The sequence below is a fragment of the Rhipicephalus sanguineus genome, chromosome 1 (genome assembly GCF_013339695.2).
Source record: "Rhipicephalus sanguineus isolate Rsan-2018 chromosome 1, BIME_Rsan_1.4, whole genome shotgun sequence".
In the NCBI taxonomy this organism is placed as follows: domain Eukaryota; kingdom Metazoa; phylum Arthropoda; class Arachnida; order Ixodida; family Ixodidae; genus Rhipicephalus; species Rhipicephalus sanguineus.
Window position 1 is genome coordinate 93,594,711 of NC_051176.1, and position 72,089 is coordinate 93,666,799.

Consider the following 72,089-nt stretch of genomic DNA (forward strand, 5'->3'; position numbering starts at 1 on the left):
TATGTATGTATGTATGTATGTATGTATGTATGTATGTATGTATGTATGTATTCTTTCAGTCGTTTCCCTTTCGATATCTTGGAACAACGTAATTTTCCCGCTCTCTTAATTCAATATTTTTTTTTCAATTTTTCAATTTCAAAATTTGTTTTATTGTTTTATTGTATAAGAAACAAGCAAACAAAAGGATGTTGGGGCTAAAGGCACATATCCTGACAGAGGACCCAACACCCTTGTGTTGACTTCGATTTCCTAATGTGCAACTGCAGCAGCTTGAATCGGTGCCAACGTTCGCGTCATACGAGTCCTTGCTCTCGTTCGGGGTTTTCCCTAAGCATAAATGCGGCACACATTCTTGTTATATTCTAGTGGACGCCAGATTCGCGCGCCGGCCAAGGTAAGAACGGGAGGTGAAGGGCACTGAGCTTTTTCATCACCGAGAAAAACTCTGTGCTTCTTGCGCAAGCGCAGACGGCAACAAAGAACGCGGACGTATATCGGTCATGACTATTGACCGGCCTTCCCCGGACAGCGCCGCTCAGTCACTTAACGATTTAACAAAAAATAAAAATAAAACAGGTTCGGTAGTACGTTCCGGTCGTCGCTGTAAGACATGTATATATTACACCGTGGCCCCTCGCAATTTTATTTTTTCCCCGGATATGACGACACCTTTCGTGCCTATACCGTTGAACCATTGATCACTCTAACAGTTTCTTCGGAAGCGCTCACCTGTTTCTCGGATTTGTATCCGCCTTATCCCAGTTTAGTCATATATTTACGTATCTGGTTTTCTCCTCCTCCAAATCTGTGTCTCGTTCGTTCCGACTTCCCAGTGGTTTTACACTGGCTGCACCATATCGCGGTTAAAAAAAAAATAGCGCCATTTTTTTCATTGTCATGCGTGAAAACTTGTTTTCATTACTTGTTACACTAAGTTAAAGGTTGAAACCGAGTGCTGGAGAATATCTTTCAGGTCCGTCAGCATATTGAACATTCTACCGGTACCTCGGTTCTTTTTGCGAGTTTAGAGCGACTCAGTATAGGCCACTCGTCGGGTTCCACCTGGTCGAGTTGGGCCAGGAAAACCTTAACAGAAGCTGTCACTCAGAAAACATAACTAAGTGCCTAATTGCGACATTGAAACCAGGATCCTACCGAAAAGTAGGCCGGTACGTGATCTAACAATCAGGTAACAAGCGCAAGTTTCTAGCATACACAGATCAGCTTCACAACTAACGTATCATGGCGATTGAAGCGCATGTTTTGTGGCACTACACACCCATAAACGCTCATAAACCGCTTGTGTAAATCATCTCAGCTATATATGCACTGAAGATTCACAGGGCTACAATTGTGTGCAAACAAAAAGGGCGACATTGCGTGAAAGATTTCAATGGTTTCACTTCTGACGTGTACCATTTATTCTTCGCTTGTAGCAGCTACGGCAGTTTTAGGCATTCGAAACGCTAAGTGGCGCCACTAAAGAGCGAGTGCGGGACAAAACAATAGAGAGTTTGAGAAGAGAGAGTTTGGCGACCCAAGACGCCTTGGCGACCCAAGGCGTCTTGGGTCGCCAGCGAGACGACGCAGATGCAGCGCGGGCCACGGCGCGCAGTATATGGCCCGCGTCTCGCATAACTTTAATTTTGCCACGTGTGGCGCCCCGTGCGTCTGACCCAACGCATCCTGCGTTTGACCCAAACTCTGCTGATCCTCCGAACGCAAGAGCAGCCTACCCAACGCAGCCGGGGACCCAGTGTCTTGGGTCTCGAATTCTCAAACTCTATAATGCTTCGCGTACACCGGTTCCACAATGAGGAGGACCTGCACTTTTTATTCCTATTTTTGTACGACAGGCAGTTTTCAACCAGCACGTTCGAGTACACGTGCTCGGATGAGCATGCCTAATTCCTTCAGATGAGCTCATAATCAATGTATTCAGCCTGCTATTGAGCTCGCAGACCACACAACGCACATTTTAATGCTGACCACGTGTGCCCAGATTATATTTTTTTAGATGGTGCACACTGTTCCGTAAGCTTCTTTACTGACGCGTGTAAAACACCTATTGAAGATGGTGTCGTTTAGTATGGTAATTATGATGCACGTCTGCGGCTTCTTCTTTTTTTTATTATTATGCACATGCAAAAGATGACATATGAAGATTTGGTGAACAAAAATACACAAATCTGGTTTCCTGTAGCTTTGCCTCCCTGGGCTCGCAACCAAAACACTGAGGCAAATGCTCAGCGCTAAAGCTCTAAACACTGGACTATCAGCTTATGGAGACGAGAAACAAATTTTATATATTTGGATCATTGTTTTCGTGCACGCGGTTAAGCATGCTTGAATCATTCGTAACATGGAATGCTGTTTCTTAACGACAAAGTTATTTTTCCTTCATTTCTTATCTTACGTCACAACAGCAATAACAGCCATTCCAGCCATTCCCGTTGGCAATAACAGCCATTCCAGCGGCGTCCCAGCAAATCACGAAGGATGAGAAGAATGGCAAATGAGCACAATCTATTCAAAGCACTGTCCCAAGAACTCTTGTCCGGGTCTGAACATTGCCTCACGCATATAAACGTCCATTCACTTATGAATTTGTTTCGGCACGCGTTCCGCGTCGCTACCTTTTATTATCCTCCTTTCATGCATGTACATATCTTATTCCTTTGTAACATTAACTCGGTTAAAGAAAGAACATTCCATGATCCATGGTATTACTGCTCCTATCATCATTAAGCATGCTTCTCTCACATCATGTTGTTTTTGTTCACTCTCTCCGTATTTTGTTCAGTCCGGTATCCTTGATACTGAACGCCTGCGGGAACTGTTGCTACGTCGGCGGCAACAGTAGCCGCCTTTCTCTTCCCCTTTGTTATTTTTCATCCCTTCCCCCTTCCTCAGTGCAGGGTAGCCTAACGGGCTCAGCCCTGGTTAACCTCCCTGCCTTTGTTCCTCCTCTCCTCCTGCGTAATTTTTCCGTCCATAACGGTGACGCGAGTGTAGGCGTACATCTCGAAGCCTGTGACGAGGACCGTCGTCCCCCGTGCACTGGGCGTGGAGACCGCTACATCGCGTTCGGGTGCTTTATCCTGCTATTGCAGTACTTTGCGACACCTAGCCGCGCCGTCCACGACGGCGTATGCACGTCGCCAAGATCCACAAAGGCACAAAGACGAAAGAACGGAAGACTGAGGGAGGAGGGGCAAGGAGGGCGCAAGAAACGAGCGCACACACGCGCGCCGGTTCGGGACGGCACCACCGCCGGAGGCGGCGTATCCTCGCGGCAAAAAAAGCAGCCCTGCCAGCTAGCCCATCCAGCCAGTCGCTTCCTCAGCCCGTGACGGTGTGGACGTCGCGGACGCGCGCTCGTCGTCCGGTCCCGATAACTGCTGGCGAGCGTCGACAAACAGCGCCTATTGCGAACCATGGTAACGGCACCGGTGACCGGCAAGTCGACGACGGCCGCTGCCGGCATCGTAGTAGGCCCTGCCACTGTCCTCGCCTTACTCTTCGTTGTGGGACACATCGGGTGTGTCGCGTCCGAAACAGGTGAGCCGTCGAAGGGGGCGTCATGTTTCGCCACATAAGGCGTGCTTTGTGTCTCCAGTTTTTAGCAGTCGACAAAAGCTGTTGAGACGTTCAGTAATTATACTTCGGATCGTTGGCCGATTATGCTTATGCACGACGGCAAAACCTGGTTGCAAAGGCTGCGGCCCGCAAAAGACATTATGTACAGTCTGCGTCATACTTAACGAGAACGTGTCTTAAGCATCGTCTAGCTTCTCTTGCGGATCAGGCTGATGATTTCCGGTTTGGGATGCGTTTAATACACTGGCTTAAAAACTTATTGCATTCGATATTTCCTATTTACAGCCTTTGCTCCTTGAAATTCAGCCCCTGGAGAAGTGTGCTGGTTGTTGTGGTTACGTCTGATCACCGATTCAACATGCATTGGAAACAGACTTCTGCTCTTCACACTTATAGTGTAAATGTGTAAGAAACGACCGTGGCAAAACCACCTCGTACAGCGGTCTCTTTTTTTGCGGCTTCTATGAACAGTTACAATCGGAGGTTAGCCTACACCTTCGCTTCGGGTTTATGCCTTGGTTTATGTGAAAGAAAGTCAATGCGTGAGACTGGCTTTTTGGTCCGTGCTTTCTAAGCTCGAGTGTCTTAAAGAGCACCGGCCAACGGTGAGGCTCTCGCATTTCTGCACTTTCGATTCGGCCCAGCAAGTGGCAGGGTTGCTGCGTGTTTTCACAGCCGCTTTGTGAAAAAGCGACTATGGCACACGTGATAGTGCACCGTCTTGGCTGCAGTGTTCGAGTATTTGTGAAACTGAAAATACACACACTTCTAACTGTGGTGTCATATTGCTACAATTTGAACGTTATACGAGAAGTTTTCAATGCAGGATGACAGTACGCGCATTTACATGACGACCAAAATCAAGTAAAAGAAAAAACCGAAACCTGGAACTGCATTTTTTTTTCGCTCTTTTGCATTCCTACTGACTTTCTTCTCAATTGAACATGTATGTCCATGGTGTTTTTTTTTCCTTTGTGCATTGTAACTGAGATGCAATACACTTTTACGTAAATTATAATGCTTGTTCGAACTTTCTACGCCTTACGAAGTATTGTATTGTATTCGTGTGAGGAGCGTACAATATGATAGGCGAATCCAACATCCTGCGCCCTCGTACATGCATGCGTGTTCTCGCCTGGCCCACGTGCTATAATCACACCAAGCGCGACCTTGAGGCGCGATGCTGAGCATTTCTTTATACACGTGGGGTTCATGGATGTAATCATTATATTAAAAAATAAGGACGGTGTTTGCCTATGAGTCTGCCGTTTTCTTTCCTTGGTCCTGTATAAGCTGTTTCACCGTATACAGTGTTTAGTGTCATCGCGCACCGCAAGACCGTGCCAACTACCTCGCGCGTAAACATGTTAACTCTGGTCGTTTTGTTCAATGAAGGTCACGAAATTGCCTTAGACGGCTAGCCTATGATGAGCCTTAAAGTGCTTTGCTGAACAACTAGTGGAGGGCTCCGCATAATTTAGACCACCTGGGGTCCGTTAACGTGCATCGAGATGCAACCGCCAGGTCCAGGATCGAACCCGCGTCTTTCGTGTAGGCGGCCGAGCACCGCAACCACTGGGCCACCGCGGAGGCAACAACTTTAGTGATATTGCAACAGAGGGGGACACATTTAAAGCTAATATTTGCTGTAGCATCCTCGGTGATTTCCAGAGATTCGCGCATCGAGTTGGTACTAAGAGTTCGTCGATGCATTTAACTTGTGGCCAACCTCACGTGGAATTCGGCTATTGCATTCATGATAGCCCGATGTAATCTCAAAGGGATCTCTGCTGTGCCAGAAGTGCCTTCGTAATTGTTCTTAATGAGATACAGCCCGTGTGGAAAAGTAGTCGCACCAGGAATTTTGCTAGTAGAACCAATTTTCTTCGCAGCCTACATGTGCGCGTAACTAGAAGCTGAGGTCTACATTCCATAAACCTGAGGCGGGAGTTTTTCCAGTGCCCTCGTCAAGTTGAGCTAGCACTATCCGAGTTAAAATTTCAGTTTTTAGGCGAGTTTTTTGCGCGCATACTTTTTCTAGCGGTTCTGCAGTCGTCAGAAGCGTCGCCTTACAGAGCGCTCGCGCAGCGTACTTTGGAATACACAGCCGACATCAGTATAGTGATAGCATCTTGCATGAGATACCTTGGGGCTGCCTAACTTTCTTTTCAACTTGCCGGTCAGCGGGCTTTCCACAACTGCAATCAACTGCGATGACCGGCGAAATCGCCGCAAGGCCGCAGAACAAACGCTCAGAGAACACGTCTGGGCGCAACTCACTCTCCTTTCGTTTCCAGCATCTCTGCGGCAAAGCACTCACTTTCATTACCGCGTGCTGCTAGCCTATTATAATTAGTGTTATTCTACCTGCACATCACGTTCCCTTTCATCACAGAGCTTGACAATTTGTCACTGTCGCTACCAGCTGTTTCTTGAGATTAGTTTATTAGTCACAAGCGATTAGTCGTGTAGAAATCGGCTAGTCAGGGAGGCCCGCGATGACGTTATAGCTGCATAAACAGTGGGAAAGAAAACGCGAATCCAGGAAAGAACTATGCCATCTTTGATGGCTGGAATGTGTCTGCAACTCATTTGAGCGCCTCATCAGGGCCCATAATAATACTAATAATACGCCAAATGCATTAATGTAAAAAAATGTGACTCAACGTGTTGCTGGGCATGTTACAGTAAAAGCAGCCACGCAATGGTCAGCAGCCATTACGAATTAAAAGCTTTGTGAAGTAGACCTCGAACGTTCCACGGTTCGCAATCGGGAACAATGTAATAAGATAAGAGAATAGATCTAATTCACAACTGCAGCTGAAAAAAAGAATCCACCCTCTTAGAGCTGCCAGCCCAATCGAAAATCGGTCACCATGGCCGGGATATGACCTGAACTGTAACGCTAACTACACCTAAGCAAATAAGTGGATAAGAGTGCAAGGCATATTGCGGCGTCGCTAATTTTCGATTTAAACCAGTGTTTGAAACATGCCTCGGTGTCATTAAATTGGGGTACTTTTTGAATATCGCCTTCTACTAGCGGCTGTATGTACAATATAACGGCATGTAACAAGTTCTGGGAATCACATATAGGCTCAAACTCGGACGTGTACTGACCCAATGACATAATCCAGCACAGCCCTTTGTCGTTGAGCCTAGATAAAATCCCTTATGCCAAGGCCTTTATCCTAATTACATTATGGAATTTCACCTACCGAAACTGCGCAGTGGGTTATAAGGGAAGCCGTAGAGTAGAGTTCCGGATTAATTGATTCTAGCTAAAGTAGTGCTTTCGCATTGCGCTTTCATCAAGATGTGGCCTCTGAGGCCGGGTTCAAAACCCTCGCCCCTGACCGCAGCAGCAGAATGCCGTAGTCAACGAGCCACGGCGGCGAAACGTCGTACGTCGTTGGAGACAGGGGCGGTGTAATATTTAGTATTCGTCAGGCCGTTATATGAGGAGCGTGCAAAGTAGGAAGAGGCTTTCTGGCTCATAAAGCACCGGCAGCGATTTCGTATCGTGTGCATCCTTCATTTCACGAAGAATACACACCAACTCGCCCTACTTGCCATTCTAGTACGCCTGCATCGTTCTCGTACGAATGGATTCCTTTTATCGTGATAACTCTACGCTCAAGTACGCGATAGGCAATGCTCTCTTAATTGGTCTTGTCTGCAAGCTGACAAGAGCTTTTTATGGCCATCTGGCAGGACGATGTCGCCGAGCCATACGAGAGATAACGCGCCTTATTTAGGTCGAGTGACGCGGAAGCCGAACGGGCTTAGCAGAGAGCATTCTTACCAAGGGCAACCACTCATAACCGCTATTGCACTAAGTTCGAATGGAGTTCGGCGACCCCAAGCCGCTTCTTCCGCAATCCGGATTGTCGTGAGCGCGTGAAGGGCATTTTCCTCCATCTGCTTTATGACTTTTTTCTTTGTTCCCCCTCTCTCCCTCGCTACACACACACACAACGACAGGGCACCTTGCCCTTGAGTTGTCTCATCTCCGCTTCCTTTTGTGTCCACGTATTTGTTCTCCAGCAGTAATGGTCTTTGCCAGCGTCGCCTAAGTAGTGAGAAGAGCACCGCTGACTCATACATGCGGCGCCACCTCGCGTCTTGTCTCCTCTCCCACTGAACGAGAAGTGACGTGGCGCTTCGCGCCATGCGAGACTTCAAACCTGTCTGAGATGAAACTTTTGTCATATTGTTCGATTCTCTCTCTCTCTCTATTTTCCATCGCGCGCTTGTTTTTTTCATTCGCCGAACGAATATGAGCAATAGGAAATCAATGGTGTCGAGTGTGCATCCCATTACGACTGAGACATAACCTCAGGAGTGACAAAGGTCACTTTGGGAATACGAATTTCTTTTAAAGGAACATCAACTGTTAAAAACCGTCATATCCTCTACGCGATTGAAATTGGGGAAAGCGAAACGCACGTAACAAGGTTCACGTAGTGGTGACGTCTGCCATTGTAATTTCATATTGGTGCCCGTTACTACGTAGAGTAATAAAAACGCCGCTATTCATCGACTGCTAAGCAAGAATTTATTCCTCTAACCAGACGCGTTTCTCGTTAATGTTAATGTTTCTCTTAACACACGGACGTCATCTGTGCGCTGTATTGCTTGTACACCTAATACACTTTGGGGTTCATGCACAAAATGTATTTCAAACTTGCACTACACTTAATGTATCATAATATTCAGGCTCAAAGTAATAATGTTTAGTGGCTAAGAAGATATATTCATTAGCTGTCTACATTCTTGTACAGAACCACGTTACTGGAACAAAACTTTTGGGCATCATCCTCATACATGTGCATTTGTCTACGTCCGTTAGTCTAGGCGAGCCCAGCATTAAGTGCTTCTGCGGTCCCTATGTTCTCTAAAACGCATTTGGCCACTTGCAGCTTCGTACAGATTGATTGGTTGGGCGTGTTAGTGCATTCTCTCGGCGCATCAGCTAGGTTCCGTTTTCTCTCGCACATTTGTTTTTATTTTCTCGCGTTCTTCCACAAAACAGCACGAATTGAAAGTTGGACATTCGCCCAACTTTCAGTTCTTGCTGCAAGCTTTTTGCCTCCCCATTCGTTTTACTTCTTTATCTGCGTGGTGTGCATCAGAACTCGCGGGGTGAATTGTCTCAAAATCGCATTGTTGTGTCTGAGTGCCTTTTTGTATGTATTGATCTTGAATGTTCAAATTATCTTGCGCGCAAGGTTTCCTTCTGTAAAACACGTTAAACGCCCTTGTGAACGCAGTCTAACAGCCGTGCTTCGTAATACATATAATTTATTCATATCACTCCAGCCGATTCTTTTTGTGTCTTATCGCTGCTTGGGGATTCCACTTAGCCGTGTTAAATTGCCAGAGGCTCACACTGCTCACGACGACATGCGCGTTGTGAAGGCGACATTAACTGGCGCCTACAAGCTGTGTGGTAGGCTAGTTGCAGAGCGGCGCCTGTCTCATGTGTTACGCAAACACGGTCATCTCGTAAAACGCTGAGCGGTTTACAAACGGCGTCGAGACTTGCTAAAGACCACCGGCGCCTGCGAAACCCTTCGATACGTAGAAAATGACGTCAGATATGGCGGAGTAGTAACACCTATATACGAGGCTTGTCAAAGCCTCGTCAAACGCCAGCAGTCCTTCAGGTCGCTACGTGTCCTTCATAGCCCTCTCTAATTATATATAATTGACCGAAAGCGTAGGAGCAAAGGTAGTGGATTGCGTTCATCCCACAAGTGCGTCTGGCTGTCCCAAACAAGCTTGCGGTCAGAAGAAAACGCAAAACTGCCAAATAGGGAGCTACCCGTTTCGCTTCCAACGCTCGCAGAAGAGTCGGTATGGTGTAAAAATTGCCTTCGCTCCATTGTATTTATTTTCGCTTCATCCACCGCTGACCACCAGCCAATACTGGTAATAGCATATGCGATATATACGGGTGTTTTTTTTTAGACAATACAGACTTTTTATAAAAAATTCTATGACAGTAAGACACTTGTCGTTTTGGTACGCGAACTCCACGTCGAGGCGGAAATACTTTGCCGCAGTTAAAATTACACTGTTGCGACTAATTAACAAACACTCGTTAATTAACTTTTTAATTATTGACTTGAGGGCAGGTGTTTACATTACAAAGTTGTAGTGCGGGCCAATTTATGGCATATCTATTTTTTTTTAGAAATCACGAAAATTGCACGTAGTTTGAGATATTCGTCATCGAATTTCAATGGCGAAATTGAAACTGATCGCGCAAGGCGCGCACGAAGCGCGACCATGCTGCTGCGTCAGAACGGAACTACCCGTCACAAGGGAGTGACGAAATTTCAACGAAGACACGCCGCGGCCTTATGTTTTCGCGAAAAGCTGCAAAGTTATCTCACTTGTGCCGGCACATCACCTTACTGATGCACGTAGTGTTGGTGATTGTCCGTTTATTTCGAAATGGGCAAAAGAAAATCGCAATATCAACCTTTTCTTCGTCTCGGAAGCATAAAACTCAGAGGCAGCCACCGCGGCGTTTCTTCTTGCAGACAGGTGACAGTTTTTTGCGCCTCTTTATAGTTTAAGAAAGAAACAGACAACACCCATCGCACGCAAAGATTAAGCTATCCACTTGTGCATTTCAGAATACTTGGCAATTTTTCTGACCAGATTCTGCGACGGCGCGCCTTCATTGAAATTTCGTCAATTCCCTGTCCCGTGTCGTTCCGGTGTTCCGACGCACTTTGTGCGCGCCGGGCGCGATCAGTTTTGATTTCGCCCTTGAAATTCGGCGATGAATATCTCGAACTACGTGCAACTTTTGCGATGCAATTATCATGCAAGTCAATAATTAAAAAAAGTTAATTAAAAGTTTTTGTTAACTATTCGCGTCAACGTCATTTTAGCTTCGCGAAAGTATTTCCGCCTCGACGTAGAGTTCATGTACGAAGACGTCAGGAGCCTGACTACCACAGAAATTTTATAAAAAGTTTGTATTGTTTAAAAAATAAACACCCTGCATAAGACCACTAACGAAGAGCGAAACGGAAAAGAATGGGACTGACATATACATGCATGCTCACAGCGTGTACGGTGATCAGAGGAAGCTGCTGGTGCCATTTCTGTTCGCGACTACGCCGCCATATTTTAAATGATTGTCGTAAGTCTCTTTCTCTGAAAATTATAGAACAGTTCAAGTTAGGCGACACGCCAGACTAATTAATATTGGATATTATAACTTTTCAAAAAAGAAAATTGGTGTCAGAAATGTTTATTATCAGAATCAACAAGATCGTTGAAATCCGGGGGGGCGGTAGCTTGGAAAATTCCTGCATATACTTTCCGTCATCCCTTGTCGCCTGATCGGCCAAGTTGGTGACGTATACAGAGATACAAACGCTACACTTCCGTCTAGTGTGCTTATTTTCGTGCATTGAACCATAAATCAGTAGACTAAGCGCTTATACGCTGTCCTTTATAACGGGTTCTTGCCCTTCCACGGTCAAAGCGCCTGGCATTTTCAACTTTTAGCCCAGCGCAACCAAACAGTCCGGATATCTTCTTTGCGCTGGTTCTCTGTACCATAGCGTCTCCAATTTCTGACCATCAACTCGCGAGACGCTCAGGGACACCTTCGGGCAAATGTTTTAGGCAAAACGGCAAACATGGAACAGGTGTCTAACTGGGCCAAACAATACGTAAAGTGGCGACACGTTGGCAGTTGCCATTGACAACGAAGTTGGTAGTAATGGTGATATTTGCTGAGGCATCATTGCCAGAGCAGTGTTCCTTCATCGTCATGGTGTTGCATGCTCGTCAGCTGCTCGTAGGCCTATAGTTAAAGCAAAGTATTATTGAGGACTATTACAAGGTAACTCGAAACCAAAAGGGATAAACATTAGTTTCTCGCGGATAAAATCCTGTTGTGCCAGCCCTATAGCTGAAATAATTTTCCCCCAGTTATCTATCGCACGTCACGGTGGAATAGTGGTTATGGTGCTCGACTGCGGACCCGAAGGTCGCGCGATGGAATTTTGGCTGCTATAGCCGCATTTCGGTGGAGGCGTAATGCTAGAGGCCTCTGTGTACTTAGATTTAAAGGGCACGTTAAAGAACACCAAATGGCCAAAATTTCCACTACGACGTCCCTCAAAATCATATTGTGGTTTTGGGACGTAAAACACCAGCAATTGTTATATTGTTATTCAGTTATATATTACTTCGATACGGTAAAGCCTTCTGTTTGACGGGCATTGAAAGAAAGAACGAAAACTATGTTGTCCGCTACATCTGGAGTTGCACATCGGGAGTATACGGTTGGCCAGTGAGGACTGTCGTTTTGATAAACAGCAGAAATTCTCCTGCTTTTTTTTTTCTTTTACTGACATGACATATGGAAATGCTGGTGCACAAATAAGGCGCCGGCTAAACTCCTTAGCTTTTAGAGGTGTCGTGCTTTTAGTGCTTCACACGTTATTCCCCGTCAAGGAGTTACACTATATGGTGAACGTACGTAATATTCGTGCCGATAGCCACCCTCTATCAGGGCTGGGCAAATATAATTTGAAATTTTATCGCGATACGATACAAGATACTCAGGCAAAAAGTATTTGAGATACAGATACAAGATACTACCGCAATAATTGTATCCGATACGATACCTGCCAATTGTATCTTAAGATACTTCGATACATTCGCAAATTTGTTATTATAGATCCATATAATGTAGCAGCAAACACCAATGCACAAAAATATCTGCTTGAAATTTATTAACTGTGACCAACCTTGTTTCATTTGAATGAAATGTCTGTTAGTATCTTAAAAGTTCTGTCCTTCTTGCTCAAAGTACATTAGCTCAATTCCGAAATAACTTACTGGGGTTTGTTTAAGCTGCTTAACAGGACACCTCTTTATAAACTTCGCTGATAGCGGTTCTTGCTTGCTTTTTTGTAACTAATGGGAGTCACTGCTCAGCTTGCCGACCAGCTAGCGGGTTGCCATCTAATCACAAGAACTTCAATACGAAGCCTTGTCACGATGGTGCAAATACCGGCGTGGACATTTACCTTGTCCGTAAGCCACTGCTACGCAATACTGGATCCCCGGACAGGTGTACAGCAGCAACAAAGCTGGTAGCGACATTTTTTATGACGCATAGTGTATACGTAGAGGATATAAAACAGAAATGGCTGTTCATATTCTGTGTATCTTCTAGTGCAAAGCGTTCGTTATCAATATACTCGCTAAAGTGCAATTTTTGAACAATTTTTCTTCAACGAAAGAACATGTGCAACCAGGAAACATCTCAGACGTATTGTATTGTCACGTGGTATAGTGTCGAATATGAAGGCGGCAGTCAAATTGTACAAACGAAACTCTTTACTGAGCCAGCTTGCGCCAAGAAAACTAACTGAAAGTGCAAGCAAGGCACGCTGCACAGTGATAGCGGCGATCACATTCGTAGGTCGTCGGTAATCTGATCCTCGGCGGAACGCGTCGTCTTTCATACATGAGGGATCAAAGCTCCCAACGTTATCACTGGAGTTCGCGCAAGCTCCCGATTAAACTAGACTACTCGCGTCCTGCGCGTATTTTAACAGAACAATTGGAAAAAATTGCGAAGCTTCCGAAACATTGCGCCGCGGCTTGCGCTGAGTGGTGCTAACAGTTTTTTTTATTTGCGGTTTAAACCCAATCACACCAAAATAAATAAATAAATAAATAAATAAATAAATAAATAAGAGCGCATGGCAGTATAGTTGCCCAAAGCATCGCAGGACACCGCCGCTATTCGCGCTATTACCACTTACAGCTCCGATGATCTGGCGACTAGTAATAGTAAAAAAAATCAGGAAGGCCTAAAAAAGGGGAAAAACGAAATTATAAGTAAAATAGACAGGGGGTTCTGTATCAAACATTCACAGTGAATAAGTATAGAAACCCGATGCAGGCGGGACCACTATTAGCTATGCCAATTAAGGATGAAGTCTCGTCAGCTTACCTGTTAAGGCAAGGCAATAGAAAATTAATTGCCTATGCGAAATTGCCTGAAAATACTAGTTGGGACGCTGATGAGAAAAACGGTGCATTTGGTATAAATGTTCCTCGAATCTCCCTTTAACATCTATAAGATAGCTCCTAATAATTTCCATTGTCATAACAAAAACTCAATTTCACTATTTTATTAAGCGGTAAAGTAGAATGGTTTGTACTGTATACTCAAAGCCCGCCGCGGTGGCCTAGTGGTTATGGTGCTCGACTACTGAGCCGAAGGTCACAGGAACGAATTCTGGCCGCGGCGAACGAATTTTCGATGGAAACAAAAATCCTTAAGGCCAGTGTATTTGGGTTTAGGTGCACGTTGAAAAGTCCCAGGTGGTCGAAATTCCCGACGCCCTTCACCACGGCGTCTCTCATAATCATAACGTGGTTTGGGGACGTTAAACCTCAATTATTATTATTACTGTATACTCAAGGCACGCCCGCATAACTATATATTTGTTTTCGAAATCTCTTTGGCAGAACAGTAAATTCAAGTGAAGTATAAATGTGTAAACAGTAGCAAATATAACGCAGACATTTAAAAGTAGCAACAAAGCAGAGAGCTTCTCTTGGCAGCCCTTAACAAAAGAGATATTGCAGCGACAACACTGGAAAAAACAATAGCGACCTAGGTAATGTATCATATCCAAAATAAGCGCAGATAAGAAAGCGTTTGTGCTAACAATCAAATTATGATTTCAAAAACTCTTTGAAGAAAGATAGCAGGAAGAAAAAGATACGATACACCGAGATATCTTTTGTTAGTTAAAGGCTTGTTCTAATAGATCGAGCATCGGTATCGGTGGAGCTATAGTTCTTAGAACATTATCTGCATACAAGCCAATGTCATCATGTGTAAGGCAAACTTACATCCACGAAATCCTTCAAGTCGCTGGTTTGTGAAAGCCATGAGACGCGAAGCAACTCCATTCTTGCATTCTTCAGATTTCGTAACAAAGCACCACGCAAGAGAATCAATAACGACACGAAAGCGGCATAAGAATTTCCATGACAGACGCTGCGCTGATTAGAGTTCGCGGCGCAGGACCGTGGCTAAGAGAAAGTGTCATGGAACTGACACAAATAAAATTAAAGAAAGATTCGAGAAAACAAGAACTACGTGGGCTGGGTGTCGACGTTCGCGCGCGTGTTTGTGTCGAGACTGCGCGAGCGCTGCCACTTGACTCTGTTCCACCAATAGGGACGCGCAGACCTCATCACCTGCCCTCACTAGAGGACTCTGGCAGAAAGATAAACTTACGTCGCTGCCCTTAGTTTTATTCAGGTGGCTTAGTGGCGCCAGTACCAGCTTCAGAAGCGGAGTTCAGCCAGCGATAATTTTTTCGCACGGTGGTGTTGCGATAACAGTATCTTGTATCTTAAGATACACGATACATTATTGAATATATCGGAAATACAGATACAGATACTCGTTTTGCGAGACGTATCGCGATACAGATACAAGATACCCAAAGAGTATCTAAGATACATGTATCTTCGATACTGCCCACCACTGCCCTCTATGTATGTTCGTGCTTGCGTTTGTATGTGAGCGTGTATATGTATATACGCATGTGAAGTTGAACAATTAAGAGTGTGTGGGGGGGGGGGCGTTGAAACCACCCCCACCCCCACCCTGGTTACGCCAATTATTTGACAAAGCACCAAGAAGCCAAAATTATTCCGGAGTCCCGAACCACGGCGTGGTCTGGTGGGTAAAACCGTAGAATTAAATATTTAGGCAGCAGCCAAAGGCGACGCACGCGCCCTAATGCACACAAATAGCGAAATCATTAACAGGAGTCGTTTTGCACGTGCTCGCCCACATTATGCTGCGGACGTACTGCATCCTAATATATCGTATTTCGAACGCGACGTTGCATTCGAGCCGCCCCTTAACCGATCGGTTGCTGAGGACAGCAATCGGGCGGGACGAGTGCGAGCGACGACTGCACACATCAGCGCTCTCTCATTTCAAAACCAGTGTTTTCCGCACTGCGCGCCGTGTCTTCACGGTGCGTTTGCTTCTTTGGTCCCTTGTGATTACTGGGTTGGGAATACAACGAGGATCCTCTCCTTGAGCACGTGCGCAAAAAGGGGGGGGGGGGCAGCGATCGCGACCAGAAATGTTGACCTCGTGCTCGCGCCTTGCTGCCACGATTGGCCAGAGAGAGAGAGAGAAAAAAAAACCGTCACCACAGTAGCTTACCAGGAGCAATATGGGCACGACGTCATGCAGATAGTGGCGAAACCGCAGTCGACCGAGTGTGGGAAACAAACCACCTGCCTAAGAGGCACATTGTCGCCTGCTGTGTAACGTCGCAGACCCGGTCCTCTTACAGAGGCAATGATATGCCGCTCGGAGACGCGCGGCTTCATGTGAAATATGCGAGCGTAAGTTTGCAGAGTTCCATCCGTGCAAACCCGTTCGTATTCTCGAATACAACACCTGGACGCACTCAGCGCACTATAATACACATGAAAGGAGGCAGGAAAAGAAAGTTCCTTGATTTTAACGTATAGGCAAAAAAAGAGAGGTATGTTTTTTTATTAATGTACACCACTTACGCGGAATCACGCGAGGAAGCTGTTTGTTTAAAGAAAAAAACTTTTGAGAAAACCAGGAATAATCAAAACCTACATGCAAACTCACTCACTAAACATCTCAGGGGATTATTATATGTTAAAGATTGTGACGTTGTGGCAGACGATAGAAAGCAACGGTCAAGGGGCCAAAAAAAAGAGGTGAGAGCTGTTCGTTCTGATTGTTGCGGCTACCTGTATCGTCTTGTTTCATTCAATGAAACGCTATCCGCACAATCTAGAGGCATCATTGAGCGCCGTCTATTTGAAGGTATATATATATATATATATATATATATATATATATATATATATATATATATATATATATATATATATATATATATATATATATATGTGTGTGTGTGTGTGTGTGTGTGTGTGTGTGTGTGTGTGTGTGTGTGTGTGTGTGTGTGTGTGTGTGTGTGTGTGTGTTTATTGGACGGCAGTCAGCGCGCGCGCGGCGTTCAGAAGAGAGCGACCCACTAGAAGCCTCTGGATAGCGCAACCCTTTAAACAGTACCAAGGCTTCGCCACAATATATATATATATATATATATATATATATATATATATCTGTGTGTGTGTGTGTGTGTGTGTGTGAGAGAGAGAGAGAGAGCTCTTTCTATGATTTCCCGTTAATGAAGCCGGCTATAGTGATGCAAGCGTTGGGAAATAACGAGCTTGTCAGATGCGTCTACACAAAGCCACGGCGTCTTTGATTTTCCAACCGCCGCCGCCTCATGCCTCCTGTCGCTCATTCGACCTGTGGGAAATGACGGCGGTTGCCCGTCTGTTTCACTCACGAGAAAGCGTTTTTTGCAGGGCGTGAAGAGAGTACGCCAACTCGCAAACAACGTGAAACAGCACGCGTCGTAATAGGCGTACTTAGAATGTATCGCCTTGATAGGTATATTGCGTCATTCACGAAGAGGAAACGCCCACTGTCTCGCAGCTAGGTGAAGCGGCGTCGCGGTCCGTGATAAAAGAAAAAGCATGAATTTCCCAACCTCGGGCGTTTAATTATGATGTCCATGAATACATTAAGTACAGGGGATTTTCCCAGCTAACGTTAACCAAGGTTAACGACAAAAAAGAGTATACAATAGACGGTTATGATACGTATACGCAGTTCGCTCGTACCCACAATATGTTTTAGTACTTATTACTAGGATAACTAAAACATAACAATAACAATACACTAAGCAAACGACCAGCTTAGCTAACGTAACCTGAGACACCCTACATACCGTATACACTCACTACCAGCTCTTAGTTGCGGCGACCACGCCTTTCTTCATCAGTACAGAAGTGATGAGACATAACTCCGGACAGTCGCCCAGCAAGTGAAGTACATGCCTCTCCGCCTGACATCACAACGCATACGTTGATCTCAGTATGTCGTCTCTTGCGCGTTACACCTGAATAACGCAAATACAAACAAACCTTGCTATCGCTATAAAAATGCATGTATCTGTGAGTATAGGTGAACAAACCTTACGCTAAGTCACACTAAGTCGCGGTTGTCCTCATTTCCTGCAACCTTATAAAAAGTGGAAGTAATAGAAAACAATGTAGTGTGATTTTTAAACGCTGAAATGCGTTAGCATTGATTACAGTTTCGAATGCATCGATTGTCCGTTGTTATAAGACGATAAGGTTGATAGTCGACTGATGCGCAGGTTGCACTCGCAGTGACTTGCGCATGGACTCATGCAACACTATATGTCCCTTGAAATTTGTGCCCACGATTATAGGGTACAAGCACTATAATCCTTTAGAATACACAACGAATCTGTAACCGTGGATTCCGAGGTGACATCACGGCTCGTTAGTGACAATTATCGATTCGACGCACATGTGTACAGAACGACGTTCGTTCAAGTGGTAATTTCCCGGCGCCTATGAGATGAAGGGCACGTGACGGACGTGCAGAACTGGCATCTCGTGTAACCATGTGCCTGTGTGTCAATCGAAGCAAGCGTTGGCGGCTGGTTTCCGGAGTATACCACGCCAAACTTGTTGCTATATGCCAATCTCTCCATATGTCATTACACTTTGTCTGGCTCCCTTCGACAAGCGCTCTCGTGTGTACCAACTATTCTAATTATATCTGGGGTTTAACGCGCCAAAACCATATGATTACGAGACACGCCGTAGTGGAGGGCTCAGGAAATTTCGACGATCTGGTGTCCTTTATTGTGCGCTGACAGCGCATAGTACGCGGACTTCTAGCATTCCTCCTCCTTCAAAATGCGAAAGCAACGACCGGGATCGAACCCGCGACCTTCGGGTCAGCAGCCGAGCTCCGTAACGACCGCACCACCGCGGCGGACTGCCAAGTATTCTAAGAAAAGGTACAGTTCTCGCGCACTTTTAGGTAGTAAACGGCTACATCACTTGAACTGTGTATTAGGCATGTAGGGAAAAGTATGTGGCGTGAACCTCGCGTAATAACAAACACACTCAGTTGCGTTAACTTCCATATCTTCTTTATCAAGAATGCGAAGTCCCTAATCTAGGTTTTTTTTTTTTTTTTCTCGTAGCCAGACTGGTTACAACTACAGAGCTGCGGCCACTTCAGCATACAGCTGCAAGCGAAATAGCCATGAACCGAATTGATGAACACTTCGTCAGACCACTCTAATGGATACAATGGATACAAAAAAAAAGAAAGCCTTTCGAAAAGGATAATGATAATATTATCGTTTCAGTCGCTTTACTTTCTCTGATGAATGTTTCACCCGTCACGGTGGTCTAGTGGTTATGGTGCTCGACTGCTAATCCGAAGGTCGCGGGATCGAATCTCGGCCGCGGGCGGCCACATTTTCGATGGAGGTGAAAATACTTGAGGCCCGTGTACTTGGATTTTAGGTGCACGTTAAGGAACCCTGAGTGGTCGAAGTTTCCGGAGCCCTCCATTACGGCATCCCTTATAACCATACCGTGGTTTTAGGACGTTAAACCCGAGCAATTATTATTATTGATAAATGTTTCAAATATTGCGGGGCTGCCGGCAGGCACTCGGCACGTAATCTAAGGACGAAATGCACAAATCCAGCATATTATGAGCGTATAATACATTTCGGCTTCATTCACACAGTTGAGGTTAACAGCTGTGTTGGGGTTAACAACTGATAACAGCTGCAGTTTTGCATCACTTGTGGTGTGCATTGTGATTTCATCGGCCGTCTAAACATCGTATGCAATCCGCCTTTTTCGGAAAAGTATAACTCGCACTGTATACTTTCAGTCGGTGATGACATATCACAGTTTTTTTTTTTATCTCTCTTAAACTTTTTCAGCTAAGAGATGCTACACAATTTTCGATGCTCTCGTTGATTTGTCGCTTTTCGTCGATCACCACTCGGAGAGTTCTGGTTACCTTTTTGTTTTCTTTATTTCCTGTAGACAACGGTGTGTTTTAACATTTACCACTCTCATTGCGTGCGAACATGTGCACCCTCCTCATTTCTTTCCTCGTTCCAACGCCCCATTTCTTCACACTTGCGTTCATGTATAGGGCAGCAACAGGGCTTGCTTACCCGTTCAGCTGTCATTAAAGCTCTCTTGCTCGCCCCCTCGCGTTCTTTCACGCCGATGCTAAGAGAAAGCGTAAGGAAAATAACACCAGTGGTGCTCGTTCCACTCGCAACCTTCCCTGCTCCTTCTCGCCCGCATCGAAACCTGCAAATGATAGCAGTTCAAGGAAGTCACGCGGACACCAGACTAGCAAGCTTGCTGGCGACGTTTCCAATGAGCGCGAAATTCGAAAGCACTCGCTCCGACGGCGGTCTCATGCGCCTTTTGATGAAGCCCAAAAGAGAATCGCGCAGTATGCCTGCAGCGCCCATCCCCGTTGTTTCTTCCTTCGTCCTCGTGTTGCTGCCCTGTTTTCAAGATCCATGGCGAGAAAGGCCGTGTTATAGTCATAGGTCGGCAAAAAAGTTGGAGCTCACTCAGACTCACTCAGCAAATATCTTCCGCTCTGAGGGCTCACACGGACTCAGACTCACGGCTTGACTTGAGCCTGAGTGAGCCTGAGTGAGTCGACTCATGAGTCCGTAAGCGTAAAACTACCATATTTAGGTCTTGGTGTCAATGCTATTTAATGCCAATATCTCACATAATTGGTGCTCTACGATACGCCTTTTGATCTTATACCTTCAAATACGAGCTATCATTAATCCAGTAATCCAGTAAGGACATTTTTATGAAATACCCGACTCACACGAGATATTTTTATCATGAACTTTTAGTGAAAGAGTTTGGGGGGGGGGGGTCATGGCACCCCTCGCAATTCACGTCTATGACCAATAAATATTGAGGTGGCGCATGAACGTGAGTGCGTTGAGATATGTGCGAATAGATTTGAGTACAAACGTAAGCCGATATAAGGCTGATAGTGATGCTGAAGCTGAGTAGATAGGTCTACCGGTCGGCAATAAACGGTGGAGCTCACTCAGACTTACTCAAGAAATATATTTTGAAAATGAGGGCTCACTCAGACTCAGACTCACCAATATTTTCCTCAACCTGACTCACTCGTACTCAGAGTCACCAGAAATTTCCCCAACGGGACTCACTCGGACTCAAACTCATCAAAATATTCCTCACCAAGACACACTCAGACTCAGACTCACACGCCGATCTCAGTCTGAGTGAGACTAAGTGAGTCGACTCATGAGCGAGTTTGCAGACCTATGGTTATAGTACACCTACAGGCCTGTAGGTGTACAATAACACGGCCTTTCTCGCCATGGAAGCGATAGTCTCTTTTTTTGATCGTCAAATGTTGCGTGCACGCATACAGCGCTGCCGCTCTTGAATGCGCTACCCGCACCGCCGTGCAGCTCACTGGTTATGGGACCTTGTGCTGCCGACGTCGCGGGTTCGATTCCAGGTTGTTGTTGTTACAGTGTAATAGGTATAGGGGTGAACTTAATGGACGCTAGTTACCCGAAGTTCGGGTACATGTTAAAGAAACCCACAGGTGGCAGATATGAATACAAAGCGCTACGGCGTCCTTCATATGGCGACTCACTGTGCCTGTATTGGTAAATTGAAATCAAGAACTGTTTTAAAATGATTAAAATTTCATACGAAATTTCTCCAGTCACGGCGAGATTACATTTTTGCTAACGATGGATAGTATGTGAATTTGCCTACACATTCATGTCTGTTGCATAAAACATTCTTCCGGTGTTGTTCGCTACGGTTTACCTATAGTCAAATTTCTAAGACCTCATGTAGCTTTCTAAATGTCGTGACGTACCTATTCTTTGAGCACATACGTTATCCTGGCGAATCGGTGCTGCATCTGGGGTTGAATACGATCATTTTGCAACGTTGCACAAGGCAGCTTGAATGACGAACGGCGACGTTTAGGTCATTCCATGTATACTTCATTTCCACGCTGGCTGGACTGCCATGTTTTCGTTTTTCTTATAGCGCCAGTGTGTCCTCTTGTGAATGCTGGCCCGTAGGTCGCGAGATCGAATCCTGGCCGCCGCGGCCGAATTTCGATGGAGGCGAAATGCTAGAGGCTCATGTACTTAAAGGGATAGTGACACGAATATTTTCAGTTGTCGTTTTCTTGCGTCAACTGAAAAACCAAGCCATCAACAGCCTAGAAAAGGTAGTGCTAAGCGCGAGTGCGCCCTGAAAAAGTAATTACAGTATGTTATTAAAAGCTAGTTTCGGTTCCTACTGTACCCTGACGTCACAACACGGTAAGAGCTTCTCGTCACGTGCTCGTGCAATATATAGTGACGTTTCCACGGCCGCTCCGCAGCGTGGCTCCGTTGGTGACGCACAAGCGGCCGTTTTAGAAGTTTTGATGACGCACAAGCGGCCATCTTGGAAATTTTGGTACCTAACGTCATCACAATTAGCCAGACTGCTGCGTGAAGTCACCAGAATTTGTGCTGTAGCCTGACGTCAAGCTAGTGTCGATGTCAGTAGGTGCGCCATGGAAAAATTGACTAATATACAAATAAAATATCTTATCAGCATTTGCTGAGCTTCACACTTGCTCAGAGCCGTCTCTGCAAACAGCAGATCTGTATGGCAGAGCAAACGCGCCTTCGAAAAAAGGTGTCAGTACCCCTTTAACGAAAGGAAAGACAGCGCTTAAACGACGAGGATAGAGAAGGAACGGACACACAATGCGCAGCATGTACACCCGTGAGCAAGAGTATACGGACCACTGAAGCGCGAGCCGAAATCGCTACCTACGTCGTTCACCGTCTGCTGTCGAGAGCATCGCTTTGTCGGAATAGCTGTCGAGAGCATTACACTGACGCAATTTGCCAGAGAAATGCTCTCGACAGCAGACGGCTCGCCACAAGACGGCGCAGACGGCAAAGGTATACGGACGGCAATGGTCCGTATATACTTTTGCTCACGGGTGTACATGTACACAAATCATGTACATGTACACAATCAAAGATTTAGGTGCACGTTAAAGAACACCAGATAGTCAAAATTTCCGGAGCTCTCCATTACGGCGTTCTTCATAGTCACATCGTGGTTTAGGGACGTAAAATCCCAACATTTTTTTTGTCCTCTTGCGAAATCTTGTAGACATTGAAACAATGGCCCGTAAACTTCCGGCGCTTACTAAACTAGAAGCATGTTTGCGTACTTAGGCTGGCTTATGTTGCTTTTTTTTTAATTTCTGATTCATATGCGTAAGAAGCTTCCCGCCGCTTGTTTATATGCGCTGTGCTTCGCTAACATTCGGTGCATGCCTGACCCTCCCCGCGTTTGTTTGTTTTCTTCTTTTTCGCTCCTTTACATTCACGTGCCTGCACGTGCGACCATGCGACCAGCCAAACGCCTTCGCAACAAAAGTGCGCTGAATCGCTCGCATGGCACAAAAAAACAACAACAAAAAAAAACACCATATATCGGGGGAAGGCGCGCATCCCGGAAATTCGAAGGGCGGTCGCGCCTCTCAACGAACGGCGCCGCGCCAGGGCTGCTCCTGCACAATGAACTGATTCAGCGCCACGTGCCGTTTTGTATTCGTCTTTGTTTAGTTATTTTTTCTTTCCTCTCCTTTCACCAAAGCTAGCCGTCAATAGTGGCCGCAGGCAATTTCTTTTTTTATATGGGTTGTCGTTGCCAGAGGTCGCAAGCGATATTGCCTGTCTCACTGCCACGCTTAAACATCGTTAACCTCGCAACTGACCTAACCTGACCTGTTTTTATTTCGACCGTCCGGCAGTACATGGCAGCAGCAGCAGCAGCCAAGAAAATCAAAGAAAGAAAAAGAAAATAGCATATCGAATGAAGTCGCCAGCAACAAATCGCGCGTCGAAAATGCCGCATAAGCTTGTGCCTCGCGGCATAGATCCCTTCTTATTTGCATTCCTCCTCTTCCTTCTGAGGCGAACCTTACTTTTTGTTGTTTAGTTCCTTGCAATTATACGCATTAACTTGTTATATAACCCGGGAAATCCCCGGGAAGCACTTCTGGGGAGCACGCGACACGGCATTGCGTGCCCGTATGCTTATACGCCTCCCTGATCGCATTATATAAGGCGTGCGTTTCCTCGAGATCTGATCGGAGCCGGACCATGACGCGTTCGGTAAACTACGAGACTAAGAAGTATACAGTCGAGTATGTCTCTCTCTCTCTTTCTTCCTTCTCATTTGTTCCTTTCTCGCTCGGTATGTACGGGACGTTGAGTTTGCGACGGGGCAGACCCGTCGGAAAACACGGTGTATCGCTCCTCTCTACCCCCCTCCGAGCTATCTCGCCCCTTCGTTAAGTGACCGTAATTTCGCTGGGCCCCGTTCAATGGTATGCAATCGCAAAGTCTCGTAGATGTTCGACTCGTCGAGTTACTGGAATTGAAACAACGTTCCGTCGTTGGAACTGCCGGTTATATCATATAGGCATATACGCCTGATGCAAAGCACGCCACGCACCAGACTTGATTACACAGCGTGGCTAACTGGAAATATACACCCCCATCCACCCCTTCCTTGATGATACTCTCGCGAACTGCGGAATGGCCTCACTGGCACCTCTTGGAACCTGAACGGCGAGTTAAGAAGCGCTATAACATAAAACGAGAGGTAAAGGGACACGCAAACGGGATGCAAAAACGTGCAACACACGGCATCGTGCAACACCGCACACGCCATGACCGCACAACTTGAACCGCCGAGACGCGCGGCCGTAGCTGTGCAACGATATTTAAATGCGCATGGCAAACACGACTGTAAGGAAGGTGAAGGTAAATAAATCGATAAGGTTTAGCACCGAGACAGGCCGCAACTTTCTCTGCGCAATGTCGCGAAGCGGACATGCCAGACACGAAGTTGTACGGAGCTTGTACTGTGTACGCTAAACAGCGTAGTTTTCTACATGCAGAGGCTGCGTCGGTATGCGTCAAACGCATAAAAAATTGAGAGTCGCTGGAAACGAAAGTCAGTCGAAGGATCGAGAGTGTAAAAACTGCGCAGCTCAGAAATGGCACTGCCCGTATAATTTCTGCACTTGGTCGTAAGAACGGAACAAATGTCTTGGAACGTGTGTCGGTGTGTCGGAAAAGTGGCGACGAAAACGTCGAGCAGCGCTGAGACCGTACTTTCAAGCACTAGCGCCTTTACTCATGGGCCTAAGTTTGCAGCCAGAAGCAAATTTTGGAGTGGGTTCGTACACCGCCACCCCACCCCTTAAAAATTTGCACTTACACACGTATAGAGGAGTCCGACGAAATATAGAGGGGCCGGACCTTGGGAGACAGAATTCCGATTGATTGGTGAGGAGTGGGCAAATCACATATACCGAAGTCACCTATTGGGACAAATAACCAGAGACTCAAGGTGTCATCTACAAGGCAGATAGCAGTAGCACACAGCAGCATGTTGTCAATTCGGACGCACATACTGAATAACTCGTGTTGTTAAAGTAACAATGCGTGTGAGCATATCGCAGAACACTGTAAGCGTTGCAATTGCCGTGCAAACCTTAATCAGACCAAGTTCCTCACGGGGACAGATTGGAAAGAGAGATCCTCGAGGCTTTTTACACTGCGCGGGCCGGCGGCACGTGCATTAGCTACCGTTCAGTTGCACTTGCAGGTAAAAAGATTGCCTTCCTCATGCGTTCGAGGCTTCGTGACGTCACGATGGCGACATCGGTTTCTTTCATGTCTAAGTATTCCTGCTTTTTTTTCAAACAAACTTAGTATAAAGTTCGCGCCTGCCTGCTGTACGGGTCTTCTTTTTGTCTCCGTGTTCTTACGCTGCCTTTTCTTCAAGGGCTTAGATTGAAATGCTTGGCAAATACGCAGGCGGTCGGCCATCACTTACTTTCCATGCAAGTCAGTTCTTGCATATAGATCGCTTTGTTTTTAATTTCAATTCACCTTCCGAGCAGAGGAAAGGACAAATAGAATGCCGACTCCCTGCTTATCGGACACGGCCGCCGCTCTATACAAGGACACAAGAAAGAAAAAAACAAAGATATCAGCTACGAAGATTCTTGGCAGTTTTTGACCTTCCTGATAAATAGCTGCAAAGCTGGAGTGGAGGCGTCTGCTCACATGTCTATCTGTCACGAAGGCATATACGGCACAAAAATAAAAAAAAGTAGGCTCCTTTTTTTCTCTGCGCGTATAGGGAAAAGAAAACTTGAGCTGGTACGCAGAGCGTGAGGAAGGAGATAACGGGAGCCATTAGCATCTGTCAGGCATTGTTTTCGCGGCTGTGCAGCCTTTCTGGTTCCGCCGGGCCACATTAACGACGTCAATCGGAGCGAGCCTGCGGAAGCTAATTACGGCGGCTTGAACAAACGGCGACTGCCGTTTCACTGCACAAAAGTAGCGACCACGAAAAAGAGTACAATTTACAACGGAACACGGCGCGAGTGAAGAGCGCTTAGTTTAAGGGCATCGGAGCGACGACGGAAGGGCGGATAAGGCGGAAAGCGGTTTTATTTATTCATTCGTGGAGCGGTAAAAGCGTTCGCAGGAACGTGGAGGGGGGGCGAGAAGTGTCGGGGTTCTGGAGGCGACGTTTGGCGACGTTCTTGTTGACACTTCGCCTTGTATTCTTTTTTTTTTTTTTTCGCGGTGAAGAGGAGTGCGAAGATCGTGTTAGGGATGTTGCTAAGTTTTGCAGAATACTAGCGGGGATCCGAACTGATAACATAGCAGTGAAGTTCATCTCTTGCTGAATCACTAAGTTAAAAAGGGAAACAATATTTTCCTAGCGGATCAGTAGCATCACGAGGAAATATCGCAAGCTTGAAATGAGATATTGTTTCCAGCGTAAAGGTCATTCAATTCACACGCTACGACAGATTTAATTCCTTCTCTAAATGGCATCAAGTACATATCTTATAAGTGTATTTCAATATGCCCCAATAGAAGTAGTCAGCCTCGTTTCATTTACGCTCAATTTCCACTATATCATGTGCTAGTTTAATACTATGAAGAAGCACGCTACACAACACAATTGCTCTCCCTGAAATAACGGACACGCTGCTTCCGTGAAGTAACGAAGCGGCAGGCACAAATAACATTGGACAAAGGGAATCAATGTGGGAGTTTAGACATATCTAGGCGCTCAGTTGCGATAGAAAGCTTCGGGAAATCTAAATGGGAATTGAGTAATAATTGGCTCCATATGCGCATGACATGCATAGATGCATGCGCTGCTCAGCTCGAGGTATCGGATTCGATACCACGGCAGCCCCATTTCGATGGGGGCAAAACGCAAGAACACACGTGTGCTTAGATTTAGGTGCGCAGTAAAGAACGACAGGTGGTCAAAATAATCGGGAGTCATGCGCAACGGTGTGCCTCGTAATCATACCATGATTGTGACGCGTGAAACGCCAGAAATTAACATATTTGTCTCAAACTCGGCACGTATAATTCGTGAATGATATTTTTACCTGTTACTATTTTCCACCGATACAATTAATCATTGTCATTCGTCGGCCAGATCGTGCTTGTTGCCGCTATGCAACTCAACCGAGAAGCCGCAACCGCGCTACGTGCATTCCCCTGTAGACCAGAACACAGCGAATTCCACGCGTAGCGCCATATTTGCATCGCGCGTTGTGCCATCTATCGCGAACGCGACGAAGCAACATCCCAGGGCTGCCATGCCAGCAGACGCTATACAGAGCAAACGTGAAACTTCCGTAACTCAGTCCGTCCGAGAGCGTGTTTAGCATTTTTTCTAGCCTGGACATTTTCGCTGTTCTTATCGGAACATCAAGAACACCATGCTCATGCAAGTCCACAATGTATACAGTACGTACGTGCTGTGCAGGCTGCGGAAGCAACCTCGTCAGGTACGTACGCTGCTACATTTGTAAAAAACGTCCTCGCTGTAGTATGCGTGAGTCGTAATTGACATGCAGCTTGCGGTTGCCGCATATTACAAGTTGCGGCAAAGTTTTGCGAAAACTCATCATTTCAATTGGCATCGCGTAATAGTGTACTCTTTGCGGGTAGTTCCGCGGAACGTAATTTTTGTTCCGCGAGCGCTCGTACAATAATGTATATGGCTCACAAAAGCGTGCTATCGGAGAGTATCACCTGCAGTATCGTTCATCGATTCCTTTTGGAAGCTACCTGTGGGATTTTCATCCCGTAACGATGAGACTTTACAAGCCAAACTGTGCTACTCCTGGTTAAGCCGATATTGAAATGGGCGGAATCCCGCTGTCCCTTATTAAATGTGTGCTGTGTAACCATATGCTAAAAAGTTAGCTGTTTGAGGTAGCGCTACGCCTCCGTCTGCGACGTAAAGGACATTGGCGCGAGTACTGTTTACTTACGCACCAATATATGTATTCTGTGCAGCTGCATGCCTTGTTTCCAAATAAATTTGGGGACATCAAACACTGAAATGAAGGCGCGAAGTTCTGGCGAGTTGTTCAGGAACACCGTACCATTTACTACTTTTTGCAGATGAAAGCTTGTAATCCTGGAGGCGTGGATGCCATCAAAAGCACTAAAGATTAATACTACGTTAGCATGCTACTTGCCTGAGCTTGAAAGCACTACCTTGCACTACATTTTCGTCAGAAGAGACGTTGAAAGGTATTAAGTGCACCCCCACACAAAGCTCGCGCCTGCCTTCAACCCAGCTGCGTGTCACGCAAATCAGGTTCGTAAAATGGAATAGGCGGGCATCACACTGCAGAATACACGCAGTTTGTGTACTTACTCGTGCATTTTCACTCAGCTCCTACTTTTTCTGTGTGAATTACAATTATACATTCCCGGCGAAGCTAAAAACACCGCACCAGCGCGGTTCCCGTGGAGCGTTGTGGTCGTCGCAGACAGCGCTAAGTAATATCCTCCTGCTGCGCTGCTTCTTTTGGCATCCAATGACGACGCAGTAGTGCCCAGACGAGCTCTTATACGTGGAAGCGGTGTGAGCGGGTTCTTTTTCGCAATTAAAAGCCTCAGAGCTGCAGCTTGTCCTGTTTACTTGGCGCAACCCATGCGCGCCTTGGCAGCCCAGCACAATATGGTCTGGGTGCGAGAGTATCCACTCGGCTCGCCAGCAGACTGGGTGCGAGACTGGCGTGCTCTGGTGTATAGAGTTCGTCTTCCATAGATATACATAATACACATGCTTGTACTTAAAGTTAGCCAATAGGCGTGATCTGGGTACTACTGTGACTACATATAGTGAAGAATGTGTACCCGCACATTTAATTAATACAAGTAATTGATGCTTCCGAGTAGTCTGTGTCCAAGAATGCCAAAACATGTATTTGAATGTGAAAGGAATTGTTTAAAAGTAAGGTTTTTTTTCGGGGGGGGGGGGGGTCAGAATGCTAGCTCTATATATTGCTAACGTCTTCAGCAACGCTTTCTAGCAGGATACAATTGTTAACGCATTATTTCCAATGACGACTGGTGGAATCCATCAATGATTAGTGAGAACTGTTTCTTTTCACCAGCCGTATTCGCTAACTTTATGTTCGACATAAGAATCGGTTTAGCCGCCTTCTGTGCGAACTGTTCTTAACATCATACTAAAAGCGCTTCTTTCATCTTGTGCTTTATCTTTCAATAATTTTAAAGTACGGATAAACTTAAAGTTAAAAATGATGACTCTCTTTAAAACGCCTAGCAAGAGTGAAGAAACATATTAGGCCATTGGTGGAGATCTCCAATGCACCTAATACGCGTGCAAAGTTCATTAGCCTTTAATGACATTTAAACGGGATTGGAAAGAGATGTACACATAAAAATAATAACAGGTTCAAGCTACACGGCTTGGAAACCAATCGGTCTAAAACAGTTGTTCAAATATGAATTCATCTGAACAAAAAAAATTCGGCAGATCCCACGCGTTGTGGGAATCGGTTTCACGCGAAGCAGTCAGCAAGTACTTCTATGCTGTACTTTATGGCTTTGAGCCAGGCGTTACGAGGTGGATCGACGTGTTTTTGTAAGAGTAGCAGCTATGTGCACATCGTGGGCTTAGCAGGCACGTCTACAGCACTGGCGTTTAAAGGGTAACTTATCGTGCAACATAACGTCGACCCTCACGTTAGAGTACATACGTCAGTATTGTCGAAACTAGGTGCACTTTATGGTGCAATCATGTGAATATCACACGTGACTTTTGTGTTTTTTTTTATTTCTTCATTTGTGCAACATTACAAGATTGTCATGGTGCTTGCGGCAAAAGGTGACGTTGAAAGAAACGTCACCTGACTAGGCCTCCAGCACCATACACACATTCATCGCACAGAATAATCGCAAGCGTGTGGTACATAATATTCGTTAATGTATCCCATCGGGGTCGAGCAGTGCTTCAATATAACTTGCTCATTCATAGGAATACGAATGAAATGTTTATTAGACTGCTATAAAAGCGGAGCCAACACTGTAACCGCAGACGTTAATCTGATATGACGCCTGTATCGAAGGAGTACATATGTAGTGATTATTGCTTTCTTGTAAAATTAGATAGCCAGCACCACAACCACAACTGACGTTGCACCGACATTACGCCTGTACAGGTTGTTTTTCCAAACCAGTTTATGGACCTGGCGTGGCTCTGTGGTAGAATACCTGATTGCCACGCAGAATGCCTAGGTTCGATTCCTGCTGGGGTCCTAATTCTTATTCTTTCCATTCGTCGGGTCAATGCTGCCGATGTCGGTTTTTCTTAACGCTCTCTCATTTAAAAAACCAGTGTCTGTTCTTGCCGTTCCTGGGTAGATGTAAACTGTCAATCACCTGTGGCGCATACCCGTACACCGCGGCCCGTGGTAAACGGGTATGTGCCACACACGTCAGGAGGAAAGGGTTTGACGACGTGCGCGACAGGATTTTCACGTTATTCATGTCATGACCCGACAGTCATATTCGTCAAATGCTCTTAACCTCCCATGCCAATTTTGGTCTACACCAAGTTAAGGAGGCGATCATGAGAGCACCCAGACGTAGGCGGCTAGATAGATAGATACGTAGATAGAAACGCTCGAAGTGCCAAAGGTTCGCTAAGAAATGCTTCGCATTTAAAACAAAAGCAAAAAGGAAGACGCGTAATGAATGATGGTAGGCGCGAATTGCGTCCGAGAGCCCACAACTTATCAGCCCGTCATGATTAATCATTTCCCCTCTCTTATTGGATTAGTGTTCCTGCATGATCACTATATTTGAACGCCATCTGGCCCAATTCTATATAGAGACCGTTTTAATAAGAAGGAAAAAAGGACGTATGTTATCAGGACTTGTTTTAATAAGAAGGAAAAAAGGACGTATGTTATCAGGACTTCGGATTCACTAACTGCAAAAGAAATAATATTTAAATAAAATAAGTAAACCGCGCCACAAGACACCTGGCGCTTGTCATAACTAGGCACGTGCCGTGACTTTCGCTTCGCTGTTTTGTTTTTCCCTTCTTGAGGATATAGCAGACACGTACGTGAGCAATCATCACTGAGGTGCTGAAAACAAATCTGCCGCGTCGTTCCGTTCAGATGAAAATTTACACACACTGTCTAGGTACATCAGCGGATATAAGTGAGTCGCTTCTATTTATTTTTTCGCTTGAACTCCATCGTTGACTAGAAAAATTCGGGAGCCCCTCCCTTATCGGAAAAATGGGGGCAAGCGAAGCTTGGCGTGTGCGCACCTGACGTACTATATTTCTTTCTTTCTTTCTTTCTTTCTTTCTTTCTTTCTTTCTTTCTTTCTTTCTTTCTTTCTTTCTTTCTTTCTTTCTTTCTTTCTTTCTTTCTTCTTTCTTCTTTCTTTCTTTCTTTCTTTGGCATTGCGCGATGCTCCCTCCTAACTGCTTCCTTCCTGAAGTCGAGGGTTGGTCGGGATAAAACATGAGGCTATAAAACGAAGGACACCGACAAAACTAAAAAAAACTAAAAACGAATAAAAGACGTTTCGGCTTCACTACGGAAGCCTCGTTCACTTTCCTTCTTTAATTTGTTAGTTTTTACTTTTTTTTATTTTGGTCGGTTTCCTTCGTTTTACTCCCTCATGTTTCCTTCCTACATGCCGGAAATCGGACCTTCATCCATGTGCTTAGACGCACAACACTTCAGTTGCTACAGGCAACAACGACGGCCATGCGCTCATATCCAGACAATAATGAAACGCGTCAAGGTGAAATGACAAGTGACCCCGATAACAGATCGGATTGTCAGAGTATCAGAAACAGATGATCGCCGAAAAGCCCACAATTGACAGAGCATCGATTAGATGTACGCATGTGGCCGGTGCACCTTCGAGGGCCCCTGTTCTCTATACGCTCGCCGGCGCCGGGTTTTTTGCCCACGACGCCGCCACCGAATTCTGTGAGCTATTAGAAGCTTCGCTTGAATAGCTGCTACAGATACCCACCAAGCGCTTATATTTACGGCGGAAGAAAATAGTACAACGCGGAATTAAATCTTAGGACACTGTACGAGAATTTCGCGTCTTGTCCTACTCCTGTAACGCGGCATTATGGTAAAGGATTGTGATCCTTTGACGTCACTGGAAAAAGGAACGCGGTGGAGTGTTATTTCGTGTGGCGGTTTATTGTTATACTGATTGTCTACTGCTACATATTCTTTCTTTTCTTACTTGCTCTTCCTCTCACTCTGTCATATTGGTCCTTCATCACCCAATGCGCAGCACTTTTCGGAGTTACTGGCAATTTGGCTGCGACGTTACTCACTTTGCAAACACGTACATACGTGGTACTGGTGCATGTAGGATAACCTTTAAACACCTTTCTGGCCTGAAACTCTCACTTAACCCACAATTTAACACGGATGGCGGCGCAGTTGCTCGGAAACGGGTAGCATACGCATGGTAGGGTGCTAATTTCATCGAAATACCATAGACCTCGCCGTAATTCATTTAATTCGCTGTCAGCGATCGTGTCCCTTTCAAGTGCTCACGTTTTTCGCGCTTTCCGCAAGGTTCTAAACGGGCATTTGCGTACACACAGGACGCGGCTCCAGCGTTCACTCCGTATTGAGTTAGTATACGGAGTCTTCACTCCGTATGGAAATATTTCGCCTGTCATTTGAGGCAGCGACACGATTTGACTACCTGTGGTAGTAACATAACTTGGACATAGCTACAGATGGACCATTTTCTTAGAAACCAGTCAATTCTAAAGCATAGCAGCGTATACGTTGCAGCTCTATCTTAAAGTAAAAGTCCGCCGAACAGCTTTCTGCTAACAGACATCCGACTGAAGCTTAATCGTTTTTGCCGTGAAATGAGGGGAAACGTTGACGTTCTCACGGATGACAAAGGGCTGCGTTCTCAAAAGATACTGAATAAGACAGTCTGAACAAAGAGCTTTCGAAGAGGACGGGAAATGGAGTAGCAGAGGAGAACTAAGAAGACATGGATGACCGTAATTGTCATCCTTTTGTAACTCGCACCTGCACCACTTATAAGACGACGCCCGGTATGGCGGTACGGTATACAATACTTGCATTTCCAACACCAGCACGCCAGCCAAACACCGAACACCCGGCCAGACAAGCGACGATGATGATTACGATGATTTGTATGCACAGATGAAGATGGTGAACTACACAGTAAGCGCTCACAATATTCATATTAAACAAGAAAGTTCCTTGGTATTTCTTGAATTATTATATTTTGAACTGCCCGATTTTAGGCCAGCCTGACAGAGTTGGCGTGATCCAATAGAAGAATCGACGTGTGCCTCTAAATACGACTCGAATCTTGGGCAGTTCCCCGTTGCGGGTATGCGCCATCAGAGAACGAAAACAACGACCACAGTGACACCGATGTTCGCTGACTTGTAGTACTAACGTTATGACGCATTTTACCGTGTGTTGGTATGTTTATAGGGTGTGCAAGGTCGGCGGCAGGGGAATGATGTTCCCACCGTATTGCTTGCTGAACGTGACGTTCGTTTTTGTCATCTTATGACCCCTCAGGTGAGGTGGTGTTCGAAACCGACGAAGGCAACAAGTGCGCGTCGACCGAGCCGTACTGCGTGACCGTGGCCAACTGCCCCAAGGCGCAGAGGGACATCCGCCGCGGTGAGCACCCCACGATCTGCGACTGGCGTGGAACAGTTTCACTGGTCTGCTGCGCGGAGCCCACTGCACTGCCTCCGGTTACTACAGAACAACCCCGTACGTATGCGCAGAACCGTTTTTGCCTCCGGTTACTACAGAACAACCCCGTACGTATGCGCAGAACCGTTTTTCTGACAGTCCAGTGTGCCTTTAAGTTCGCAGCACTTTAGGGGTCCGGCTTGTCGTCCAATAATAGAATGAACAGACATAACCACGAAGTAATGGCAATAAATAACTTAGCAATCGATAAAAACGTTTCGGAAACATGCGGCTGACACCCGCGCCGCACAAAAAAAAAAGGGGGGGGGGGACGGTTCAGGAGGAAAGTAAAAAGGCAATTGCTAAGTTTGATTGCGGATAATCGTGACAACCCATCACGTCACCGTATAAACATGCAATACAGAAACAGTGCACTAGATGACACAAACAAGGTAGTTCATGTCATATTGCACTGTTCCTGCCTCATGAAGTATGTTAATTGTTCCGCCTGCGGCGTCTGGTACCACGTACACGACATGCAGTGGGTTACAAGCGTTTTATGTTTGTTTCGTTGTTTCCTTGATAACTTACGCCTAAAAAGGAAAGCGCTTTGGGCTCACTCTTGTTCGCGCCAAACAAGCATTCTCTTTCTCAGACGTATTCTTAAGCCAGGTTTATTATCGTGAGTGCTCTAGTCTCCCTCTATCACCCCCCCCCCCTTTTCCTTTACAAAAAAGTTTATCTTTCCTTTTTTTTCTTCCATCACCAGAGCCTCCTGTGCAACCACCTGTAGTGACACCCGTAGGACCTCCTATAGAGCCGACTGTAGAGCCACCTGTACAGCCTCCTGTGGAACCTCCCGTGAAACCTCCTGTGGAACCACCCGTGGAACCTCCCGTGGAACCTCCTGTGGAACATCCCGTGGAACCTCCCGTGGAACCTCCTGTACAGCCTCCCGTCGAGCCTCCTGTGGAACCTTCCGTGGAACCTCCTGTTGCTCCTCCCGTGAACCCGCCCGGTGGAACTTCGGACGGCCGCGAACCTTCGGGAGGCGACGACTGCGACTGCGACGAAGGTTCGCTTTTGTTGTCGCTTAATTAGGGAGGTGTTACTTTACAAATAGTGGTGAACTGGGCCCATATTCATAGGATGTTCCTAAGCTAAAGGTGTCCGCAGGATAATAATGCAGCCAATCGTAGCGTTGGAATTATCATTAAAGGATGCAACTTGCCAATGGCAAAAACCACTTACTGAAACACAGCTTCGTGAATTTTCCCCCTGGTGTCGTCACAGTGAAAAGTTTCTCGCATCTATTCAGTGATGTGATTTACGTATTCAACAACTCACAATATGCCGAAGCCAAATAGTCTGCTTGGTCAGGGGTGCACACAGACTCTAAGGCGGGTTACTTGCTGTCTACATTCTACAGCCTACATTGTTGGCGATAAAAACGACGGGAACCACAGCGGAAGTGTGAGTTTCATCTCTGGTTGTCGAATTTGATATCGTTGCGGGCATGCGACATAGAAATTTGAAGTATTCGTTCCATGTATACTGAGAACGCCATTTTTAAGGAAACTCTACCGGTCTGACTAAACATGCTGTTTCCTACGCCTATGAGCCTAAGTGCGGCACCGTGCATATTTACCTAACGAGTTTGAAAGTAAAAATGAACTACCGCAAAAAAGAAGGGTGGAGGTGAGGATGGGGTACGGAGCTCTATCTTTGTGCCATGAGAGCCGCTTGACGCATAAGTCCTTATGCAGGGCTTATTTAAGCGAAGCATGACGGAACATCACGCGTGCAAAAGCCACGCAATGAACGACAAAGAAAGGTTCTGTCACCCGAGCGGCAGTGACCTTCGGCGGAGCAGCGCTCTAGAAACTATGAGAATAAATGAAAGCCACACGTCTGACTATAAAAGATTATTGTACATTTATTACCGATTATTCCCGCCTCCAGTCAGCAAAATTAGGCATGGTCAAAACGTGTGACGCAACCGTTTTCGCCGCAGAACCATCGCTCGGATATTGAAGCATACATAAACGCGTGCACGATGCAATCTACGCAAATGGTCAGACGCCTGCACGCGCCGCCCTGCTATGCGTGTCATTCGCCGATAACTATAAAGTTTCCGGCTGAGCTGATTGGCCTCATCGCGCATCGTTCGTCAGTCGCACGCGTCGCCGCCGGTGTATAGTGGGCCTTAATTTCCCCTTCCGTGGTCGTGGCCCTGCAGAGAAAAAGCCGCCGCCAGTCAGGAGTTGTGGATTGCGGCCTGAGGCGACCGAGTCCCGGGTGCGACCAGCGCGGCTACTCTTGGATGAGCCCGTCTACTCTCTGGACGCCCGCAGGGTTCGAAGACCTGGACTGAGGAAGCGGCGGCCGCTCAACGCGCTGTCGCTGCTTCCGCGCCAGCAGCTCAACCGCCAGTCGCAACATCAGCAGCAACAGCAGCATCAGCAGCAGACGCTGTCATCCCCACCCGAGAATGTCTGGCCATGGATGGTAAGTGGACGCCCATACACTCTGCCCCTTCAGTCAGCCAGAATTGTGGTAAGGATGATTGAAGGTCCACTTATGATCAGAGTGTTCGGACGGTGATTAATGATTAATTTAGGGGTTATAGCCCGGTTGTACTTCGAAATGTTCACTTAAGCACTTGACACCAGCACCACCGCCAACGTAGTTTTATTAGGAGCAGAATACACAGCGAAGACAATATTCAGATAGAGAGAGACAAAGAGCAAAATAAAGGTAGAATAGCTGGCTGTTCCGTTTAAACGCCAATAAATTTGCAAAATAAAGGGGGGGGGGACTGAAAATGCAATTATCAGAGGCTAAATTCGCAACCTCGCTCATAATATTGCGTTGCCATAGGCCGGCCACCTTCAATATTGGCAGTAAAAGTTCAGCGTCATTGTTGACTCGCATGTGCTATACAAAAAATATTGGAAGCCATGGTCATTGCCATAGGCTCGCACGCGGGGGGGGGGCGGGGGGGGGCGTGGCCTGCCCCCCCCCCCTGTTTACCTAAGAGGGGGGCGCAAAGTCAGCCCCACACATTGACATAATAGGGAGGGGGCGTTGCGACTCGGGGGGGGGGGGGGGGAGGGCGCAATGTCAGCGCCATACATTGACATAATTGGGAGGGGGGTCGCTGGGTCCCCCGCCCCCCCCACCCCTGAAGGTGAACCCTGCGCACGCCTATGGTGATTGCGACATATGCGTCTGTCCAGACTATACTCCGCGGTCCCGGCTTACAGCATGAGACCTGTTCGGCGTGCTGTATACCTTGGTGTGTTTAGCATTCGTTTTTTCAGAAGCGACGCGTCTGCATTTCGTTTCAGGCGGAACGCAGGGACTGTCACTGTTTGAACACTTGGGTGAAAGACGCCCGGGAATCAAAATTATTTGCGGAACGAGTACTGAATGACACTTCTTGCTGCCTTCCAGACAACTCTGTCAAGCGCCGGTGCGAGTTGTCCGAAAGCCCTCATAGAATTTTTCAAAAAATATATATGTAAAAGCAATGGCACGGGTTAAGCTAAGGGTTGCATATGATAGAGTGTATATTAAGGTACGCCATAAATTAAAATTGGAGTCGCATAATAAAGAGAAATTTGTATAAACGGCAATTACATCTCAGAAACCCATCGGATAGGACTCGTTGCGGCACCTGACGGACCAGATTTGAACCACGCGTTTCTCTCTGCGTGGCTTCGGCAGCGCGCTAAACACAAACTTCAGGGCTGTATATTGTAGAGTGGACATTATGGTATGTCATAACTTAAAGTATGCTCAAGGACCACGAACATCTGGCGTGTTGACGCTACATTCTCCTCGTCACACGCTCTCTGGCGGCTCTCCCTTCCGTTGCGCCAGCTGTACGCCTGGTTACATACCGTTCGTCTCACGCATATCTCAGGACAGGGGCTCGCGTGGGGCGCACTTTCTCCGGTGCTCGCCAGTTGTCGCGCACCTCACCCTTCTTCTAGAGTGCCTTCTTCTAGAGTTGCTGTATATGCTACCTTTAATTAAAGGTAGCATACGCAGTAACTCTACCTTCTTCGTTCCCTACCCCATATAAAAAAGCCGGCGTCTGCTTACATCCCCAGTTGCTCTTCCCTGTGTGCCGAGGTACAGTGAACTAGAAGAGGGGTAATGAGCTGACTGGCGTCGAACGCGTGACGCCGCCGAGCTTCCACTGTTACCAAATTATTTCTTAAAATGCACAGGGCGAAATTCACACAAACACACACACACACGCATATATATATATATATATATATAATGTTCGAAACTTTATTGAGCCGCATACGACTTGGCAGAGCGCATACACGTCACATTTTACACATAATCCAATATGTGGCTAGTAGTGCACTATGTCCTTGCGGTCGCGATGACGAAGATAAGAACACATGCCCCGCCACGGTGGTCTAGTGGTTACGGCACTCGACTGCTGACCCGATGGTGGCGGGATCGAATCCCGGCCGCGGCGGCTGCATTTTTGATGGAAGCGAAAATATTTGAGGCCCGTGTACTTAGATTTAGGTGCACGTTGAAGAACCCCAGGTGGTCGAAATTTCCTGAGCCCTCCACTACGGAGCCCCTCATAATCATATCGTGGTTTTGGGACGTTAAACCCCAGATATTATTACCAATATGAGAACACCTCCTCCTTGATTACGTGCCACACGACACTGCGAGGCGAAAGCTAAAAGCGGATTTGATGTTTTTGTACCTTCGACGTTTCGTTCTGAAATAAAAAGCTGGCAGATCCCACTCATTGTGGGAATCGATGTAATGCGAAGCAGCCAGCAAAGAACTGCATACACCGCCTTGTATGTCATTGAGGAAAATGCGTGTCATGGTTTTCATGGGGAACTCCTATTATTTATGTTCGTCACACAGTAACGTCGCGCAATACCAACTTCGGGGTAGATCAAGCTAGAGAAACGGCCGCCAGCGCATTATGAGCGTGGAACGTAAGTCATGCTGTACATGACATGTGTGTCATGACTTTCATGTGAACTCGTGTTATTTATGTTCGTCACACAGTCACGTCGCAAGATACCAATTTCGGTGTATATCAAGCTAGTGAAACGGCCGCCAGCGCACCATGAGCGTGGCACGTAAGTCATGCTGTACATGCCTGTCATGATTTTCATGTTAACTCGTGTTATTTATGTTCGTCACACGGTGACGTCGCAAGATACCAATTTTGGTGTATATCAAGCTAGCGAAACGGCCGCCAGCGCCCCATGAGCGTGGCATGTAAGTCTTGCTGTACATGACATGTGTGTCATGATTTTCATGTTAACTCGTGTTATTTATGTTCGTTACACAGTCACGTCACAAGATACCAATTTTGGTGTATATCAAGCTAGCGAAACGGCCGCCAGCGCCCCATGAGCGTGGCACGTAAGTCATGCTGTACATGACATGCGTGTCATGATTTTCATGTTAACTCGTGTTATTTATGTTCGTTACACAGTCACGTCACAAGATACCAATTTTTGTGTATATAAAGCTAGCGAAACGGGCGCCAGCGCCCCATGAGCGTGGAACGTAAGTCATGCTGTACATGACATGCGTGTCATGATATTCATGTTAACTCATGTTATTTATGTTCGTTATACAGTCACGTCACAAGATACCAATTTTGGTGTATATAAATCTAGCTAAACGGCCGCCAGCGCCCCATGAGCGTGGCACGTAAGTCATGCTGTACATGACATGCGTGTCATGATTTTCATGTTAGCTCGTGTTATTTATGTTCGTTACACAGTCACGTCACAAGACACCAATTTTTGTGTATATAAAGCTAGCGAAACGGCCGCGAGCGCCCCATGAGCGTGGAACGTAAGTCATGCTGTACATGACATGCGTGTCATGATTTTCATGTTAACTCATGTTATTTATGTTCGTTATACAGTCACGTCACAAGATACCAATTTTGGTGTATATAAATCTAGCTAAACGGCCGCCAGCGCCCCATGAGCGTGGCACGTAAGTCATGCTGTACATGACATGCGTGTCATGATTTTCATGTTAACTCGTGTTATTTATGTTCGTTACACAGTCACGTCACAAGACACCAATTTTTGTGTATATAAAGCTAGCGAAACGGCCGCGAGCGCCCCATGAGCGTGGAACGTAAGTCATGCTGTACATGACATGCGTGTCATGATTTTCATGTTAACTCATGTTATTTATGTTCGTTATACAGTCACGTCACAAGATACCAATTTTGGTGTATATAAATCTAGCTAAACGGCCGCCAGCGCCCATGAGCGTGGCACGTAAGTCATGCTGTACATGACATGCGTGTCATGATTTTCATGTTAGCTCGTGTTATTTATGTTCGTTACACAGTCACATCGCAAGATACCAATTTTGGTGTATATAAAGCTAGCGAAACGGCCGCCAGCGCACCAAGAGCGTGGCACGTAAGTCATGCTGTACATGACATGCGTGTCATGATTTTCATGTTAACTCGTGTTATTTATGTTCGTTACACAGTCACGTCACAAGACACCAATTTTTGTGTATATAAAGCTAGCGAAACGGCCGCGAGCGCCCCATGAGCGTGGAACGTAAGTCATGCTGTACATGACATGCGTGTCATGATTTTCATGTTAACTCATGTTATTTATGTTCGTTATACAGTCACGTCACAAGATACCAATTTTGGTGTATATAAATCTAGCTAAACGGCCGCCAGCGCCCCATGAGCGTGGCACGTAAGTCATGCTGTACATGACATGCGTGTCATGATTTTCATGTTAGCTCGTGTTATTTATGTTCGTTACACAGTCACATCGCAAGATACCAATTTTGGTGTATATAAAGCTAGCGAAACGGCTGCCAGCGCACCAAGAGCGTGGCACGTAAGTCATGCTGTACATGACATGCGTGTCATGATTTTCATGTTAACTCGTGTTATTTATGTTCCTTACACAGTCACATCGCAAGATACCAATTTTGGTGTATATGAAGCTAGCGAAACGGCCGCCAGCGCCACATAAGCGTGGCACGTAAGTCATGCTGTACATGACATGCGTGTCATGATTTTCATGTTAACTTGTGTTATTCATATTCGTTACACAGTCATGTCGCAAGATACCAATTTTGGTGTATATAAAGCTAGCGAAACGGCCGACAGCGCACCATGAGCGTGGCATGTAAATCATGCTGTACATGACATGCGTGTCATGATTTTCATGTTACGACTTGTCATTTATGTTCGTCATACAGTCATGTTACGCCATACCAATTTTGGTGCACATTGGATTAACCAAGCGACCAGGAGAGCGCAAAGTCGTAGGCGGCTAGATAGATAGATAGATAGATACGCTCAAAGTCGCAGAAGTTCGCTAAGAAATGCTTCGCATTTAAAATATGACGATTTGGTGGTTGATGGCTACCTCAAATAACCTGTTCGTGAATTTCCGTGGGGTTTGTTTTTTTAGAGAGACATATCAGTTCATATTTATACACCCCGTGGGAAGCCAGAAAAGCAGCCTGGATTATATTATCATTGTTGATTAGTAAATGTTATTGTGTTATTCTAGCGATAACTATCAATGTTCACTGCTGCTTGCAACATTTTACGCGAATATTCTGAAAGATTCATAAATGAGAGCGATAGAATTTCTCTTGTTTTTCATGTGAACGAGAGCAAATCATAAATGTAATGTTCACGTTGAATCCTCCACATATTGTCAAGCAGTAGAATTTGACGCGACGACAGGACAAATAAAAGAATGGAAGTCTAGAGCACTCTGTCCGGTAGGCATTTTTTTTTTCTCTCTCATCCCGTGTTTGTCATGTCCGAAATTCTACTGTTTGACAACACGTACGAACCAGCCGTACTCTACAATGCGATGTCCTGTTGCTCCTTTGCTTTGGTTTAGGCAGCTGCTCTTGGTGGCCAATTTGCAACTGACGATTACGTCCGCTACCGCGGCCGAAACGTCAGTGAAATTCCGTGTTCTTTCCTATGCGTGCTTTTCGAACAGGAAACTGTTCCAATGGTGTGGGAGTCTGAGTGAAGCAGCTGCCACACATGCATGTTTTCTTATACGTAGGCTTCTGTGGTGGACCAAGTGAATCCCGCGAGACGGTGTGCCGGCGTGTTGCTCGACCAGCAGCATGTACTGACAGCTGCTCAATGCTTTGGACCTGACAATGGGTAGGTTCAGAATTCGCACGGATGTGAGACGAGGTGTGGAGAAGGCAGAGCGGGGGTAGAAGAGAAAAGGGCGTGGGCTGCCTTCGCCAAATTCTTTGCGTGAACACAAGCTAGGTCTCTGCAGTTCGACTGCAGTTCGATAACGTAAGATTTATGTTTGAGTTCAAGCAAGATACGCTACGACTAAGTAAGGTGCGTTCATGCGCAACAGATCAAGTGGTTTACTCTCATTCACCTGAAGCGTTGTCGTGCAGACATTTTCTCCGATCCCCATCAGCCTAGGCGCAAACGGCGTGCAGGAAAATGCCTGGTTTCGCATGTGTCTTGCTTGCTGTCAAAGTGCCGCCAACCGACGCCTGTTTCTAACAATATGAGGCACATTCCTTTTGCTTTCACATGCTTACAAAGACTTTCTGAGGGCTTCTTGCGCTCAGTGACAATATCATTGAGGGCAGGATGAGACAGAACAAAAAAATAGGTCACACGCGGGAGAAGCGCTTGTCCCGTGGCTTTTCACGCGCTGGTATTGCTTCAAGCATTCCCTAAACTAAAGCGCTTGTCACAACACCATCAACATCTGTCCATTTCCCCGTTCTGCAAGCACAAACCCACACTTGTGCTGCTCTCATGTTCGTATATACGCTGATTAGCGCTACCATAACGTGATCAAGTATTTGTAAGCTCAACTAAGTAGTTCAAGTAACGGTCAGTGATAACAGCACGTATGAGACCAAAATCGAGTGCTGCTCGCCTATACCACATCCAATATCGTTGCCACACAAAATCGTAAAAAAAAGGAGACTTTTTAAACCCGAAAGTCCATGCTTGTGCGCTAACGCAGCCCGCTCACAGAAAAGAAAAAGAAAAGATCAGGAAAGAAGAACATAACGTGCATATGGCGTTGGCATAAGTTTCCTCATGCCTCCTCGCTTTAAGGCGAACGTCCCTAAGGATAAAAGTTTTGATTACAGGAGGAACAGCGCCGTGATGCTGAACGTCCCGAACGCGCCAGTCACGTTTCGACGAGTGGTGAGTGCCGAGGCGCACCCGAACTTCCGTGTCCCGGACGGTTACCACGACCTGTCTGTGGTGCGGTTCGAGCCCGCGCTCAGTCCAGGAGAACTGGTGCCCATCTGTCTGCCCGTGGTGCTGGACGCCAGGCGTGAGCTTAACGGCAGCATTCTCGACGCCGTCAGCTGGTCCAACCGCCAGAGGGGTAAGACTGCAGCCTATTACCAATTCTGAATAAGGATAGGAAGCTGAACAAGTTGGATTACGCTCATGGTTCAACAACGCAAAAGGGCACGGACAAAATAGGAGACCAGACGGCACGAGCGCTGTCTTTCAACTGAATGGTTATTCAAAAGCGCATGAAAATAAGTATACCAGCTGTTACAAGAACCAAATAACGATGACGAATTCGATAAAAACGCGTGAATGGTGCATGGTCACGAAGAACGAATTAGGCATTTGTTCTTCGTCATTGGAGGAGCTACTCGCGAAAACTTTGCATTCCGAATGGCCTCCCTTTTGTATCCATCGGCTGGTGCGAGCTGTCAGACTCTGTTGCAGAGTCCAGCTGTATGCTTTGTCACACGCGAACCTGTCCGTGTTCGCAAAGCACTTTGTACTCTGGAGTGACTTGTAAGAACAGGCGCATGTCATTCTGTGATAGCGAAAGCAGTATGTGAGCAAGACAGACACTTAGGCTGGTAAACGATTGTAAATACATTTTCTGGTTCCTGGAAATTTTCGCTACTTTTTTTGCCTAGTGTTTACACTCGTTTTTACACTCGTTCGTGAAGCCTCTTGCCTGAATCCGCTTGTGTCTCATACGGCTAATCGTATGCAAAAAGAAAAGAAGAGTGAACGGGCACGACAACGCACAAAGATGTGCTCCGAAATATTGGAGGCAACAGCGGTCTTTTGCGGGAGCTTGCTATTTACTAATGAGGGCACGGTACCACGACCTGTCTGTACGTAGCAGGTGGCACGTAACAATAATAATAATATCTGGGGTTTAACGTCCCAAAACCACCATATGATTATGAGAGACGCCGTAGTGGAGGGCTCCGGAAATTTTGACCACCTGGGGTTCTTTAACGTGCACCTAAATCTGAGTACACGGGCCTCAAACATTTTCGCCTCCACCGAAAATGCAGCCGCCGCGGCCGGGATTCGATCCCGCGACCTTCGGGTCAGCAGTCGAGTGCCATAACCACTAGACCACCGTGGCGGGGCGTGGCACGTAACAGGTGCAAGCAACATATGCAGGTGGTACGTAACAGGTGCAAGTTCGTCAAGAGAGAAAACGACGACTGATCAGCAGGAGCATGTATCTAAGGGCACAGTGTGCAAGAAAGAAGCGTGAACTGGCAATTTTTCTTACTGGTACTTTTGTTACCGTTACATCTGTATTTAAGAGATGTACACGTGCCGGTAGCTTCAATTCATTTAGTCTGATGCTGAAATAATAAAAGCAGAATAATTAATAGAAACAACAACATTTTTAGAGAAGCAAACGGCTGCCCTCAGTCCACTTTCTATGGTATATTTTTTCAAATCGTAACCATGGCACATGAATACAAAAGACAGATGTGTCAGAAACCGTGTTCTACTACAGGGCAGATACCTTCATTGCGTATGAAGACGCTCATCGACTCGGCTACACGTAACATTATTGATGTGCTCACTGAGAGTTCGCCAATAGATTTGTTGTCGCCTTTGCACGTATAGACGGTTTCAAGATTGCGATAGTGGCAGCAAGCGTTCCCCAAGAAAGTTCCGGTCACTTCATTTATCAGTCTCTAACACCGAAGCGGAAAGCGCGTTTTTAATTTGTCTCAGAGTAAGGAAAGTCTCTTTTTTACGTTTTCAGATAAAAAGGAAGGCGCGTAAAATTCAAGGGTACCTCTTATAATGATGTGTAGAGCTTAGAAGAATACTTATTTGAAATATTTGGCGAAACACAGGGTGAAAAGTGTTGAAGATCGGCGGGCTACTCGCCAAGGCTATAGCCTTTCCCGCCATCGCTAGTATACGGTGTACGTCGGTGGACAAAACCGGAAGCCGTCCAGGGCCTGTGTTTGTAAACAGTAAAAGGGTCTATAACTCTTCGCCGCAGACTTCCACCCAGGCTCGATGGGCGAGAAGCGCTACCAAGTGATCGGCGTGTCGAGCTGCAACAACACGTACGCCGGCGTCGATCTGTCCCCATACCCGGCGGGTATCAGCCACGACGATTTCATCTGCACCCAGCTGACCGCAAACGTTGGCAACGAGTGCGTGGTGAGTTGCTGGCACTGTGGCCCTTCTTCGCCTTCGCGCTGCAACTAACAGCACGGCGTTCTTTCGTTGCGTTTTATTTTTTTGCTTTTCTTGATATTTAACTTTAGCTGACTAAACGGACATTCGTAGATCGCGGAATCTTGCTTTTCCAGCAACTCGTGCTTTCCGAAACATAGATACAATGTAAAATGTGAGCTTCGAATGTTTATCTTTTGAAGAAGCCCGATCTAACGTTTGCTGTTAGTTATTACAGTGCAACAACTCTCACCCTTTAAAGAACTGTCTGCCATTTCATGCGAGACATTTCACACTGCTACAGGAAGCGTTGCGTGCAGGGAAAAGTATCGAAGGATTTTCCTTAACGAGTGATTCTGTTTGAATGAGTGTGGTAAGCAATCAACAACGCCATCGTATTCAAGCAAAGTAATGTGGTATATTGCATTACTTTTTTTAATGGACGTTTTCAATTCGTGCATTTCCCAGTGCCTCTCTGCCATCGCTCCATCTTTGTAGCCCGCATACGCATAACCTTTTATCCCTCAAGGTACTTCGAGATCTTCTAAAGCAGCGTACAATTGCACTTCGTGTATTGTGGCTATTCTTGTACCACGAGAACGCACGCTACGCTCGTGTCAACACAGTATTGTCGGGCTGTGCTTCTGTGTAAAATTGTTCGTCCTGTGCCTGTACAACACTATTTCATCTGTGTATACGTTCACAGATTAGTTCCACCCGCCGCGGTAATCTAGTGGTTATGGTGCTCGACTGCTGACCTGACCTTAAGGTCGTAGGATCGAATCCCGGCCATTTTGCCTCCATTTCGATGGAGGCGAAATGCTATAGAGGCCGGTGTACTTAGATTTAGGTGCACGTTAAAGAACTTCACGTGGTGGAAATTTCCAATGCCTTCCACTACGGTGTCCCTCATAATCATATCGTGGTTTTAGGATGTAAAACCTCATCAATTATTATTATTGCATTCACAGGTGAAACAGTACTGCACGTGAGCAGAATGAACACGTCAACGCAGAAGCACAGAGAAATAGCAGTCTGTTGACACGCGCAATGCGCTAACGCGATGCAGAAGTTAGAATTTTGGTTATGCTTTTGTTTTCCGGAATGAAACGTGAACACGGGAAGACAAACTTCTATTCTCGTATCTCACAGTGTGCGAGACATCGGTGTAATATCATTCGCACAGCCTAAGGGCATTTAGCGCCCGAGGCTGCATTACAAGCGTCCGTCGCAATAACGAATAATTAAGCGCGAAAGGTGCTGCATATACATTGTTTCCTGTCGTGTGCGTTTCATTCCGCCGTTGTGATTAGCGTACTCAAAAACAACAGGCACCGAGTTGTTATTCTGTTTCGCCCCTTCCGCGTACACCCCCACTGTTGCAGGGCATCCCGGGCAGCCCGCTGATGATACAGGAAGGAAAACACTGGACCGTCATAGGGATGTACAGCTTCGGCGTGTCGTGCAGTGGCACGGCGCAGTACCCGACCGTGTTCACGCGCGTGTCGCCGTACGTCACCTGGATCTACGAGAAGATTGGACTGCGCTAATGAACGTGGCAACGCAACGGACGGCGTTGGGTTACTGAGTCGAGTGGGAGTCACGCCGCTACTCTTTCGACCAGTCAGGCGCCGGTTGGCAACTATACACCTGCTGCTAACGCTCGCGTCACACGCTGGCGAGTTCGGATAGTCTTATTAAGATGGCTTATAATTTCCTACAGCAATGAGCGTAAGGAGAGCTCGCGACAGCGCGCTGCGCAAGCTCGAAGTGGCTGACGCTACTAATACTGTGGCCTTAGTCTAAGTTTAGTTACAGCGTCATTCAAGTTAGCCTCGAACTACCACTGCTTGCGCTGTTATTGTCTTTTTATCAGGATGAGGGCGAAATACAAAAACATATAATTACATATATTGTACATATGTTGTACATATAATTAGGTGCACACTAGGAACCCCCAAGTGGTCGTAATTAATCCGGTGTCCTCCCCTACGGCGTGCATTGTGATTATGTCGAGGTTCCGCCAGGTAAAACCCCACAATTGATATTTTTACAATTATTTTTGTCTATGGTATCTCCCTGTTTTCTGCACGCCCTCCACATCTCACTAAAGGCCAAAGCGACAACGATTTCACATTGTCCAAAACTCCCACGGAATCCACAAAGAAAACGTTGCCCATCTCATGCTGAAATCTCACGAAGAGGCACGCGAACGCACGGGCGCTAGCGTATACGGACTTACGGTCGGACGCAGGCTCGTCCAGGCAGGTCCACCAGCGCTTATCTTTGTGGCTGCGCAGCATTATATAAAAAAAAATTACCGCCGAAAATATTTACGCAAGCTTTCCTGCCTCTCATTTTTGATGCAGCCGTCGAACCTTGTTTACTAATGTTACCAATGCTTCACTATTTAAGTGTTATTCACGAATTTTAAATAAATGCGAGTATGCTTTGAAGCTCGTGCATCCGGGGTTTAATAATGCCGATCGGCTAATTATCGGAAATCATGACTGATGAATCCATTTAATGTGAATGTGTTAATACTTGACACCCTACAACAGACTATTCCTGGGCTTCCAGCGTGTGACTAAACTGAGGCGATCTAGAGACCTGCGTAGGCCTTTTCTAAGATGTGCGGCCCGTGCACCGCCTTGGTAGCATGGCCTCGTGCCGCATCGTCGTCATCGCGTTAGGCTGGACCGCTGATCCCTTCGGCGTGACTCCATAAGGCCAGTGATTCTGCGAGCAGCCAGTGTGGGACTGAAAATGATGGACGATGGAGTGAATGCTGCTTTTGGTGCTGTTGATGGTTGGTGATGAAATTGAACAGTCGGTGCTGCTGGCAGTTTATTTATTTTTTCTCTTTTGTAAATAAAACAGACCTGTGTTGTCAGTATGTTTGCCTCTGTTTTGAACGAAAGCCGCACGCAAGAAGGAATGCGTCGACCTTTCGTTTAGAAACGTGGAATATAGTAGTCCGAGAATTGCGGTTTAACTACGCTGACGCCACCGTGATACTCGATCGATCTATTCTAGCAAAGCTATATCCGCTTGTAACTGCCTTCGTCGTCACCGTGGTTATCATGATCATACTTGTTAGACAAACATATGTGCTTTGCTATAGCGGGGGTGATACACATTTAGAGAAACAGTAAATGAATAGCAACATTTGAGCACACACGAAATCAACACCGAGACATAATATCACGGATACGGAGCATTTCAAGGATGGCCAGTTAAAAAATTCGGCAGATCCCACGTACCGTGGGGCTCGATGTTATGCGAAGCATGCGCAGGAACGTGGCTGTATCGCAATTTTTTACGTTGAGCGAAACGTTGCGGAATGACGCTAGAGAAATGTGCAAATGGCCTACGCACACACATATTTTGAAGAGTCACACATGTGTTATATAAGCAGTTGTTTACAATTGTTTAACGATGCCAACAGCAACATAGGTGTTACCAACACCACACGCAGTAAGCTGATATGTAGTTCCTATATTCTTCAGCACTGGATAGCGCAAATTCGAATAGGAGAATGAACACAGATGCACAGGACAGGCGCTACTCGCGACAAAGATTTACTCAGAAAAGTTTCCCTAGGTATGTACACATCAGGGCTGGGCAAAGATACTTTGAAATTGTATTGCGATACGATACAAGATACTCAGGCAAGAAGTATTGGAGATACAGATACAAGATACTGCCGCAATAATTGTATCCCATACGATACTTGGCAATTCTATCTTAAGATACTTCGATACATTATCAAATTTGTTATTATAGATCCATATAATGCAGCAGTAAACGCCTATGCACGAAAATGTCTGCTTGAAAATTACTTATCTGTGGCCTATTATGTTTCACTTGAATGAAATGTCTGCTAGTATCTTGAAAGTATTGTCCTTCTTGCTCAAAGTACATTAGTTTCTTTCCAAAACAACTTATTTGGGTTTGCTTTAGTTTCTTCACAGGACAACTCTTTATACACTTCGCTGACAGCGGTTCTCGCTTGTTATTTCTGCCCTTGATGGGAGTCGCTGCTCAGCTTGCCGACCAGCTTTCGGGTTGCTGTATAATCACAATAACTTCAATAGGAAGCCTTCCCACGACGGCACAAATACCGGTGTGGACTTTTACCTTGTCCGTAAAAGACAGTTTGCACAATACCGTATATCCGGACAGGTGTACAGCAGCAACAACGCTGGTAGCGACATTTTCTTTTTTTATTTTTTTTGGGGGGTGGGGGTGGTGGGGTGGAACGCATGGTGTATACTAGGAGTTTGAGACCTTTCGCTAGCGGCCCGGCCCGCACACATGACCGTCTTCATCCCATTTGTTTTCATTTTCTAAATAAGTATGTTCGTGAGCTGCACAGACATGACTGGTCTCAAGCATTCGTTTCGTGAGGAACATGTGGTCACCATGTGCTGAAATATAACCGCGGAACAAGAACTCTATATTTCAGAATCCGCCTCCAGATATCACTCATTGTGTACATCGGTATCGATATTTCGCGAATCCTGACTTCAAATCCCCTTCAGAAATGACCTACATATGAGATATGGGATCCTTTCAAACCCACCATCTTCACTGTCCCGGCCCTTGCAGATTTCGCTACGGCGGCCCGCTGGCTATAAGCTGAGTTTAAGACCCCTGGTGTATACGTAGATGACGTAAAATTGCAATGAATTGTCATAATCTACTTACCTGCTGGCGTAAAGGGTTCCTTGTTGATAGACTCACTAACGTGCAATCTTTTAGCAATTTTTCTTCAACGATAGAACACGTGCAACACAGAAACGTCTCAGACGTATTGTATAGTTGCACAAAGCGTCGCAGAACACCGCCGCTATTAACGCTATTGCAGCTTACAGCTCACATTACGTGGTGATTAGAAATACGAAAAATACTTAAGAAGGCCTAAAACAGGAAAACAAATATAAGTAAAATAGAGAGGTGGTTGTTTGTCAAACATTCACATTGAATGAGTACTGCACACAATACAGAGGGCGCCCTTAATAGCTATAAGCACTGCTGAAAGCCGTAGAAAAGTGCTTACAGGAGAGGGAAATAGCAGACAGTTGGCGGAAAAGTAGAATGAACTTAATTTATAAAGGCAGGGGAGAAAAGGATAACATTCGCTCGAATAGACCGCTAACCATTACATCGGTGCTATACAGGTTGGCGATGCAGGCAGTAAAATTAAAATTAGAAGCGTGGGTAGAACAAAATGATATTTTGGGAGAACTTCAGAATGGATTTCGAATCGACAGGTGGTTAGACGATAATCTGTTTGTTCTTACCCAGTGTATAGAAATATCGAAAGCAGAAAACAGGCCCTTGTACGTAGCTTATCTAGATATCACCGGGGCGTATGACAACGTTAATCAGGAAATTTTGTGGGATATATTGAAAGAAGTGGGCATAGGTGACGACTATATACAGCTTTTGAGGGAAATATACCGAGAAAATACAGTTTGTATTGAATGCGAAGGAAAAAATTACACCATCTCCCGCTAAAGAGGACCATGAGGCGATGCGAAGCCGGAGCACTTGCACGATCGCGTTCCGTTGGCATTCGTTGGGCATGCTACCGACCTCGCGTCGTGGAACGCGAAGAGGGACGCTACGCGCGTCGTATCTTCCATCTAGCCTGGCCGTCAATTCTTATAGGGCGAGCGGGGAACGCGGTCGACAGGCGGGCGAGAGGGGGGCAGCGTAGGAGAGGAGAGAGAAGGGGAGGGGACGCGCATGCGCTCGAGCTCATCGCGGCGTTGCGCAGGAGAGAATTTCGGCATGTCTAGCCAGCGTTTCAGAGGAAGAGTGGAAATGAGGAGGGGAGAGGGAAAGTGGAGAGGGGAAGGGGAGAGGGTGAGTGGAGAGGGGAAGTGGAGAGGACGTGTGTGTAGAGGGTATGCGCATGCGCAGTAAGGGTGGTCACGCCGCACACCACCACCACCACCACCGGATTGAGCTCCGCCTTAAAATAGTTCGCATCTAATAAGTAGCAAGGACAGCGTTGAAATTAGCAAGGGGCTGAGACAGGGATATCCTTTGTCCCCGCTGTTATTCATGCCGTACATGGTGAGGATGGAAAAAGCGCTAGAAGGTAGCAACATTGGATTTAATTTGTCACACAAACAGGTCGGCACGATGGTTGAGCAGAAGCTTCCAGGTCTATTTTATGCTGATGATATTGTCTTATTTGCGGACAGTCAAGATGATATACAGCGACTGGCAGATATATGCGGAAGGGAATGTGAGGCTTTAGGACTAGGATTTAGTGCAACAAAATGTGGATTGATGGTATTCAATGATCACGAAGGCCATGCGGTCTTCATACAGGGCCAAAAATACCGAGGGTAAGCGAGTACAAGTACCTCGGAGTATGGGTAAATGAGGGGGATAGATATATGGAGGTACAAGAGAAAGCATCGGTAGCAAAGGGAAAGAGGAATGTTGCAATTATGAAGCACAGAGCTTTATGGGGATACAATAGGTACGAGGTGCTTCGAGGGCTGTGGAAGGGTGTGATGGTCCCGGAGCTTACATTTGGGAACTCAGTGGTGTGCATGAAGTCAGAGGTACAATCAGGAATGGATGTAAATCAAAAGACGGTGGGTCGCCTCGCGTTGGGCGCTCATGGGCAGACGACAAATGAGGCTGTAAAGCGTGATATGGGATGGACAGGCTTTGAAGTGAGGGAAGCTCAGAACAAAATGAGATTCGAAGAGAGGCTGAGGAAAATGAGGAAGAGTAGATGGGCAGAGAAGGTTTTCAGGTATTTGTATAGAAAAAGCGTTGACACGCAGTGGAGAAAAAGAACTAGGAGGCTCTCCAGTAAATATACGGCTAGCAGTGCGGGCGATATGGCAACAAGGAGCATTAAGCGGAAGGTCAGAGAGGCGGAGAGGACTTATTGGATGGCAGCGATGGAAAAGAAGCCGGCTCTGAGTAACTACCGAAAGGAAAAAAACGAAATAAGGAGGGAAAGGTTTTATGATAATTCAAGGGGAAGCGCTCTACTGTTTGAAGCAAGGTCGGGCTGCCTTAGAACGCGTAGTTATAAAGCGAGACTCAGTAACGAAGAAGAACAATGTACATGCTGCGGGGGAACTAAGGAAACGATGGAACATGTACTGATTGAATGTGGCGAATTCACCCAGTTATACGTGTGGGCACGAGTCTACATGAAGCCTTGGGTTTTAGGGACAACAATGGAAAGCTGAACATGTCCGCGATAGAAATAAGTAAGAGACGGTTAGAGTATTGGTGGCAGAAAAGTAGAGATAAAGAACAAAAATAAATAATGGGGGAATAATAAGGTCATTCTGCCTTAAGAGGCAGAGAGATAGACCGTGAATTTGTATTTTTTGGTATAATAACATAGATTTAATCAATGTAGATAAGGTATTAGGTCAACATGAAACAAGGTAGTTTTTTTTTTCCCCGAGCCTGGTGGCAGACATGTCACCGCCCCGTTACAAAGGGGACGCTCATAGCATCCAGAATGAAGTATCGTCAACTTACCTGTTGAGATAACAGAAAATTCAGTGCCTATGAAAAATTGCCTGAAACGGCTCGTTGGGGCGCTCATGAGTAAAAGGGAGCATTCAGTAAAACAACGTTTCCCGAATACCCTTCCTAACATCTTTAAGATGGCTCCTAATGATTTTCATTATTATAGTGCAAACTCAATTTCGCTATTTTTCTAAGCGGTAAGCTGAATGGTTTGTACTGTATACTCAAGACACGCCCACATAATTATATATTTGTTTTCAAAATCGCCTTGGCAACGTCTAAATGTGTTAACAGTAGTAGAAATAAAGCAGAAGAATAAAGCAGAGATCTTATTTTGGGAGCGCGTTGCAAAAGACCTACTGCAGTGACCAGACTGGAAAAACAGTGCAGAGACCTAGGTTATGTATGAGATGCAAAATGACAGCTAAGAAAGCACTTGTGCTAATAATGAACTTATGATTTCAGAATTTCTTTGAATAAATGTAGCAGAAAGCGAGAAATACAGTACGCTAAGATATTTTCTGTTAGGTAAACGCTTGCTCTTTGAGATCTAGCATCAGTACCAGCTAAAGCTGTTAGAATCTTATTTGCATGTATGTTAATTCATTGCATGCAAGTCAAACTTACATCCATGAGTTCCTTCCAATCGCTGATAGTATGCCAAATGCACGCGACGCAAACCAACCCCATTCTTGCACGCATCACATTTCGTTACAGAGCAAGACGCAAGACGCGAGATAATAACGACACTGTAGCTACATCAGAATTTGCGCAATAGACGCCGCACGCAGTGGAGTACGCGGCGCATGGACAGTGGCTAAGAGCAAGTGCCGCGGCACTGGCGCAACTAAAAAGAAAAGGGACGAGAAAACAAAAGACGGCAGATACCACGCATTGTGGGAATCGATGTAATGCGAAGCAGCCAGCAAAGAGCTGCATACATCGTCTTGTATGTAATTGAGGAAAATGCGTGACATGGTTTTCATGTTAACTCCTATTATTTATGTTCGTCACACAGTAACGTCGAGCAATACCAACTTCGGGGTCGATCAAGCTAGAGAAACGGCCGCCAGCGCACCATGAGCGTGGCACGTAAGTAATGCTGTACATGACATGTGTGTCATGACTTTCATGTTAACTCGTGTTATTTATGTTCGTCACACAGTCACTCGCAAGATACCAATTTCGGTGTATATCAAGCTAGCGATACGGCCGCCAGCGCACCATGAGCGTGGCACGTAAGTCATGCTGTACATGACATGCGTGTCATGATTTTCATGATAACTCGTGTTATTTATGTTCGTCACACGGTCACGTCGCACGATACCAATTTTGGTGTATATCAAGCTAGCGAAACGGCCGCCAGCGCCCCATGAGCGTGGCACGTAAGTCATGCTGTACATGACATGCGTGTCATAATTTTCATGTTAACTCCTGTTATTTATGTTCCTCACACAGTCACGTCGCAAGATACCAATATTGGTGTATATCAAACTAGCGAAACGGCCGCCAGCGCACCATGAGCGTGCAACGTGTCATGCTGTACATGACGTGCGCGTCATGATTTTCATGCTAACTCGTGTTATTTATTTTCGTTACACAGTCACGTCACAAGATACCAATATTGGTGTATATAAATCTAGCGAAACGGCCGCCAGCGCCCCATGAGCGTGACACGTAAGTCATACTGTACATGACATGCGTGTCATGATTTTCATGCTAACTCGTGTTTTTATGTTTGTCGCACAGTCACGTCGCACAACACCAATTTCGGGGTAGATCAAGCTAGCGAAACGGCCGCCAGCGCTCCATGAGCGTGGCACGTAAGTCATGCTGTACATGACATGCGCGTCATGATCTTCATGTTAACTCGTGTTATTTATGTTCGCTACACAGTCACGTCACAAGATACCAATTTTGGTGTATATAAATCTAGCGAAACGGCCGCCAGCGCCCCATGAGCGTGGCACGTAAGTCATGCTGTACATGACATCCGTGTCATGATTTTCATGTTAACTCGTGTTATTTATGTTCGTCACACAGTCACGTCGCAAGATACCAATTTTGGTGTATATCAAGCTAGCGAAACGGCCGCCAGCGCACCATGAGCGTAGCATGTAAATCATGCTGTACATGACATGCTTGTCATGATTTTCATGTTATGACTTGTGATTTATGTTTGTCATACAGTCATGTTATGCCATACCAATTTTGGTGCACATTCGATTAACCAAGCGACCAGGAGAGCACAAAGTCGTAGGCGGCTAGATAGATAGATAGATAGATAGATAGATAGATAGATAGATAGATAGATAGATAGATAGATAGATAGATAGATAGATAGATAGATAGATAGATAGATAGATAGATAGATAGATAGATAGATAGATACGCTCAAAGTCGCAGAAGTTCGCTAAGAAATGCTTCGCATTTAAAAAGTACGTGGGTGGGGCGTAGACTCTGGCGGAAAAATAAAATTGCGTCACTGCCCTAAGACTTAATCAGATAGCTTAGTGGCACCAGTACCAGCTTGAGAAGCGGAGATTGGCCAGCGATTATTGTTTCGCACGGTTGTGTTGCGATAGAAGTATCTTGTATCTTAAGATACACGATACATTATGGAATGTATCGGAAATACAGATACAGATACTCGTCTTTGGAGACGTATCGCGATACAGATACAATATACCCATAGAGTATCTAAGATAGTATCTAAGATACATGTATCTTCGATACTGCCCAGCACTGGTACACATGTACACAGCGGAGTGGCACGAGCAGGCACACTGCACGTACGTTACAGTCAGAGTTGTTACAGTTGCGTTACAGTTGTTATGCTTATACTTATCCGTTATGACGGAGAACGCACGCACGTTTCACGAACGCGTGTGCATGTGTGGAAGGGGTTCTTGGCACCAGCAGCTACACAGGACTTGTTATCGGATCCATTCGTGATCGCGGCTACGAATGGTCTAAGTGTAGTGAAATGCGAGGTATAGTAGAGCTGGTGGAAACCGCGGATGGCTCTTGTGAAGAAATGATCTATGATGCCTCCTGCCCTGGACGTGGCATCGATATCTTGTGATGCCCTGTCCACATCCAAGCAGTCTTTCATGCCGTCTAAGAACCAGGCATTGTTGGGTTTGATAAATCAATGCTGAAGTCACCGGTAACCATGAGGGACATGGTCCTCTCGGCAGAGTTATTGTAGGAAGCATTGACCCCTTTTTTTGCGTAATCCACGTGGTCGACGTTGCGGACCATGTGGACGAGTGGATGGTAGCCCAGCGTCTTTCAGGGGTGCTCTGTCTTCAATTGCCTAACTGTCCGTGCGTCCGCCGCTGTGGTGTAGTGGTTACGGTGCTCGGCTATTGACCCGAAGGTCGCGGGTTCGATCTCGGCCCTGACGGTCGAATTTAGATGGTGGCGAAATGCTAGAAGCCCGTGCACTGTGCCATGTCAGTCCACGTTAAAGAATACCAGATGGTCAAAATTTCCCGAGCCCTTCACTACGGCGTCTCTCATAATCATATCGTGGTTTCGGGACGTAGAACCCCAACAATTACTATTATTATCACTTTCCTTCCGTGTCAACGTGTATGTTCGCGGTTACTGCGTTGAATGAGACTGTTATTACCTGTGGCACATACCCGCATCACTTAACCCTTTGCGACACGGCGTCCTTGTTTGGGGACGCGAACTGTGGAGGCGCGTCCCACGCCGCGTGTTTCTTCAAATGGCCTGAAACTCAGTGTGCACATTCGTGCACGCTTCCTGATTGGACAACTAGCGGTCGTTTAACTTCATTGTCCTGCGTATTGCTGCAGAGGATCACTTTGCTGGAGACACTACCATGCTAGACGATCGTTCGACGTGCCGCCTTCCAGCACCAACGTCAAGAGTATTTTTTTTGCGTCACTCGAAACGAATACAACCAAAAAAGCAAGTGTGCATGCTTTTCAGGCCTAATATTTGATGCTTTTTATGCAAGTATTGAAGCTGACTGATGGCAGAATAATTAGATAATTAGTTACACGCTATTTAACGTTAGTAACTGAAACTCACGCAAAACAACACATTCCTTCGTTTTCTTTCTTGGAATGTAATAGTGAACGTCTTCAAATCATGCCATGCGAAATTGACGCATTTGCAGCCGGTGCATCATAATTCGTGTCTGCAGGGGATAAACTCTGGTGTGCGTGTATGTGCCACACGTGACTGAGGGAAAGGGTGTCATGAAGTACGCGACAGGTATTTTGCGTTATTCATGTCGTGACCAGTAAATCGTGTTCGTCATACACTCACCCTATATATGCTGCACAAATTTTGGTATATTACACCATATGGAGACGACCAGGAGAGCGCCCAGACGTAGATAGATAGATAGATAGATAGATAGATAGATAGATAGATAGATAGATAGATAGATAGATAGATAGATAGATAGATAGATAGATAGATAGATAGATAGATAGATAGATAGATAGATAGATAGATAGATAGATAGATAGATAGATAGATAGATAGATAGATAGATAGATAGATAGATAGATAGATAGATAGATAGATAGATAGATAGATAGATAGATAGATAGATAGATAGATAGATAGATAGATAGATAGATAGATAGATAGATAGATAGATAGATAGATAGATAGATAGATAGATAGATAGATAGATAGATAGATAGAAACGCCCAAAGTGCCAGAGGTTCGCTAAGAAATGCTTCGTATTTAACATGGCTAATTACCTATAAGACAAATCCGTTGGAAAAACCGTGTCCAAAAACCATGTAAACCCGTGTCGTCTGATTATGGTTTCCAATGATAAATAGTCCTGCGAAAGAAACTGTACTTCAAAACAACGATACCAAAAACAGAAAGGCGTGAAGTTACGCGCATGAAAATTCAGTAAGAGGAATGAACGCAACAGCGTGAAATAAAAAAAAAACGAAGGTGTTTGGACGATATCCCGAGAGATTTAAGAATTTTTCAACCAGTGAAAGGAAAGTTCGTACACCATCAAAGTCTAGAGAAGTGCGAGTTTCGTGGTGACGCTATGTCTGTTAAAGGACCCCCTAAACAACCTCTGAAAATACAAAGATCGAGCGCGTTATTCTCTCCTGGTGTTTCCTGCATTTTCGCCACAATTCGCGACGCCAGCAGCCCGCTCACACGACGTCAAGAGGAAATAAGTTATCCATTGGTCCGTATACGAGGGATATCAGATGTGAATTACCTCCTGCTCTGCTTTGCCACGCAGTCGCCCGCCCGTTCCGTCTTGTCTCGCATGACTATCACGCGCGATCAACTGACTTCACTTCGTTTTGTGCGTTTTCGACTGCACAAGCGGAGGTAACAGCGTGTAGCCGAAAAGCGCGAAATCCTGATAGGCTCAACGCTTAGTGCTGACATTGTCCACGTGTTTTATGAAGAAAGAAGGCGCGAGGAGGAGATAGTGCCTGTATGTAGGGTAGTGAAGGCGAGAAAGAAACTACTCTCTCGTCTTAGAACTCGGAGTGCTTTAGGGGCCCTTCAACACAGATTGAACAAAATGTCACCTAACGTTGCCATTTGAAAGAACGCCTTTCCAGTAGCCCATATCTAGGTAATTTCTGAAGGGGATTCGAAAAACATACTGATCATGATTTTCACAGTGACTAAAATCTGGACGACGATTTCGAAATTTAGAGTTTTCGTTCCACGCGGATGTTTCAACTCACAATGACCGCATGGTGTGCCTCAAGAAAACGAATGCGTAAGACTAGTCCCGTCTCTGCAGCTGATCCAAATCAATTGCAATAGGCGAGAAAAAAATGTGAGTACTCTTTAGAAAAATCACAAAACTTCATTCAGTGTGAAGCTGCGGGCCGTTAACGAAAGGTCAGTGGGCCGCATGCGGCCCGCGGGCCGCGTGTTTGAGACCCCTGATCTAGATAGTCCTGATTGTTATCGGACCTTTAGTGAAATATACGGCTTAAAGACAACTGATACGCGTAATACCAGCTATAACGGACGGCCTCCTGTATTTATATACTATCTGGCCAAAAAGCCTGTTTTAAGAGAAAGCTCGAATACAGAGAAATTTCCTGGTCGCAAAAAATATATCCGTCGTTAAGGAGAGTGCTAAAGATATGCCGGTAAATTAAAGCCTTGACATAAGTTCACCATTGTTAACAAGGTCATACATATCTGATTTCTGGACTCTTTTTTATTTTTATTAGAGTCAACAGAAAGAATTCTGTTAAGATCTACTAAGAGCATTCGTCGGTCACTGCCATCCAGTTCTTTTCGCTTCGCCGTATTCTTGAATGCAAGTTTTTTAAACTGGTGTCTACTAGGTTAAAACCCAAAAGGTACACGTAATATCATTCAAAACAGTGATAGCAACAGTTTATTTTGCTGTAAATAAAAACAATTTTAACACCAATGCTATAATATGCTGAGTGTCACTGTAGTTGTATCTAGCAGGGCCAGCGAGCCAAGTATATTCGCACAAATCGTACGGAAAGAATCACTCGCAAGGGATTCCCTCGTTAAGACTCGTTCGCTCCCATAGTTCATTCGGCCGTCAGCAGCGCACACGGCCACTTTTTCCTCATAGGCGTTCCCTTGGCGCAATGGTGAGCATCGGCAAAGGCGGTTGAGTGCATCAGTGGGCCATTGCAGGCATCCCTGCCGAACGTCTCACCACACTGCAGGAAGCACCAGGTGAAGAAGAACAGCCTGTCGCCGCGCATGTCCGGCGCGTTCTCTATGTACTCGGGCTCACGGTTCGCCCGCGCCGCGCGGTACGCCCTCCAGATTGCCTCGACAGAGGCAAATCTGAACATCTGCTCCCATTCGAGCAAGCTGAGAGAGCTCGCGTTCTTTTTCCGGCTTAAGAGGCACGAGATCTCGTTAGTAAGCTTGACTTCGGTGGCCCCGGTCCAAGAGCCGTTGGCGAAGAACAGCTCGGCGAGACTGGCGCCGACGACGGAACCGAGGGCACCGTACTTGGCGCTCAGAGGAGCGTCGGACTCGTACACGGGAAACGCGAGCGCGTACGGCATCAGCGAGAAGTCCAGCTCCTCCCTGTACACGCGGGCAAGAAGAGGCGCCGTCTTCTCGACCCCTGAAACCATCTTGACAGCGTACGGCCACGGACTGACGTCCTCCGGCGCCACCTAGGAGTGCGTCAAATCGAGGACACTTTGGTTAGGACAGCGATCTAGGCGAGTTGATACAAGCTTATAGCGTGAATGAGAGTGCTTTAAACGTTTCACGTATGAAGTTCCTGAGGAATAAAGTGTTACAGCAGCGTTATGCACGCTTGAGGCGAGTGTGCGCCGCAATACATGCGCCACCGAGATGCTTGCAACGCGTGGATGCACCTTACCCAGCCGCAAAGATAATCAACATCAAGTAGCCCAGCTATTTATCTGCCACCTAGGATCTGTTATAGGATGATATCGGGCCGAGTCCTGTGCCACACGTGTACGAATAAGTTCAGTAATATTGTTGCTGCTCACTCACCAGTATTTTTGTATTAGGGTGCTTTATGCTTTGTTATTGAGATATCACTGAGCCATGACGTGTCGAAGCACTGAGCACTCGGAGCTTCAAGTCTCAAGTGCTTCGGGCAACTGCAAAAAAATTACACCATCTCCCACTAAAGGGAACCATGAGGAGATGCGAAGCAGCATTGGGGGTGCACACCAAGTTTTCGTTTACGCTCACTCGGCGTTTCCGTTAGTGTGTATGGTTTGTATTTAGTGTTTGTGTTATCATTTACTTAGCGAGCCCTGCGCTGCTGCTGCTCCGCGACGATCTCGGCAGAGGTTGGAGTGTTGCTGCAACTGGCGCCGACGTTGACGTTACAACTCATCTGAACGGGAGCGAAGCGAGAATGACGCCGACGTTGACATTAAACTCATCCTAACGGGAACGACGCGAGAATGACGGAAGCCGACCGAGCGCACGCGCTTATACACATGAAATGGGGGAGGGAGAGGAGAGAGTGGGTTACAGGATCTATTTGGCTGCGGCGCAGCTGCATCACGTGGGAGGAGCGGCTGCGCCGCGGCTGCAGCGCGGGGGAGCAGAGTAGAGAAGGCGACCGAACACCTGCGTAAAGGAGGAGAGTTGGAGAGAGAGTAGGCGCATGTGCAGTGGAGCGCGGACGTCACCGGATCAAGCTCGCTCATAAGATGCTTGGCATCTAAAAGGTGTCAACCTGCCTGCCAGTAAACGCTTCGGGAAAAAAATCTGGCCGAATTCACGCAGACGTCATCGCGCTAAGTCGCTTTCTTGTATTCCTGATTTACAGACACAGAGGGAGTAAGAACACCAAATTTTAATTCGTGATGGAAGGAGAAAAGCCCGGAGAATGTTTCGGCCAATTTGCGAGTTCTGCAACGTGCTTAGCTACAAATTATGTAACGATAGGAGGGCATTCCTTACGAGCTGTACTTGTTACTATATGAAATACTTGCAGAAGTCAACGTTTAGATGAAAATTACCGTTTCAGGCAACGAATGTTCGATAATGAAAAGCTTAATCTAACTCAGTGAAAAGCTAAACATAAATTTACCAACAGTGATTCCTTCCGGCGATTAAAGAAATGCGACCCTACAAAATATATAGCAATCATGGTCAGTACGTCAGCAGCGGAAAATCGTGTTTGGTGTATCCTTGAAAACGTCGCTCGTTAACGCTGTTAGGATTGTTACCATCATGACAATTATCGCTAATTGTATTCCACGTCTTCTTTGTTAATTCGCAGCTTTCGTTGATGTCCGTGGCGGCAGCATTATATCGGGGCCCCAAATGGAGAAGCAAAACTTTTGTTTTGGGGATTTCAGTACCCCAAAATAAACCATCATGTATAGAGTGTTAAGGTTCGCCTTTACGCGGCAGGGTTATGGATTTAAAACCGACGCCAAACACGAAGAAGAGTCAGCGCGGAGTCATCCTTGCCAAAGCGAGAATGTTCACGCGTCCACCTTGGCGGCCAGATCGGCGGCACTTGCACGGACTTGTTCCTGTCATGCAGCTCGCCCTCAAGCAAGGGTTGAGTGTGCGGAGTAGGCCCCGCGCAATGCGCTCGAAAGACACAAGCATACGACACGCGCGCCTGACTTGTATCTTCACACTCGCGCAATTCGGCCGCCAAGATGAGCACGTCAACATTCCCACCTCTATTGGCGAGTATGTTCTGAGCTTCGTCTTGGAAGCTGTCAAACTTTAGCTCCTTGGAGTGCACCGCTCACCCATTGCGATGTACAGGTACCAAATGTCTGCTCGTTTTCCGTCACCTTGTCTTCTCTTGCGAGACCCTCTCCGGTTATATACCTGGCCCAAACTCAGCGCAACAATAGTCAAATACCAAGGCCTCCGCTGAAAGATCACTTACAGCACAGACGTAACTGAAGTGTCCCTTAACACTGAAGTGCGAAACCAAATCAGCTTAGACTGATAAAGTGATTTAAAGAACTCTACTGCTGTTAATTACTTCCTCATAAGATCATTATTGGAAGAGAACATGGAGTTCAGATTCGCATTTTTGAATTTGGCGCCGAAACTTCTGATCCTCAATGTCAATGTGCCGTCATGGATTTCAAAACCTTTTTTTTTTCGTATTTCAGCCACATTGCCTCAATAAATTTCCCTGCAACGGGCGAGGTTATGTTTCTGGCTCCCATAGAATGCAATGCAATTCATTCACGATAAATGATTATATAGACCCTCGTAGACGCCGTCAGAATCTATGATGGCACTGCGAATCAGTGCAGGATCTTCAAGAAGGCGTCGCCACGTCTATTTCCTTTTTTCGAAATATTCTCGCTTACCAAGTGTCTTCTCGTGAGAAGAGCCGATCTGTTGGCATTCTGAACGGCCAATTTACTGATACGACAAAAATGGTTATCCTCCTCAAAGTCTCTTTAAACACTACTGAATGAACTAACATCAGTAATGAGTACCTGAGCGAAGCCTCGGCTCACAGCCTCCAGCGAGTTGAGCAGCAAGGGCGACATGTCCGTGAAGGCGCGGAACGTGCGGCTGAGATGGGCGTCGGTCGAACTTTCTAAGTAGCGAAGCACAGCGCCCGTTCCGTTGTTGTACGACGGCACATTGAAGTCCTTAAAGTCCCGCGACCGGTGTATCTGTTCTCGAAACTTCTCGCTCACTCCCTTCACGACACGAGCCACGTCTTCTAGCGTCGCCGGCGTCACCACTTCTTGCACGTACTCCGCGTTGAAAGCGAACCCCATGGTGGTCTGGACGAGATCGAAGCAGGCCGCCTGTTGCGCGACTTCGGCGGCTTTGCGAGAACCACCACTCACGATGCGCGCGACGACATCTTGGTTGGCCACAAAGGACATGATCTGCACCATCATCCATCCTAGCGACAGCGCGAACCCCTCGTCGCCCAACAAGGAAGGCAGCTGAAAAACCTGCCGGACAAAGTCGGGCTTCCTGATCGTAACCCTTACATCGGGGTCCTCGCTAATGGCGAATATCTCGGCCAGGGCGGCCCTCCACGTGTCACGGCTTACGTGCGAGGCGTTCTGCTCGACGAGCGTCTGCCACACGGTGCTGCCGTCTAGCTCCAGCTCTGGCGCGTCCGCGTGCCAGAAAGGCTCGCGTAGCGCGAGCACGGTCTCGTTCTCGAGGCGCGCCTGCATGTCGTACTGCACGAGCGTGGCTCCCGGTCCACCGTAGCGGTCTCGCAGCTCGTTGAACATAATCTCATGAACCGTTTGCTCGTAAGCCTTCTCCCGGATCAGCACAATATCGCGGTACCGGTCTGTCGGCTCGATCACGTAGCGTCGCTCGCTCATCTTGTGCACTCGGATCAGGAAAGCCACGCCCCAGTTTCTGGTCAAAGATAGTAGCGTCAAAAGAGGATTCGCCGTGGCGCCGCGCAGGGGCCACATCAGCCCAACAAGCCGCAGGGCACTTCTCACGTCATCGACCTGCGTGTTTAACAGTTCCACTTGCTTAAGCTCAACTCTGGCGATTTTTCGAGGTGAGTGAATCTCACTGAAATTTGGTGGGTGCGTTGCCCTGCGCACTTGCATCATTTGTGCCAAGCAACAGGCTTGAGAAATGCGCAGATTTCTTACGAATCAATCTTATTGTAGAAGCGTTGCGATACGGGTCAGTTGGATAGACGTTCATAATAGCAGAGCAAAACCACACGGGACAAAGGAGAAGAAAGCACAGGACGAGCACTGACCTTCAACTGAACCATTTTTGTTTGAAGGACAGAAAACAAAGAGCAACAACAAATAATAATCGTGGCGATTTCACGTCCCAAATCAGCATATGATTATGAGGTACGTCGTAGTGGAGGGCTCCGGGAATTTTGACCGTTCTTTAACGTGCAGCTAAATATAAGTACACAGGCCTTCAGCACTTCGCCTCCATCGAAATGCGGCCGCCGAGGCCGGGATTCGATCCCGCGACCTTCGAGTCAGCAGTCGAGCACCATAACCGCTACACCACCACGGGTAAATAGCAATAAATTAACAAGAAAAATCAGCAGCAGTTATATTCGTTGTTGTTGTTGTTGTTGTTGTTGTTGTTGTTGTTGTTGTTGTTGTTGTTGTTGTTGTTGTTGTTGTTGTTGTTGTTGTTGTTGTTGTTGTCTTTTCTGTCGCTCTGATAAAAATTGCTCAGATGAGGGTCAGTGCTCGTCCTGTGTTTTCTCCTTTGTCCCGCCTTCGCTTGCACTGTTATTAAGAATTTTGTTGATTACCTCAGACCACCCGCATTGTTCCCCACAATTATTGACTACACCGTGCATGACGTATATATATTTACAGGCACTCAACGCATGCTGAGAATGATTACCAGAGGCCAGCGAAAGCACCCGGCGGCGTCAGCAACTACTATGTTTGGGAAACGCAGTGTTCGACGCAAAACGTCGGTGTCGCTAGAAATTACGTTTTGTGTGGACAGTGAACTGATGGGCATAAAGTAATATCACATGTTGACTGCATCTACCGAAGTCATGCAGGACGCAGTACAGTTGAAACTCGGTTTAGCGAAGTGATGGGGTGCTCAAATGACTTCGTTTATGGGGAAGTTCGTAAAATAGAGGAAAGGATTTTTCGGTCTATCGATATCTAAGATTGTAACGTAGCGTCACCCGAAATCTACCGCCGCATTTTATTTGCCACTAATACACGCCAGCGCGTGCGAAAAGTCCGCGAGGGCAGCCTGAACATGACACATATTCCTCCCATGTCCGGGCGATACAGGCGAGGTAAATGGTCATGTGCAGCCATGACAAGCTGCCGATAGGCAAAGACAGGGAGAACGAATGCAGTTAATGTGCGAGTAGGCAGAACAAGAAAGGAGACGATCAGCGCCATCTGTCGTATAAGCCATTAAATAACGAAGGCAACCACAGTGATCATGTGGAGTATTTCCAGGGACTACAAACCAGTACCGCCCAAAGCCAGTTGATATGTAAAAGCGCTACCGACTTCGGTGTGTAGCCTCGTCAAAATAGAACAATGCGGTGACTAGGGTTCCTAGATGTTTTAATGCGGTAGCGTTACAGCGCGCGTCCGAAGAAAAGCAGTTTGTGTAAAAATTAGAAAGAAATCACTGCATTTTTGCTCATCTGTTTCCGGGAAAACTTCGTTCAGTCGAGTTCAGTACCATGAAACCCTCGTTAATTCGAGTTGATGACAACATTGAACCCTATAGGCATAGGCGTGCGCTGTGTCCCCCATCAGGGGGGGCGGGGCAAAGGTTCATCGCAGCGCCCCCAGCCTACTAAGTCAATGTATGGGGCAGATTTTGCGCCCCCCCCTCCTATCTAGGTGACTAGAAGGGTCATGTACGGGGCAGATTTAGCGCCCCCTCCTCTTAGGTGATTAGGGGGGCGGTTGCCCCCCCCCCCCTGTGCGCACGCCTATGCCTATAGGTACTTGCAGGGGAATGGAAATTTCTTCGTTAAATTGGGTAATTCGTGAAATCGGGTTTCATTAGACGAGGTTTAGCTGTAATGGGGAAATCAAACACGAATAAAAAAATTACAAAGTAGAACAGCTTCCGCAAGCAATAACTCGAGAGCGCAATCTCGCATCGGTAATTATGCAGTTGCAAAGGCTGTTTGGGCCCCACACTAAGTGAGCAAGGCAAAATAACGCCCACATCAAAGCTGCCGGCCAAAAAAAAAAAAAAGCAAACCAACCTGTTTTGTTAGCCCTAACTTGTTCGTATTTCAATTGTTCATGCCTGTACTGTACAGTCCTGGCCGGTCTCATACGCAGTTTGAGCCATGTCAATCGCGTTCGGCCGTGGAAGGACTAGCACAGCCGCCCAGTTCGCGCGTCTGCTGCCAGCGAATCTGACCAGAAGCGTGGCCGAATAAAACTGCGCTTATAGTTCCGTATTGGTCGAATGGACTTAAAGTCAACCTTTCTTCATTTATTACAGTGCAAGGAAAAAAAGATTAAAGCAGCCACACGGTGCAATGTCAACATGCGTAAGTTCCCGTCCTCGAAGGCTGGTTCTGCCGAAACTTTCATAAATGAAAGATTATACATGATTTTACGCTAATTTATTATTCAACTTCCGAGATGTATCGTTTGCCTCTTATCCCAAGCTTGCAACAAGCGGTGACCCCTTCGATGGGGACGCGCAAACAACCACCTCGTTTCGTTACACCTACCGAGTCGGTACTGAGATCACCGATACCGCGAGAAAATTACGTGGTCTAGAAAATGAACGATATTACTCTACGTGGAAAGTGGTAATCTTCGTTTATTTTATCAAGCATATCAACTGGGTGCACTAAACAACGAAGAAGGATACACAAACAGGTGTAAGAGCGCATACTATAAAAGGTCATGCGCTAGCTGTTTTCAGTGTGCGGTCGCTCATACCAGCGCGACAAAAAGAAGCGATGGGGCTCACGCGTGCGGAAAATATCCTTGTTTTGCTACGTTCTGGCATAACTCAATGTCACTGAGGCGCGAGTCCCATATCAAGCCAATGACGAGCTGTTGGTGTACCTGCCAATGTATAAACAAATGCCACGACTGTACGGTTCTATGATACAGAGCCGAGAGTGGCCACAAATCGATATCGCCTATACCATTTCTTCTCCTTCACCGTTTTCGTTCTCTGCACTGGCAGGGCCAGCATGCTTAGCGCGCATTCCAAGCTTGTGCATCAATGTGCGGTCGCTCACACCAGCTCAACTAAGAGAAGCGATGGGGCTACATCTCACGAAGCAACCAAGCTACATCCAACCGAGCAGTACTCCTGCATCTCACGGAGGAGTACTGCTCGGTTGGGTTTGGCTTTTCGAATGTCCTTAGCATTCCTACTACCCCACGAGTGCGCGTGACGAAAGCGTCTCGGAAACAAAGAAACGTCATTACCTTGTCATGGTAAAAAATGCGCAGGAGTTGGGCTTCGAACATTCTTTTTTTTTTCTTGCTATGAACGGCTATATCCAAAAACGCCAGATTTCATGCATGTCAGAGATTCTTATAACGGACAGTAACATACTTAAGTCATTTTTCAAGGCGAACATTCCACAAGTGATATCTCTACTGGTGATGGCTAGCGCTGCAAGTGAGTGACTAAGTGATCGAGTAAGTGAGTGAATAAGTGCGAACGAGCGAGCGTTTGTACGGCACCTTTGTGTACTTCGACGCCGTGTCGGCGCAGGCCGTGTACGCCATAGCGGCCCGTTCCCGGGGAGTCTGGAAGTGAGCCGGTACAATGAGGCGCCGCGCCAGCTGCGAGACTCGCGTAGCGAACGTGGTGAGCATGCCCTCTCGTACGCTGTCCCGGCGCTGGCGCAGCCAGCCGCCACACACGTGCTGGTAGTAGTCGTTGCACGGCTCCACCGCCGTCTGGACACTGAACTTCACCACGTCAGCGTACAAGTTGCACGTGGCTGTAAGACGCGACAGAAAAGTGCCTATGCAGTCAGTCTACTGAGAATGTTGGGCTTTCAGACCGGGTAGCTGATGGTGCTCCGAAAAAAAACCCTTACGCTACAACTGTTCCCAAAGAGTAGATGTTAGTAAAATCGTTATGTCAGACATACAAATAGCCAAGGCAACCCATCAACTGCAAAAAAACATCTGCTAAAGAAAAACCTTGGGATTTCGGCCTTATATGAATCTGTAAATATTAAGCCCATAAAATTTTATTACCTGTTTTGGAGCTGTCACAATTACTCGTTCAGAGATTAGGATCGCAATATCCGTATCATATTGCGTATATTGAGCGATAGATTCCGTGAATTATTTGGAGGGCCCGTACGTGTTATACGTATAATTGACGCAACCGTGTCAAGATCCGTAGTAGCCACACATTAGGTGCTTCCACTTAGCCCCTCAAGCAGGCCAGCAGCGGCAGCATTACATCTGCCATAACATATACATTTGACAAGTTTAACAGCTTTTGCGTACACGTGACTCAATGTATTTCATACACGTCGGAGCGCAAAATTGCAGCTGAAGAGCAAACTAAGCCTTTCTAGGCATCACAGCCTAATCCTTGGTATCGAGGACGTGAATTTGTGTGAGGTCAGACACTTTAATAGTGCTTGTTTTGTTTTTATTTGTCTTTTTTTCTTGCATAGTTCATATTCATTCTCTACAAAGCAGCAAAGCTTCCAGAAAAGTGCAACGTTGAATCTAGTTCAGCAGAAGCTTGCAAGGTGGAGGAAGACTGATAAAAAGGACAAACTTAAGTAATCCACCCGTTTGTAACGCGAAGATGCAACGATAATTCGTGCTGAATTCTCAGAAACAAAGCTTGCCAGTTTATTTGTTTTCCTTTTCGTGAACCTTGAATCCTGCAATCTGACGAAACGCAATGCTCTAATATTTTATAGTCATTCATATTCGTAGTCTTTATTTGAAGTGTGGTAGTTATGAGATGAAGGGAGGTGAGAGTAGGCGAAAAAACAACTTGCCACCGGTCAGAATCACAGTCGAAACATTTCGCTGCGAGGGTCTCAACTCCGACATAGTTGTGGTCGCAGGCAGCGTATACGAGGGTTTATTTGCCTGCTGAATGCTCCTATTGTCGACGTACTGCGTGACGGCAGCGAAAAAAAAACACATTAGCCACCATGGCCACGAGTGGCGCTGGCCAACACTCCCAGGGTTACTCATGCCGCAGTAATCAAGAAAATAGAAAGTTAATGCGGGAATGGTAGCAGCCGCAGCACCGGACGGTCAATGCGGAGCTTGAGGGGTAGGTTCCCAATGGCGGCAAGTTGCGTTATTGTGCACGGGCATTTCCCTTTATCTCGTAATTAATACGCATCAACTAAAAAGTCTGGTGTTGTCCGTAACAGGGGCCTATATATGTTCGGCAGGCCCGTAGCCAGGAATTTTTTTCGGGGGGGGGGGGGGGGGCACTTGGTGAAAACCTTTACTATCTGAGAAAAACACCTATTTTTATTATTTATTTTTGGTAAAAACACGTACTTCACCCAAAATTTCGGGGAAGGGGGGGGGCGGGACCCTAGCCCCCCCCCCCCCCCTCCCTGGCTACGGGCCTGATGTTCGGTAACCCTAATTTCGACGGAACGGTCTTAACCTCTTCGCGGAGTGATCTTGGTTAGGAAGAACTGTAAACAAACGTGTGTTCCGGAATTAGCAGTAAATTTTGATCCCGAATGTCTCACACTCTTCCGCTGATAACCATCATTAGTGAATGTTTCCTAGCGCATTCCACAGTCCAGAAACAAACAGGTCATCGGCCAGAACAGGGGGCTCTCACCAGTGTCGCAGCCCTTGATTTTCGCTGGCTTAGGCCTGGCGATCGCCAGGATTGCCACGAAGAGAAGCATGCAGCCAACCAGGGTGATGGCGCAGCTGACGGTTCCGCCCACGGTGTAGCCCTCGCGGCGCCACTTGCGACGCAACTCCAAGAGGCGTGACCTGGCGTTGGCGCTGACAGCGCCCACAGCGCTCGTCGCCTGGGACCGCTGCGCACACCGACGGCTGTGAGGCTCTGCTTCTTATGCTGAACGCTGGCCGCAAACACGAAGTTTTGCGCAAGACATTGGTGTCTGAATTCGAGCTCTTTTGTTGATCATATTCGATGATCGGCAACACAGGAAAACGACAGACGAGGACAACATGTGCGTACTCTTCTGTCATTGCGCTGTTTGTCATTACATGCCGGCTCTTCTGTTATTGGCTGTTTGTGCCTTCGCTGCCGTACGGGTGATTAACTACCAGCAGAATGCTGGGAAGGAAGTGCATGATGCAAGATCCGAAGAAAAAGTGCGAAATTTGTGAAGCAAACGGCTTTGTCTAACAGCCTTTTTCGGTCCCTACACATCACTTGCGATGCTGGAACGCGCTAGAGCTTGCGAAAGAACGTGCTTCTTTTTTCAAACCTCCTGCCCTCCCCTCAAACCTCTTAAAGCAGTTTAAAAATCTCTGACAAACACGAACGACGTCTGTCTGTGCGTGTTTGCAAGCACGCCATCAAGACGACGCCAATCACACTTCTGAAACAAGTGATTGCGGAGAAGAATTGTTGACCAACCAAAGAAGCTGACATTAAATCCGATAGAAAGTCAATTTGAATCGTATGGCCTTGTTTGAGATGGAGTTATACACGAAGAAGACTTGTTGGATAGGACGTAACTATTATCGATTTACATGCACGACGCTTTCTCTTTATAGCTTGCATGATTTGTAGAATATAATGCAGTTCATGGCTAAATTTTTCTATGCTTAAACTTACGGCGCGAGGTGGCATCGGTTCGTCAGAATCGCAAGCGATGTATGCAGAGAATCGATGTCAGCGGAGAAAAGAGGCTGGTTGGAAACAGGAGCTATCGGAAGGCTTGCTTGTTTGCGTGCTTGTACCTTGATTCTTGGTTCCTACCCGCTACGGGGGATTGGTCATTAAACCGACGGTTAATATAAGGGGGGAAACTTAGAATTGAGCCGAAGGATTAGGAAATAATTGGTCGTCTAGGGCACACAGAAAAAATTGAAGAATTATTAGTTTATACAGCCATAAAGATAAGAACAGTGCAGTATTATGGAAAACAATCAACTAGTGGGAGAAACAGCAAATGAGATTATATATTTTTTTCTTTCTTTGTTGGCTCCAGCCTCAGTTGAGTTCACGACAGTCAGTCCTGGGTGAAATTCTGGGTCATCCGATATAGGGAGCGTATTGTGAGATTCAGAGAGGAGAAATCCTCATCAATATTAAGAAGGAAATTCAAACAGCGCAAGAGAACGCAGGTAAAAGGAAGAACAAATGGGCACAACGCAGGCGCTGACTCTCAACTCAAATTTTTATTGAAAACGCAACGTAAGCACGCATTATCATGGGGACCAATTTGTTCCCATGATAATGTGTTCTTATTTGTGTTGTTCCCATGATAATGTCTCCTTGTTTATGTTTGGTTTTCAATAAAAAATTTTAGTTGAGAGTTAGCGCTTGTATTGTGCCCATTTGTTCTTCCTTTTGTTCGCGTTTTCTTTTCTTTCTTTTTTTTGCGCAGGCTGAATTTTCACCATGTATCTGTACCAACTAGCCAAAATGTTTTCTCTTGCCATCACTATCAACGCACTTGCAGATAAACCTAACTTCAGCTGAGCATTGCCCTAACACTCATTTCCTTCTTATCATTTTGGTTGCCTACCTAGCCCCCAGTATAGGGCACGAAACCAGATGCTTGTTCTGTTAAACCTACCTGCCTTTAATTCCTCTCACCTTTCTCTCTTTCTTTCACCATCCAATAGAGTACGAATGACGTGGAGAGGAAGTATCATATTTTAGAAAAAAGCAGGACGAAACTGTTCAAACCATCTCCTCCTAATTTTTTCCGTCATGACATAAACGTTTTTCAGGCGATACTGCGGGTGATTGACACAAACTTGCGCAAACTCAAGTTCTTAATACAACCTTCAGAAGCCGCTATGACAGCAAGTTCGACATCGGGACTTCTGCGTCCGCTCATCCACGCACTCGACAACCGTCGCAAAAATTCCACTCACTGTTTTCACAGCAGCGGCCGTTCTATAGACCGCAGCGTTTGTCTCCCGACCCAGACTAGCAATTTTTAGAGTGACAAGTTATTCTCGTGTGCGAAACACTAATGCAAATCGCGAAGCGTCCCCGATACCGGTACCACTCAGGCGCGCCATATATATTCTCATACTGAACTGCCGCGGGTATTCCCCGCTGTTCAGCAAGTGTCCAAACGCTTCACGTGGCGTCGCTATGAGGTTTATTTCATTTATATTCAATTCCCATGCAGGTTTAGGCAGGTTG

The 72,089-nt window shown here is 46.3% G+C and overlaps 2 protein-coding genes across 2 annotated transcripts; one reads left to right on the forward strand and one right to left on the reverse strand.

Annotated features, from left to right (window-relative positions):
- Positions 1 to 3,254: 3,254 nt before the first annotated feature.
- LOC119394162 (transmembrane protease serine 9) lies at positions 3,255 to 48,143 on the forward strand. Its single transcript, XM_037661423.2, has 8 exons — positions 3,255 to 3,564; positions 33,662 to 33,862; positions 34,554 to 34,859; positions 36,024 to 36,292; positions 41,878 to 41,981; positions 42,953 to 43,197; positions 45,106 to 45,269; positions 46,670 to 48,143. The coding sequence occupies exons 1-8, from the start codon at positions 3,441 to 3,443 to the stop codon at positions 46,832 to 46,834; spliced, it is 1,578 nt and encodes a 525-aa protein (XP_037517351.1). The 5' UTR covers positions 3,255 to 3,440; the 3' UTR covers positions 46,835 to 48,143.
- Positions 48,144 to 59,184: 11,041 nt separating this feature from the next.
- On the reverse strand, positions 59,185 to 69,811 carry LOC119394174 (uncharacterized). The gene is made up of 3 exons (XM_049415291.1): positions 69,564 to 69,811; positions 67,457 to 67,719; positions 59,185 to 59,974 (listed from the first exon to the last, which is right to left on the reverse strand). Exons 1-3 carry the CDS (start codon positions 69,631 to 69,633, stop codon positions 59,369 to 59,371), a joined length of 939 nt encoding a protein of 312 aa, XP_049271248.1. The 5' UTR covers positions 69,634 to 69,811; the 3' UTR covers positions 59,185 to 59,368.
- Positions 69,812 to 72,089: the final 2,278 nt, after the last annotated feature.

Excerpts from the sequence above, each read along its gene's own strand:
- LOC119394174 (XM_049415291.1), bottom strand. The coding sequence starts at position 69,633 with ATGCTTCTCTTCGTGGCAATCCTGGCGATCGCCAGGCCTAAGCCAGCG. Across the intron at positions 67,720-69,563 it reads AATCAAGGGCTGCGACACTG|CCACGTGCAACTTGTACGCT; the intron begins GTGAGAGCCCCC and ends CGCGTCTTACAG. Across the intron at positions 59,975-67,456 it reads CGGCGTCGAAGTACACAAAG|GTGGCGCCGGAGGACGTCAG; the intron begins GTGCCGTACAAA and ends ACGCACTCCTAG.
- LOC119394162 (XM_037661423.2), top strand. The coding sequence starts at position 3,441 with ATGGTAACGGCACCGGTGACCGGCAAGTCGACGACGGCCGCTGCCGGC. Across the intron at positions 33,863-34,553 it reads GGTTACTACAGAACAACCCC|AGCCTCCTGTGCAACCACCT; the intron begins GTACGTATGCGC and ends TTCCATCACCAG. Across the intron at positions 43,198-45,105 it reads CTGGTCCAACCGCCAGAGGG|ACTTCCACCCAGGCTCGATG; the intron begins GTAAGACTGCAG and ends TCTTCGCCGCAG.